Here is a 72,089-nt window from a genome sequence, read left to right as displayed (position 1 = left end):
CTATACATCCTGTTACACAACGCCACTCATCCATAGAGTTACTCACACACACAGTCACTCATGCTAATAAAGAATCAAACATCCATTTACTTGCATATACAGTTATACACACACCACCACACTTACTTCTAAAGAAACTTACACATACTTAGTCTTTTAAATAATCACTTATAGAAACACATACTTATTCATACAGGAACTCTTTCAATCTCTCACTCTCACATATACTCACTTATATACACCAATAGTCACATATACTAGTTTAAAACATATGTAGTTACTCATAAAGACACTATTGAGACAGTCTATCACTCACTAACACACCCATGCACACACTCATCCACCCATACAGTCCTGCACACATGCTGTCTTCAACACATACAGTGAGTCACTCATTCATGCACCTATGCACTACGTAATACCCCCCACCGAACCATACAGACACTCAGACACTCATACTGATACTCAAAAAACCAACTAATAACCTAAATAGACACTCATGTAGCTACTCACCAACCCATGCAGCCACTTATACACAAAGTGAGAGACTGATACAGATATTTACACATTTAAACATTACTCACTAAGCCATATAGTCACTAAGATACACTTAATCAGTCAGTTATACAATCAATTTTTCAAAAACAAATCATCCATTTAGACATTTATATACCCATTTATTCTTCCATCGACCTTGAGATATACATATATAAAACATATGTAGTTTTCAGAAAACACACATTCATTGGATGATGTCATCAGTGATGTCATTTGAGATGTCATCAGTGATGTCATGAGTGATGTCACTGACCATGTCATGAGTGATGTAATATGTGACGTCATCAGCAGTGCATTGCCGGCGCGCGAGTTATAGTTAGCTGAACTAACTATAACGGGGGAATTTCAATGGTTTTGTACGAGTGAAAAGTCCAGCTAACTATAACGCCCCTGAAACCTATGGTTTTTTCAGTGAATATATATATATATATACATATATATATATATATATATATATATATATATATATATATATATATATATATTACCTACTGGCGACTTATTTTCCATAGGAAATCTGCAACATTCTATTTGGAATAACGTTGGCGCCGATTGACGAATCTTCGCGTAATTTTCCAAACTTTTGGCCAGCTCCGGTCTGCTCCTATCCTGAAAATTCACGGTGATTTGTCAAGCGAGGGCCGAGAAAAAAGGGGGGTCCCAAAACACGTTTTCCCCATGCACTTTCCCATAGGACCTGTTGATGCAGCTACAGCCCGAACTGCTCAACGGAATTACACCAAATTGGGCAAAGAGGTAGTCCTCAGTTCAGACTCGTGCCTTTTGCTCAAATGGTGTAAATCCTTTCAGTAGTTCCTGAGAAAATTAGAGTTAAAAAGATCCGCGCACCCTCCCCGCACCCTCCCGAGCACGAGCTGAATGCTAATTGGCTGCCAACACTCTGAATCATTAAGTGTTGGCAGCCATCTTGTGCCTCAGTAGAACCGAGGCACAAGAAAACCCCCCAAAAAAGGCGCAAAACGTGACAAGGGGGCAGAGTAGAAACACCCTGACCCCCTAGGCCTGCTCAGGGGGTCCCACAAGGACCCCCAAGGCCCAAAGAATGTTTTTATTTAGCCCCCGGGGGGGCCAAGTCCCGAGGGCAATATATATATATTATAATGGGGGCACAGAGGGGCCCCCCAGTCCCGGGGACCGCCACCCCCCGGGGCTTATCTGAATTATGGGGGGGCTCTCAGCCCCCCCAGCCCCGGGGACCGCCACCCCGGGGCTTTATTATACATGGGTGGGGCGCTCAAAGGCCCCCTCAAGCCCCGGGGACCGCCACCCCCGCGGCTTGTTTAAAAAAAAAAACAAATAAAACCCTGTGTGGGGGGGCTCGAGCCCCCCCACATGCCCCGGGTACCGCTACCTCCCCGGGGCACTAATTATTTAACATAGGGGTTCCGTTACGGACCCCGAAGCCCCGGGAACCACCACCCCCCGAGGCTTTAAATTAAGTGGGAGGGGGGCCACGCGGCCCCCCCGGAGCCAATGATGGCCCTGGGGACCGCCACCCCCCAAGGCCATCTCCTGCAGTGTCCCAGGATGCCCACCCCCGGGGCATTGCTGTTTGTAATGGCAGGGCAGGAGCCTCGCGGCTGCCACCCTGCCATTGCAAACTGCTTTGCTTCATTGAAGAAGCAAATCAGATTGCTTTTCCACATGGGGAGCAGCATGTTAGCTGCTCCCCATGTGGAAAAGCAATGCCGGCTCCCGCAGGAGGCGGGAAGCCCGCTGGGACCATGGGGGGATTGGGGACCCCCCCATGGTCCCCAACGAGGTTGCCAGGCCCCGGGGGATGTGGTCCCCGGGGCCAAAAGGGGCCACAGGAGGGGGGCAAGGCAGTCCCCCTTCAAAATACAAACATTTTTAAAAAAAGGGCAATGCCCTGGGGTACCCGGAACAAATTATGGCCACGGGAGGGGGGCCACACGGCCCCCTTCCCGATTTTTGGTTCTTTTAAAAAAAAAAAAAACTATTGGGGGCAGACCCTGGAGGATGGGGTCCCCAGGGCCAATAAATTAGAAAAAGAAGGGGGGCTACACAGCCACCCTTCTAAAAAAAGAAAAAAAAAAAAGACAGGATCGGGCCGGAGGCCACGGCCCCTCCTTGCACCACTCTGCAAACGCGCCCCCTGGCGCATTTGCAGAGGGGGATCTAATTTCCCTTGAATACTAGGGGTCCCTGGGGGCCAACTATCCCACCCGGAACCTCCAGTATGCACCAGGAGGCTGCTTTGCAAAGAGGTGTAATGAGGCCACGCCCCTTTTTACACTTCTCTGCAATGCAGCTCCGTGGCGTTTACTGGAGGTACCTGGTTGGCTGCCAGGGGACCTCAGGATTCAAGGGAACTTAAGCTCCCAACTTAAAACGCACCACGGGGCGTGTTTGTACAGTGGTGAAGGTAGGGGGCGGGGCCTGAGGTGATATGTGTGCAAACACGCCCTGTGGCGCGTTTTAGTTTGGGGAATTCATTCCCCTTCAATCCAGAGGTCCCCTAGGGGCCAACTAGCCCACCATGTACCTCCACTAAGCGCCACTGAGCTGCGTTGTAGAGTGTTGTAAAAAGGGGCGTGGCCTATGAACACCTCTCTGCAATGCAGCTCCCTGGCGCATACTGGAGGTACCTGGTGGGCTAGTTGGCCGCCAGGGAACCTCAGGATTCAAGGGGACTTAATCCCCCAACTTAAAACACCCCACGGGGCTCGTTTGCACAGTGGTGTAGGTAGGGGGCGGGGCCTGAGGTGATATGTGTGCAAACACGTCCTGTAGCACGTTTTAAGTTGGGGAATTAATTCCTTTTCAATCCAGAGGTCCCCTAGGGGCCAACTAGCCCACCAGGTACCTCCAGTAAGCACCACGGAGCTGCGTTGTAGAGTGTTGTAAAAAGGGGCGTGGCCTCTGAACACCTCTCTGCAATGCAGCTCCCTGGCGCATACTGGAGGTACTTGGTGGGCTAGTTGGCCCCCAGGGGACCTCAGGATTGAAGAGTAATTAATTCCCCAACTTCAAACGTGCCACAGGGCGTGTTTGCACACGTCACCTCAGGCCCCGCCCCCTTCCTTCACCATTGTACAAATATTCCTCTCAAATCAGCCGAACTACGAATTCCGATTTACTCACCTGTTATCCGGAGAGAACCCTGTGCTGCATTTATTAACCCAGCACTGACCCTGAAAAGTAAGTCTAAGCGTACTTACCAGTAACTTGCATTTCCTTCCATAGGAATCCATTGTGTGGTTTTCACCAGAAAAGTTTCTAAGTGTCCATTTTTTAAACGTACAAATATTCCTCTAAAATCAGCCGAACTACGAATTCCGATTTACTCACCTGTTATCAGGAGAGAACCCAGTGCTGCATCTTTTAGACCAGCATTGACTCTGAAAAGTAATTCTAAGCGTACTTACCAGTAACTTGTATTTCCTTCCATAGGAATCCATTGTGTGGTTTTCACCAGAAAAGTTTCTGTGTCCAATTTTGAAATGTACACATTTGCCTCTAAAATCAGCTGAACTACGAATTCCGATTTACTCACCTGTTATCAGGAGAGAACCGAGGGCTGCATCTTTTAGCCCAGCACTGACCCTGAAAAGTAATTCTAAGCCTACTTACTAGTAACTTGTATTTCCTTCCATAGGAATCCATTGTGTAGTTTTCACCAGAAATTTTTCTAAGTGTCTATTTTCACAAACTAAAAATATTCCTAAAAATCGTCTGTATGACTCAAACACATTCTTTCAACTGTTTACAGGAGATTGGCCAGTGCTGGATTCAGGATCCACCACTGAGTAAGAAAAATTAACGATAACACTACTTACCTGCTAAGTGAATTTTCTGCCATAGGAAAACATTGGTGATTCTATGTGAAAATGTTTCTGTGTCAACTTTTAAAATACAATAATATTCATTAAAAATAACTACTGTAACCAAAACGCTTTTACCCAACTGTTTACAGGAGATGTTCAAGGACTGAATCTAGGATCCAGTCCTGTGGTTAGAAAAGTAATCCATAAAGTAACTAATTGCATTTGACTAGAAATTCACATTCAGCTCAATGTTGCATCGTGTTTGAAATTGTGTTGCCCATTGCAACAACTGTAACTACTGTACTTAAAAGTCTAATGCCTATTTGCAAAGTATTTAAACTAAAGCAATTCATTCTGTGAAAGTATATTTTGTATTGTAATGTATAATGTAATTAAAATGTAATTTAAAAAATATATATCTAAAAATAAATAGTTTAAAAAATTTAGTTAATCAGTATCAAAAAAATCAGTATAACAATTAATACATTAACAATTGTCATTTACAAAACCTTTGAAATTCACTGAAAAAACTATAGGTTTCAGGCCTGATATAGTTAGGAATTAGCATTTAAAAAACCTTTGAAATTCGATGAAAAAACCATAGGTTTCAGGCCTGATATAGTTAGGAATTAGAATTTAAAAAACCTTAGATATTCACTGAAAAAACAATAGGTTTTAGGGGTGTTATAGTTAGCTGGACATTTCACTCGAACAAAACCATTGAAATTCCTCCGATATAGTTAGTTGTACTAACTACATCTCGCGCGCCCGCAATCCACTGCTGATGATGTCACATATTACATCATTCATGACATGGTCAGTGACATCACTGATGACATCTCAAATGACATCACTGATGACATCACTGATGGCATCATCCATGTGACAATCAGATACACCTCATCATACACTAGTTTAACCTTTCATCACTCACTGTAAAATACAGAGTGCCAGATTTAAAACCATTGACACACCAATACAAGTTTCTAAACACCCACTCAGTGATTCCTAGATCTATACACACATCTAATCACTTACCTATAGATTCACTCATACATGCTGTCAATGATCAATAGAACACTATCAAATATACTTATACACCTATATCGACATTACACACCAGCACACATCCTAATCACTTATGACGTCATCCTACTCACTTATGCAAACAATGGATCATACTTACCTTTACTTAGCTATACACTTATAAAAACAACACTTCATCTATTCATATAGATAATAACTCATACTTAGTGTGTTATAAAAACACTATTACAAGTATACAGTTATCCATACAGTCACTCATACAATCACTGAGTCTTATGTATACTTATTTATATGCAACAACTGACACAACTGACTTTCACGTAGCTAGTAACCAACTGGTGCAGCAGTTTACACAACAACTGACAAAGTGATACAGATATTCACACAGTTTAGTCACTATCCAATATATTTAGTGAGACACTATAAATTAGTCAAGGGAATCAAGGGAATCAAGAATAGCTTTATTCGGTTAAAAATTTTAAAACCATCAAAGCATACGACGATAATTCATGTTGCAAATAGTTACAGTTACAGCAATCTGAAAAGTCATTAATACAATACCAAATAAACACAATTAACAATATTTCATAAATAGTAAATAATACAATGTAATTGGCACATAATCACAATAAAAAGTATGTCATCCAAATGAATCTACAATTTTTACATATCCCATAAAATCAAAACTAATTCATTAATCCACATTCTCCAACTATCAAATAAAACTGAAAATGTGGGAGGTTACCAAAAGGACTACACCCTATTTCTACACCTGATGGCCCCTGTGATGTAGCTGGCTACCCCGAAACATACCAGTGGAGACCCTAGCATTTGCAGATAAACCAATGCGGGCCTCACTTGCTCAAAATTATGGTTCTTAAAAATAGGAAAGATGAATTTCTTGCGCTGCAAAGTATAAAATTTGCAAAAGAAAATCCAAATGCAGAGTCTTTTGTTCTGAAGTGTTATCACAAGGACAGGGCCCCAGCGTTCCCTCTTTGAAAAAACCCTTAGGGTAAGCTAAAAGCCAGGGAAGCATGCTTGAACCTTATTAACAAGAACAGATGGAATGGTTTGCTTATGTAGGTCAGGTATGGCTGAATCACTCTGACTGCCGGTTTTCCCAATTCCCCTCCTTCCCTCAGCAACATTGCTCTACTCAAGAACTGAGTCTTGAAGGCTTTTATTTCTGTTTTACTCAGCGCACTTGGTTTATCAAATAGTTCGAGGAAGCCGAGTGACTCCAAATTAGTTTTGATATATCGAAACCATGGAATACACATGGCTTTATCAAGAGACAAACAGTCTTGAATAATAAGTTGATTTAGGTTCGGAGGATGCTGTGCCCAAACTCTCAACCAACCTAATAATGGGGCCACAGAAATTTGATCAGTAAGGTAACCTACGCCCAAATCTTCATGAATATTAAAAATAGGAGCAGATGTGGGGAGTGACAACAGTTTCCGGAAAAAGGCATTTTCTACTGATTGGATCTCTGTCGAAGCCTTGTAACCCCATACCTCACTACCATATAGGGCCATAGGAACACACTTGGCACTATATATCTTCATAAGAACGGGCAGGGGTTTACAGCCCAAACGTTTATCAAAGCCCAACAGTGCTCCTGTTGCCCTAGCAAGAATATTCTTTTTCTGGGCGCATTGCATGACCCATGTTCTCCTGTCATCAAAGACAATCCCCAAGTATGGGAAGGTCTGCACTTTTGTGAGCTCCTGCCCATTGCAGTAGAATTTAGCCTTTTTCGCCCCCCCACAACCAATTGTCATTGAATGTGATTTTTTAAAATGTATTAGTAAGTCTAAAGAGACCATAAAATCATTAAATCCGTTTAAAAGGGCTTGTAGGCCTCTCACGGTTCTTGCCAGCAGAACCGTGTCGTCCGCATACAGTAATGCGGGGATCAATTTTAAGCCGGCTCTGGGGATATCCTTGCTGGTCGAAATTAAAGCCTCACCAAGATTATTAATGTAAAGCGAGAAAAGCAGGGGAGCAAGAATGCACCCCTGTCTTACCCCTCGCTTCACCTGCCAAGCATCTGACAGACTCCCGTCATCACTGTAGCAGACGACTGCGGTGGTGTCCTCGTGAATAAGCGCCAGGAAGGATATCAACACCGGGTCCAGCCCCAATACCACTAGGGAGGCCCATAATTTTTGACGGTTTACAAGGTCGAAAGCAGTGGACAAATCCATAAATGCTAGATGCAAGTCCCCCTGCTTAGCAACCGTATACTTCCCAATGATAAGATGTAAATTGAGGCATTGACCCACAGTGCCCTTTCCTTGTCTAAACCCACATTGTAAATCAGAGATTATGGATTTATCCTCCAACCAATTTGTTAATCTTGCGTGAACTACTTTACCCATTATCTTCATGGCAGAATCCAAGAGAGAGATAGGCTGATAACATGACGGATCTTCTCTTGAGCCTTTTTTGAATAATGGTACTATGACTGCTTTGCCCCATGAACTAGGAGCACCCGCCTTAGATACTGCGTTAAAAACAGAAGTTAAAAGCTTCGCCCAATACCTTGAATCTGCCCTATAGAGGTCCGCGGAGACACCATCCAGACCTGGTGCTTTACCTTTTGCCATTGACTCAATGGCCTCCTGGACTTCGTCTTCCTCAAAATGAATTTTCGAAGCCTGGTTAATATCCCCATAGTTTACTGGGTTAAATTGAAGAATTTAAGATTAGAGACCACTAAAGTGAGCCACCCATTTAGCTGGTGGGATAAGACAGTCTCTATTTGGGTTCTCCAGCTCGTTAAAAAGTGGACTATTAATCACTTTCCAAAATTGGGTACTATTTTTTAAAACACTTGCTTCTGACAATTCCTCCCATGCCATATTCTTTGACTGAATTTTCCTTGCTTTTATTGCTTTTTTGTAAAACCTTCTTGCCTCCACAATCTTACTTGCATCTTTCCCACATTCTTTTAATGCCGACAAGAGTGCAGAATGCGCACTAGAGCTTGCAAGATCGAACCAGTTTTTACATTTCTTAGGCCTTGGTCTCCCGTGGTGGGTTAAGTTGCCCACTACCTGTTTTGTTATTCTCTCGAAAGCACCAAGGATTTCCACTGGTTGTGACTCTGTTGACAAACATATACTTAAATCCACGATATTACTATCGTACAAATTCTCAAGGAAATCGGCCGGGGTGATGACATCCCATCTCAAACGTCTTCCCTGATTTGTAGAGACTAAGTTTAAGTTAGCAATCGTAGGCAGAGGGTTTGCCCTCGTCACAGCCTTAATATTAATTTCCATAGTGAGAGGATTGTGATCACTTAAGGCATTTTGAGTGACACAAAAAGAACCTATAAGGTCCTTCAAAAGACAAGAAACAAAAATATAATCAATCGTACTATAATGGCCCTGTCCAGTGAACGTAGGTACAGGAGATAAGGAATCTTGTACAGGAGCAAATAGATGAAGGGCAGATACTATACTCTCTAGGTACATCCCACCCTTAGAATGTTCAAAGTGAGTTACCTCTTGAGGGCAGTGATCATAATTAATATTTTCAAAACAATTGAGATGACATACATGAATATTAACCCCTTCGCCGCGGTGCGAATTCCGCCGCGGCGCTGGGGGGTTTTCCGGTGAGCACGGCGCCGCTGTGCTCATGACGGAACCACGCCATCATGAGTCACGGGCGAGCTGTGCTCATGACGGAGTGGTTCCGTCACGGCACCGCCCACTTACGTTACACGCCCGCAGAGGCGGGGAAAAGGTGCCGCGTGGGCGGAGCGGCCGCCAACGGCCGCAGCATGACGGGACCACTCCGTCATGAGCACAGCGCGACCGTGGCTCATGACAGAGTGGTTCCGTCATGAGCAGGGAAGGGGTTAAAATCACCAAAAAGTAAAAGAGAATAAGGTGTAACATTACTTGCATCAAACTCGTCCAAGAATGTGAACAGTGCTTTTAGGTACTCCAATTCATCAGACCTAGTAAATGAGTTATAAAAATTCACCACTAATAATGACGGAAAATTGGCACCTTCAAGTTTAACCGCCAAAATATTTGGAGAACTAGCTAATAGTTCTATACTATACAGTAACTTGAGGCTAAATAATAACGAAAGACCCCCCCGAGATCTCCCCATAGAGGAGGGCACAGCGTTTTTATTAAAGGACTGATACCCATCCAAATAATAGGGATCTTTTGCCTCCCACGTCTCTTGAAGGGCAATTATGTGGTGGGTAGAAAGAAAAGCCTTCCAGTTTGTATCGCCTCTTTTAGTTCGCAGGCCAGCAATATTCCATGACAAAATCATAATTGTATTTGTTATTGGGGTTACCCCCCCCTGCCCCCTCTCTTGTGGCACAAAATTCACCGGATTCAATGAACGGGGTTTAAAATCACCAGCCTCACTATTTACAGGAACAGTGACAATCACGTTACCAGTTATACCAGGAGGAACTATTTCACTCTCGTCCACTTGGGCCACCTCGGAGGTTATCTGACTAGTTCCTTCACCATAAACTACCTTTAGGGGTAAAATTCTATCACCAAAGCCATTAAGGTCGATATTCTCTCCGCAGTCAGCACCGACCCAGATTCTTTAGAAAAAACCAATCTGGGTTCATTGTTGTGGGCCTGAATATTAACAACACTGAGTCAATCATTGACATCTAAAGTGCTAAGGACCTCGTATCTGTTACCTGGGGGCATATCAACAAGGGCTTTATCTCTGCTTTTTTGGTTTAAAAGCCAAAAAAGGAGAGATGAAACTAGCGCCCTATCAACAACAGGGTGCTAACATGCGAATTTGCATGTTAGCACCCTTTTACTCTATGCTTCCCCTTGCATCTCTAATGAGATGCAAAGGGGGCGTTCCAGAGTAAAATAATAGGAGAAATGTCGCTAAGCGACATTTCTCATATTATCAAGAATGTCGCTAACCCTGTTAGAGACAAAAAAAGCAGCGCTAACCGCTGTTAACGCTGCTTTTTTACGTCTGGTATTTTTCTGACTTAGCCATGATATCCTATGGAAGGAGGATATCATGGCTAAGTTTGCCTGTCCCTATCAACAAGGTAACGTGAGATTATCGCTGGGTTTCCAGCGATAATCTCACGTTAGCCTGTTAGCGTGAGGATTTTTATCGCTATTGAGATAAGCGTTGCTAATAGCACGCTATCTCAGCGATAAAAATTCACGCTAGCCGGCGATAATTATCCTAGCGCTAAGTGCGCTTAGAGATAATTATCGCTGGTTGTTGTTGATATGCCCCTAAGAGCCAATGTCCTACTCGTAGGGACAAAATGAGGGATAAGACCACTGTTTCCAGTGGACCCCAGAATATGAGGTGGATAAAAGAACCCCAACGGGAGAACATTAACATAGTCCTGGTGTAATCTGATCGACCCTGCCTGTCTTAAGATGTTGACTACTAAATCAGGAGAGCTGAAGCTTACTACAACACAGTCACCCTTCAACGACTTATTGGTCTTCCCCACTCATGGAACCCTTCTAACCATCTTAAAACTTTCGAATAGGTGGCTCCCAAGAACTGTCTTACCAGCCAAAAAGTGGAGGGCTTTATTTTTTAAGGAAGACCAGTGCTCTTCCCTCCCATCACTAGGTTTCGTAACATTTGCCAAAATTACAGTATACGGGCAGGCCTCCGGCGGCAAATGCAAAGGTCGTTCCCTTGATGGATGCTCAGGGAGAGGGCTTAATCTCCCTATCGTGCCCCTGGGCCTCGAGCTAACACCACCATTAGTTCCTAAGGCAGCTGGAAGAGGATTAATGGGACCTACAGCAGTGGTCGGCATGGACTCAGCTAGATCAGAAACTCTAGTTGATACACCACATAAAGGCTGCATCTCAGGTGGGTTTTGCCTTGGCATAAGCACTTCCTGGCCCGCTATGTGACGTTCGATGAGAGCGAGTCTGTCGTCAATTTTGTTAAGTCTGTCCATAACTGTCAGTATAATCGCTCTCAGTCGCTCATCCATAAGCTGTAATAAATCGGCCGTCTTAACTCCCATAGTAGTTATTTCCCCCTGATCAGTATTCTTGTTATGCCCATGGCTATTATCGACCGTGGCCTGAATGGCCACAGTACTTTCCTGAGAGTCCAACCCATAAGCGGAATCTAAGTTCCTGGGTTGTTTAGCTTGTTGACGACTTCCTTTAGGGCCTTTGTTCGCTTTTCTTTTGCCCTTAACTATTTTAGTAGCGACAACCGGAAGGGCATGTGACTGCCTAGTACGTGTAGCTGGCGGTGAGAAAAGGAGACTAGAAGTATTCACAGAGACGGGAGGAATAACAGTGCTGGACTCTGACACAGACTCAACGGGGAAATGACCTCCAGCCTGAATGACACCTGAACCTAAAATGGGATCACCAGGTCGTTTCACAAAATTAGGCTGGGATAATGGCTCCAAAGATAGCCTCCTTTCCACCATTTCAATTTCCCTGGATACAACGGTTTCAGCTTTTTTCAAAAAAGCGTCTAATGTCCCCGTACCCCCCATTGCAGAACACTTACTGTTACTTTTAGCCATGGAAAGAAAAAACAAAGACAATACTCAGAACTTACAATTTTAACAATCTGGCAAGCAGATGGGAACCCTCAAGGTACAAAACACCCCCAAATCGCACACAGCCCAAATAGGCTTGTCAGTGAAATACCGGGACAAGGGCAACCTCTTCAGCCTCTTGCAGATACAGGCGTGGCATTAAGCACCTCCCAGGCACCTAACGTGCTACACCAAAAAAAGCCTAACTCAATAAGTCCTGAGCAGCACAGTCCTCGCTGGTCAGCAACAAGTCAATGGCACCAATCAAAGAGTCAAACCTCGGGCAATAAGGGGGGTGGCCCAGCCCAGCCTCTGTCTGCCCCTGACGGCCACAGACGGCCCGCCCTTTGCCTGGGCTTAGCCCGGCGCCTCCCGCGACGCGGAGGGAGCCTCGTTCTTTTAAGCGCCTCCGGGCGCGAACACAGCAGGAAATTGGGCGCAATGCGAGCTAGGAACTGTAGTCTCCCCCTCTCAGGCCGCGTTGGGATGAGGTGGCGTCAGGGGGGACCCACAGCGTCAGGGCCCCAGGAGTGATGGAATGACCGAGTTAACATGCAGTAGGTCTGTAGGTAACACCAAACACCTAACACAAGCACCCGCTCCACCGAGGGAGCCTCGTTCTTTTAAGCGCCTCCGGGCGCAAACACAGCAGGAAATTGGGCGCAATGTGAGCTGGGAACTGTAGTCTCCCCCTCTCAGGCCGCGTTGGGATGAGGCGGCGTCAGGGGGGACCCACAGCGTCAGGGCCCCAGGAGTGATGGAATGACCGAGTTAACGTGCAGCAGGTCCGTAGGTAAGCACCAAACACCTAACACAAGCAAGTCAAGTAAACACTCAATCACACTGCTACTAACTCCTCCATCCAGATATTTATATTTATAAATCCACTCATTCTTCAATGCAAATTGATATATATATAATACATATTTAAATAACGAACCAAACCACATTCACTGGATGATGTCATCAGTGATGTCACTGACCATGTCATGAATGATGTAATATGTGACATTATCAGCAGTGGATTGCGGGCGCGCGAGATGTAGTTAGTACAACTAACTATATCGGAGGAATTTCAATGGTTTTGTTCGAGTGAAATGTCCAGCTAACTATAACACCCCTAAAACCTATTGTTTTTTTCAGTGAATATATATATATATATGTAAACCACAGGTTTCAGGGACTTTACAGTTAGTTGGACATTTCACTCAAATGACATCACATCAGTGATGTCATTTGAGATGTCATCAGTGATATCATCAGTGATGTCACTGACCATGTCATTGGTGATGTAATATGTGATGTCATCAGCAGTGCATTGCGGGGCCACGAGTTATAGTTAGCTCAAATAACTATACAGGCCGAATTTCTTTGGTTTTGTACGAGTGAAATGTCCAACTAACTATAACGTCCCAGAAAGCAGTGTTTTTTTAGGTGAATTTATAAGGTTTTTAAAATGCTGATTACTAACTAAAACGTCCCTGAAACCTATAGTTTTTCAGTGAATTTCTTAAGGTTTTCTAAATGCTAGTTTCTAACTATAACGTAGTAGTCGCATTTGCAGAGTGGTGCAGAAAGAGGGCTGGGGCTCTGACCAGCGCTGAGGAATTCCGCTGCGTAGGACTTACAGGAGGTGCCGGAGGGCTTCTTGGCCCCCAACGTCCCTCAGGAGTAAAGTGGACTTCATTCCCCAACCTGTAGTGTGCCAGTAGGCACGTTTGGAGAGTGGTGGAGAAAGTGGGGCATGGCCTCCGAAGACCTCTTAGCAATACCACTGTGTGGTACTTACTGGAAGTAACAGGAGGGGTAGTTGGCCCCCAAGGACAACCTTGGAGGCCAACTACCCCTCCTATTACCTCCAGTAAGTCCCACACAGCAGCATTGGTAGGTTCTCAAAGCAGGCCACGCCCCCTTTGCCCACTACTCTGCAAACGTGCTCCCTGGCGTGCTCTTGGGTGGGGTTTAAAGGCCCCTTTGCTGCTGGGGGTCGTTAGGAGCCAACTAGCCTAACTGACACCTCCAGTAAGCCCCAGATAGTGGGATTGCTAGGACGTGGACACAGGCCACGCCCCCTTTCTCCACCACTCTGCAAACGTGCATCCTGGCACACCCTTGGTTGGGGGATGAAGTCCCCTTGCCTCTGGAAGGTCCCTGGGGCCAACTAGCCCGCCTGTTATCTTTAATAAGCCCCACACATCTGGATTGCTTAGAGTGGTCCGAGGCAACGCTCCCTTTTTACAACCCTCTGCAAATGTGCCTCCTGGCACACTGCTGCTCAGGGGATAAAGTCCACATTAGTCCAGAGGTCCTCAGGACACAAGAGGACCTCCTCACCCCACCAGCAATGCATCAAGAGGCGTGTTTGCAGTGGTGTAAAAAGGGGTGTGGCCTCAGACCACCTCTCAGCAATCCCACTGTGTAGGGCTTACTGGAGGTACCATGCGGGCTATTGGTCCCATAAGGACCCTTAGGATTCAAGGGGCCTCAATCCCCCAACCCAGAACGCACCAGGAGGCGCGTTTGCAGAGTGGAGCAGGGAGGGGGCGAGGCCTCCGGTGAGATGCTGGCTTCTCTGTTCTTTTTCTTTTTTTTAGAAGTGGGCTTTGTGGCCCCCATTCTCTTAAGGTTTTTTTAATAAAAAACAGGAAGGGAGCCGCATGGCCCCCCTCCCTTGGCCACTTTTGGACCCAGGGACACCATCCCCTGGGGCATGGCCTTCGTGTTGGGGACCGCCGGGGGAGCCCCAATGCCCCCAGTGGTCCCAGCCAGCTCCACGCCTCCTGCGGAAGCTGGCATTGCTTTTGGACAAGGGAAGCTGCAAACATGCACCCTGCCATTGCAAACTGCAATGTCCCGGGGGTAGGCACCCTGGGACATTGCTGGAGCCGGCCCTGGGGGGTGGCTGTCCCCAGGGCAATCGAAGGCTCCAGGAGGGGCGCCATGCGGCCCCCTCCCAACTTTAACATAGCCCTGGGGAGGTGGTGGTCCCCGGGGCAAGGGGTCCACAACGGACCCCCCGTAGTTGAATGATTAGTGCCCTGGGGAGGTGGTGGTCCCTGGGGCCGTGTGGGGAGCTCGAGCCTCCCCCACACTTTGTTTTTAAATTAAGCCCCATGGAGGTGGCGGTTCCTGGGGATAATTAAATCCCTGGTAGCAGTCCCCGGGGCAGCGAAGGGCCTGCCCCATGCATTTCTTTTTAAAAAGGCCCAGGGAGGTGGTGGTCCCAGGGGCTGTGGTGGGACCACGTGCCCCTACATACTTTTAATCATGCCCCGGGAGGTGGCAGTCCCAGGGGCTGCGGGGGCCCCCGTGGCCCCTGCATATTTTTTCCTCATTGCCTCCAGGACCTGGCCCACCCAGGGGCTTATTAAAACAAAGCGCGGGAGCCCGCATTTAGTTTTTTTTATCCTACGCCAATCCCAGCGGAAAAAATGCTTTTTTTTGCCCTGGGGTGTGGCCTGAGTAGGCCTAAGGGGTCAGGGGTCAGGGTATTTTTACCTTGCCCCCTTTTCTTCATTTTTAACCTATTTTCTTGTGACTCTGTAACGCACCCGCAATGCACCTTATGACCTCACATATTATATCACTCATGACATGGTCAGTGACATCACGGATGACATCACTGATGACACCATCCAGTGAGTGTAAGTATTTTGTGAGAGTTTACGATTGCTACACATATATACAAAGCTAATACACAACTTAAAGTAGTATACTAGGTGTACTACTAATCAGTGATACTACCTTTAATATATATTATGTGAGCAGCTATGTGACTGTATGTATCCTTGTGTGTATCGATGTGTGAGTGGCTGTATGGGTGTATAAGTGGTTGTGTAAGCAGCTGTGTGAATGAGTGAGATGCTGTGTGAGTGGCTGTATTGGTGAGTGTGTCAGTGGATTTTTGAGTGGGTGAGTGATGGTGTAAGTGGATCTATCAGTGTGTAAGTCTGTGTTTAGTGACTTTGTGGGTGAGTGTGTATCTAAATGGCCGTATAAGTAAGTGACTGGTGTGCAAGTGGCTGTATGGGTGAGTTAGTGGCTATTTGAACAAGTGTTTTGTAACGTGACTTCATGTATGAGTGACTGTATTGACAGTGAGTGTCTGTGAATGGCTATATGGGTGAGAACAGGAATGTGTGAGTGCTTGTATGGATATGTTAATTGGTATCTAAATGGTTGTATGAGTGAGTGTATGAGGGCTTCTATGGGTGAGTGAGTGGCTGTGTTGAGAGGCTGATTGGGTGAGTGAGTGGGTGTGTGACTTTGTACGTAAATTTGTGGATGTGTAAGCAGCTTTCTGAGTGAGTTATGTGGCTGGCTCTAAGGGTGAGTAACTGGTTATATGAGTGGCTATATGAGTGAAGTAATGGTTGTGTAAGTGGGTGTACAAGTGAGGGAGTGGGGCTGTGAGTGGCTCTATGGAGGACTGTGTGGGTGTGTGAGTACTGCTATTGGTCTGTGAATGGGTATGTCAGTGTGTGGTTGTATGGTGTGTGAGTGGGCATAAAAGAGGCTTTATGAGGAGTGAGTAGGTGTGCAAGTGGTTCTGTGGATGATGGCATCAGTGATGGTATCAATTATGTCATTTGAGATGTCATAAGTGATGTCACTGACCATGTCATGAGTGATGTAACATGTGGGGGCATAAGCAGTGCATTGCGGGGCGTAAGTTATAGTTAGCTCAGCTAACTATAACTGCTGATTTTCTCTGGTTTTGTACAAGTGAAATGTCAGCCTAACTATAACGCCCCTGTCATCTTTGTTTTTTTCAGTGGATTTCTACTTTTTTAAAATTTTATTTCCTAACTTCAACGTTCCTGTAACCTTTGGTTTTTTCAGTGAATTTCTAAGGATTTATAAAATGCTAATTCCAAATTATAACGTCCCTGTAACCTTTGTGTTTTCAGTGAATTTCTAAAGTCTTTTAAATGCTAATTCCTAACTATAACATCCCTGTAACCTTAGATGTTTAAGTGAATTTCAGCCACCACCACAATCAAAACTTATAACTGCAACATTTACTATCTAAATGACTCTATAATAGCATGTATAACTCTTGTAATGTCTCTATAAAACCATGTAGAATTCTTTCAGTGGGATCTGTGACTGCATGCATCACTGTATCAGTAAGTCGCTCATTCACTGTACAAGTATTTGAATTGATCTGTGAGACGGTGCATCAGTCTATCAATGGTTCTGTGACAAACCGCATGACTGTCTCAGTGTTTCTATTGGTGGCTTCATCAGTGTCTCAATGGGTCATTGATTGGTTACATTAGTCTGTCAGTCGATCTGTGAGTAGGTGCATGAGTGCCTTTGTGCATTTGTAAGTAAGTATTTGACTGTCTGACTGGATCTTTGAGTGAATACATGAGTTTCTAACTGGGTGTCTGAGTGGGTGAGGGGGCGCATGATTGTCTGAGTGGGTCTGTTGAGTGAGTGCATGAGTCTCTCAATGAGTCTATGACTGGGAGAGTGAATGTCTGAGTGGTTCTGTGAATGGGTACATGGGTCTCTGACTGCAACTGTAAGTGGGTGTGTGAGTCTCTGAGTGTATGAGTGACTGGGTGCATAAGTCTCTGAGTCTGTGAGTGGGTGTGTTAGTGACTGTATGGGTGTGTGAATGTCTGAGTGAGTCTGTGAGTGGGTGTATGAGTGCCTGAGTGAATCTGTGAGTGGGTGTATGAGTGTCTCAATGGGTCTGTGAGTGAGATCTTAAGTCCCTGAGTGGGTGAGTGAAAGGGTACATACACAAGCAACTGAGAGGGTCTCTGACTGGGAGGGCGAGTGTCTGGGTGGGTGTGTGAGTAGATGCATAATTCTTGAGTAGGTGAGTGAGTGGGTGCATATATATCTGAGTGAGTCTATGAGTGGGTGTGTGAGTCTCTCAGTGTATGAGTGCATAACTCTGTAACAGGATCTGTGAAACAGTGTGTGAGCTACTATGGGTGTGTGAGTGGGTGTATAAGTGTCTGAGTGGATTTATGAGTGGGTGTATGAGTGTCTCAGTGGGTCTGTCAGTGGGTGTATGAGTGTTTCAGTGGATCTGTGAGTACATACGTGCAAGTGTGAGTGGGTCTTTATGCAGAAGCATGAGTCTCTGAGTGTTTCTGTACATGGGTGCGTGACTCTCCAAGTGCGTCTGTAAGTGGGTGCCCATGTATATGAGTAGGTCTGCGAGTGGGTACATGAGTGCCCATGTGGGTCTGTGAGTGGGTGTAAGAGTCTCTAAGTAGGTATGAGACTGTGTGAATGAGTCTATGAATGGGTCTCTAAGTTGGCCCAGGAGTCTTTGAATGGATGTGTACATGTATGCATCACTCTCCAAATGAGTCTGTCTATGGGCGCATGAGTACCTGAATGGGTATGTGAGTGGGTGCATGAGTATCTGAGGGGGTATGTGACTGGATGTATAAGTGTGTGAGTGAGTATGTGAATGGGGGTATAAGTGTCTGAGTGATTTTGTGATCACGTACATGAGTCTGTGACAGTGACAGGCGAGTGTGTAGTAATCTATTTTTGAAAATATTTTTACCAATATTTGAAATGACGTCGCAATATTTGCCTGTCCCCACGGGTTGCGCTGGCGATCATGGCATCATAGTGAATATCGCATGCGATTAAAAATTTCAGTTTTGGACATATAACTTGTGTCACTAACACACCCATTTCTCAAACATGGGGTCAGAGTATCTCCACCCTGACCCCTTATGTTAAATTTCACACAAATTTTCAGCCCCGGAAACCATTCCTGAATGATAAAATGGCAGCCAAAGCTTTCTGTTCAGTTTTGTCCAACCAATCACAGCATTCCTGATGGCGCGCACATCTGCGATTAATCATGAAACCACCGCAAAATATCCGCGATGAAAGAAAAATTTATAATTTTTTGCTTAAATTTCTCAAAAACTACTAACTGGATGGATTTGCACCGAATAGCAAAAAGCTCAATCTGCGTAACAAAATCTACTTTTCTGCCAAATTTGGTGAAATTCCGTCCAGAGGTTCGGGCGGTAGGTTTGACAGTGCATTCCCATGGGAAGTAACATTTCAAACGCACCCTTTGTTCGCACCCCTATTTCTCAGTACTTACTACAAGGATCACCCCCAAACTTTCCATGACACACAGACCTTAATTTGACACTTTTTGGGGAAAATTTCATGAAGTCTAGTGAAACAACACCAAAGTTATAGGCAAGTCAAAAAATGCTTTTCCTATGAAAACTAGGTAATGTAAATTAAATGTAATGTAAAAGTGCATTTATAAAGTGCGAACTGTCACTCCGCAAGGTCCGAACTATAACTACCTAATGACAGCCGCCAGTAAGATATATATATGTATATATATATATATATATATATATATAATCTACTGGCGGTCGCCAGTAGATAGTTATAGTTACAACCTAGTTTCCATAGGAAATCTCAAAATTCTATTTTGAATAACTTTGGCGCCGGTTGACGAATGCTCGCGATATTTTCAAAACTAATGGGGCGCTCTGGTCAGCTCCTACCCTGAAAGTCTCGGGGTGATTCGTCAAGCGGGGGCCGGGAAAAAGGGGGGGTCCCAAAACGCATTTTCCCCATGCATTTTTCCATAGGACCTTTAGTCGGAGCTACAGCCCGAACGGCAGAACAGAATTACGGGAAATGTGGCAGAGAGGTAGCCATAAGGTCAAGGAAGTGCCTTTTGCAGGTCTGGTGTAAATCTGTTCAGTATTTCCTGAGAAAATAGCATTTAAAAGCATATCAATATCTATACGCGCGCACAGTGCGCACACTGTGCGCGCACAATGCCGTGCGCGAGCGCAATTCTGATTGGTTGTTAGATGTCGGTAAACATTCGAATCGGTCGAAACCAGGAAGTGTCGGCTGCCATCTCTCGCAGTCTGAGGGGGAGAAAAAAAAAGGTGGAGAACGTGAAAAGGGGGCAGAGTGGACAGTTCCTGACCCCCTAGCCTTGGTCAGGTGGTCACAGAAGGACCCCCAAGGGAGAAAAAAACATATATTTTTTTTTTTTAAATCGCGAGGTGCGCGCACCGCGCGCGCACGGCACGCACTGCGAACCGTGGGTGCTGGGTGCGCGAAGCGCACCGAGTGCCCACAGAGCGCGCACGGTGCGCGCACGGTGAAAAACCTTAATTTTTTTTTTTTATAAATACATAACTTAGCATTTAAAAAAACGTACAAATTTACTGAAAAAACCATAGGTTTCACACACGTTATAGTTACGAATTGCATTTAAAAAACCTTGCAAATTCACTTAAACAACCATAGGTTTCACACATGTTATAGTTAGCTGGACATTTCACTCGTAAAAAAACAATGAAATTCCCCCGTTATAGTTAGTGCAGGCAACTATAACTCACGCGACCGCAATCCTCTGCTGATGACGTCAGATATTACATCACTGATGACATATGTGTCTTTATGAAAAATAAATATTTGTAATATATGTATAGCTAGAGATTAATGGAAGAAGACATGGGTAAAAAAGTGTCTAAATACAGTGATGTAATATCTGACGTCATCAGCAGAGGATTGCGGTCGCGTGAGTTATAGTTGCCTGCACTAACTATAACGGGGGAATTTCATTGGTTTTTTATGAGTGAAATGTCCAGCTAACTATAACATGTGTGAAACCTATGGTTTTTTAAGTGAATTTGCAAGGATTTTTAAATGCTAATTCGTAACTATAACGTGTCTGAAACCTATGGTTTTTTCAGTGAATATATATATATATACATATATATATATATATTCACTGAAGAAACCATAGGTTTCAGGGGCGTTATAGTTAGCTGGACTTTTCACTCGTACAAAACCATTGAAATTCTTCCGTTATAGTTAATTCAGCTAACTATAACTCGCTCGCCCGCAATGCACTGCTGATGACGTCACATATTACATCACTCATGACATGGTCAGTGACATCACTGATGACATCACTGATGAAATCTCAAATGACATCACTGATGACATCATCCAGTGAATGTATGTTTTTCTGAAAATTACATATGTTTTATATATGTTTATCTCAAGGTCGATGGAAGAATAAATGGGTATATAAGTGTCTAAATGAATGATTTGTTTTTGAAAAATTGATTGTATAACTGACTGATTAAGTGTATCTTAGTGAATACATGGCTTAGTGAGTAATGTTTAAATATGTAAATATCTGTATCAGTCTCTCACTTTGTGTATAAGTGGCTGCATGGGTTGGTGAGTAGCTACATGAGCGTCTATATAGGTTATAAGTTGGTTTTTTGAGTATCAGTATGAGTGTCTGAGTGTCTGTATGGTTCGGTGGGGGTATTACATAGTGCATAGGTGCATGAATGAGTGACTCACTGTTTGTATGTGTTGAAGACAGCATGTGTGCAGGACTTTATGGGTGGATGAGTGTGTGCATGGGTGTGTTAGTGAGTGAATGACTGTCTCAATAGTGTCTTTATGAGTAACTACATATGTTTTAAACTAGTATATGTGACTATTGGTGTATATAAGTGAGTATATGTGAGAGTGAGAGATTGGAAGAGTTCCTGTAAGAATAAGTATGTGTTTCTATACGTGATTGTTTAAAAGACTAAGTATGTGTAAGTTTCTGGTGAAGTAAGTGTGGTGGTGTGTGTATAACTGTGTATGCAAGTAAATGGATGTTTGATTCTTTATTAGCATGAGTGACTATGTGTGTGAGCAACTCTATGGATGAGTGGCATTGTGTAACAGGATGTATAGGTGTATGAGTATATATGATGAGTGAGTACATGTATGAGTGACTGTATAGGACTGTTGGTAAATGAGTGGATGTGTATGCGGATCTTAGAATTACTGAATAGGTTGTTGTAACTGGTATTGGTATGTCCATTGTCTTGAAAATTTTAGTTTCTATTTTTGAATGTGTGTATCAAAGGTTATATTAGGGGGAGAGGAGGTCTGCCACTCTATCACAAGGATGATGTCATCAATGATGTAATCAGTGATGTCATTTGAGATGTCATCAGTGATGTCATGAGTGATGTCACTGACCATGTCATGAGTGATGTAATATGTGACGTCATCAGCAGTGCATTGCGGGCGCGCGAGTTATAGTTAGCTGAACTAACTATAATGGGAGAATTTCAATGATTTTGTACAAGTGAAAAGTCCAGCTAACTATAACGCCCCTGAAACCTATGGTTTCTTCAGTGAATTTCGAAGGTTTTTTAAATGCCAATTCCTAACTATAACGTGCCTGAAACCTATGGTTTTTTCAGTGAATTTCAAAGGTTTTTTAAATGCTAATTTCTAACTATGCCTACAGAGATAGGACATGTGAAGAAAGAAGAAAAAACTCACAGAAAGAAAAAAAAGAAATGCAGAAAGAATCAACAGAAGTCCTCAAAGACGAAGAAAAGTGCAGGAAGAAGGATAACGTGCAGAAAGAACAAACAGAAGAGCAGAAAGAAGCCTTGTTGCAAAATCATCCTGCACCCTCAACTTTTTCAGACGGATACTGGTGGTAACTGAGTCTGACTAACCAGTCATAAAGCCAGTGCTATGTTAAAAGACTCTCAGAATACAGTGAAAACACCTACATACACTAGGGAACACTATGCGTTGGGATCCCCCTGTGATTAGCATGACCTCCTCTGTAAACTCCTAATATATAATAGGGCAGGGGATTAAAACTACCTCTTAAAACGTGCTACAGGGAGTGTTTGCACACGTCACCTCAGGCCCCGTCCCCTCCCTTTCCCACTGTGTAAACACTCCCTGTGGCCGTTTTAAGTTGGGAGATTAAGTCCCCTTGAATCCTGAGGGTCCCTAGGGTCCAACTAGACCACTAGGTACCTCCAGTAAGCGCCACAGAGCTGCGTTGCAGAGAGATGTAAAAAGGGGCACGGCCTAGACCACCTCTCTGCAACGCAGTGCAGTGGCGCTTACTGGAAGCACCAGATGGGCTAGTTGGCCCCCAGGGTCCCTCAGGATTGAAGGGGAATTATTTCCCCAACTTAAAACGCGCCACAGGGCGTGTTTGCACACGTTAACTCAGGCCCTGCCCCTCCCTTCACCACTGTGTAAACACGCCCTGTGGCTATTTTTAGTTGGGAGATTAAGTTCATTTGAATCCTGAGGGTCCCTAGGGTCCAACTAGCCCACTAGGTACCTCCAGTAAGCGCCACAGAGCTGCGTTGCAGAGAGGTGTAAAAAGGGGCACGGCCTAGACCACCTCTCTGCAACGCAGTGCAGTGGCGCTTACTGGAAGCACCTGGTGGGCTAGTTGGCCCCCAGGGTCCCTCAGGATTGAAGGGGAATTATTTCCCCAACTTAAAACGCGCTACAGGGCGTGTTTGCACACGTTAACTCAGGCCCTGTCCCCTCCCTTCACCACTGTGTAAACACGCCCTGTGGCTGTTTTAAGTTGGGAGATTAAGTCCCCTTGAATCCTGAGGGTCCCTAAGGGCAAAATAGCCCACTAGGTACGTTCAGTAAGCGCCTTTGAAGAGAGGTGTAAAAAGGGGCACAGCCTGCACCACCTCTCTGCAACGCAGCGCAGTGGTGCTTACTAGAAGCACCTGGTGGGCTAGTTGGCCCCCAGGGTCCCTCAGGATTGAAAGGGAATTATTTCCCCAACTTAAAATGTGCCATAGGGCGTGTTTGCACATGTCACCTCAGGCCCCGTCCCCTCCCTTCACCACGTGTAAACGTGCCGTGTGGCAGTTCTAAGTTGAGAGATTAAGTCCCCTTGAATCCTAAGGGTCCCTAGGGTCAAACTAGCCCACTAGGTACCTCCAGTAAGCGCCACAGAGATGTGTTGCAGAGAGGTGTAAAAAGGGGCGTGGCCTCAGAACACCTGTCTGCAATGCAGCTCCCTGGCGCATACTGGAGATTGCTTTACCACAAAGTACTCCCCACTACCGACTCACTAATGAGTGGTTGGATCCATTTGAACAATCTTGGAATTCTGATAGTGTGGAAATCCCTATGTGAAGTCACTATAGGACACCAGTATTGAGTGGGGAAGGAGGCAAATCCTTTTGTTTTATATTCCCTCACACACCCTAGTGGTGTCATGCTTCATCATAGGGACACCCCGACGCCTAGAAGTCAGGGTGGGCTCAACCGTCTTTCAGGGAGCTCTTAGGAAGATGTTTTTGGCCAGGGGGATAAAGATTAAAATCCCACCAACAGATCCCTTTTTCCCTTTATTCTTGGATCTGCTGGGGGTGATAATAAAATACAGAGTAAGGGTCAGTAGGGATATTATGGTCCTAAGACCCTATAGCCAACATGTTTCAGTCCTTGTAAGCCCCATAAAGGGTGCTGGACTTTCTTCAGGGTGGAGTAATGTGCCCCCTGGTATGAGTAATAAAGAGAATTTCCCTATACTACTTGTTATAAGGGCAGCTAGCACTCCTTATTGATTTTTTAAGACAAATTAGTCTCACGTAATCACTCCATCCCGTTTTGGAAGGGGTTTCAACTCCTAGTGGAGAACCAACGCTCTTCGGGTTAGCCCTGTAGTCAAACAGCCATCAAGGGTCCTGCCCCTCGTCCCGTCCTATTTGGAGGTGGTTCCACTGCTTGGGGCGCATACTGGAGATACCTGTTGGGCTAGTTGGCCCTCAGGGACCCTCAGTATTGAAGGGGAATTAATTCCCCAACTTACAACTCGCCAGGGGGCGCGTTTGCAGAGTGCTGAAAGGAGGGGGCGAAGCCTCCGGCGCAATGCCGGTCTTTTATTTATTTAATTTTTTTAAGACGGGGGCTGTATGGCCCCCCTTCTTTTTCTAATGTATTGGCCCTGGGAACCCCATCCCCCAGGGACTGCCTCTTAATGTTTTTGGGGGGGAAAAAAGAAAAATTGGAAGGGGGCCGCGTGGCCCCCCTCCCAAAGCCTTAATCAGCCCCAGGGACCCCAACCCCCGGGGCATGGCCTTTTAAAAAAAATAATCTTTAGGAGGGTGGCAGCGTTGCCTCCTCCTCAGGCCACTTATGGCCCCGGGGACCCCATCCCCCGGGGCCCGCCATTGTTTTTTATTATGTTTTTAAAAATATATATTTATAGAAACACCTAGGACATGCTGGACACCTATCACCATGATGATTTGTGTGATATTTATTAAAAGGCGACTATGCATACAATGAATCCACGTGGAATGTATTTACACCACTAGTGAAGCTCTGACGTGTCTGACCCCTTACCGTGCCTAATCCCGGCGCCCCCGCCGGTGGGTACTCTCCAAGTAGACACCCTTGTCGTTTATTTACACAAACATGGGTAGCTCTTGACGGGCACATTTAATACGCACACACACCAAGCCATTCAAAGGAGATTCAACAAAAATTCGACCAAAACAATGCAAGAAACCCCCCTCGCGATTAATAAAACACACATCCACCGCCGGATGTGTAATACTTTTTATTTTACTCTCTGGAAAGGAGACGAACCTCACTTGAGAGTCACAGCGTGCTCCTGGCTGAGCCCAATACTGTGTTACACCCAGCAGTGCCCGCCGAGTGCCACACACCTCTGTGTTGTATTCCACCAGCTAATGCGTATGCTATGACACTCTCTAGCCCATGTGCACTGGAACACCACCCCGTGAACATGTCATGCCACACTTGCCTTCGCACTGGTTATATTGCCCCATCTAACGTGCCTTCCTCGATGCCTATGCTATAACGCACATCGCTATGCCATACATATTACAATCTGGGATCCATATCTTTGTCACAGTGCATATGCAACGTTACACTCCCCAGCACATATTTTATATTACAACTTTAGAGACTAGTTAGGTTACACAACACTGCCTTGTGAATATTACACTCCAAGGCGCATATCGCATAGCACGCGCTAGTGCCTGTGCTATCTCACACTCTCCAATGAATCTGTCATTGCGCACAATGTATTGCATATTATATTTCACACCCGGTTCATCTTATATCGCACTTTTTGGTGCATAGTTTATACCATACACTATATCTAGTTTTCATTTTCAATCGTGCTCTCAGGACTATGTTCTATATAGCACTGCGTTCACCTGCACTTTTCACGGGCATTACATTTTGCGATGGGGGGGTCACAGTCACAAACGTCCTCTTCTTCCTGTATAAAAGTGAGATGATGCTGAATACTTATTCATATTTTAAGTAGTTCGCACAGACACACATTTTAAAAACAATAAAGTTCCTAATACCCACCTTCTCTGAACAGTTAGCTTGCTGCCCCATCCCCCTCCTCCCTATCCTCTGTTGTCTAAATCCATGGACTAGCCTCCTCCCTCCTGCCATGCATGGTCGGATGTGCTGCCACTGCCCTCCATTTAGCATGATGTACCAGTCCACTCCTCCTGCCCTCCATTGCCCAATTCTATGCCCCATCATTGACCTCCTGCTTAGCCTCTGTGCTTAGCTTGCTGCCCCTATTCTCCTTCACCCTGCCCTCCGATGTCTTTGTGCATGCCCCTGCTCCATCCTTTTTGCCCACTATGTTCCATGGACCTGCCACTCCTAACTACTCTGAGTGTTCTGTTGAGCCGCCACTCCCCTCCCACCTGCCTAGCATTTTCAGATGACTGTAACCGGTCCCTGCCACCTCCACCTTGCCTGTCCACATGCCATGCCCCTATCCCCTTCCTCCTGTCCTCCATGGTCCATTTTACTGCCACACCCTTCTGCCCTCCCTGGTGTGTTGTGCTGCAACTGCTGCTCCTGCTTGCCACGAGCGGTCTGTTGTGAGGCCACTTCCCCTGAACTCTTTTGTCTGTGCCCAGGTCCTGACCCTCGCTTCTATCCTCCATGGTCCTTTGTGAATGCCCCTGCACCCTCCTTCTTGCCCATCATAGCTATTGTGCTGCCACTGACCCTCTCGCTTGCCATGCATGGTCTTCTGTGCTGCCACGGCCCCTCCCACCTTCCCTGTGTGGTCAGCTAGCTGTCCCTGACCCCCTCCCACCTCCCCTCCATGGTCTGTGTGTATGCCATCATAGTCTCACTGTTGCTCTCCATGGTGTGTCTTGCTTCTAGTGCCTATCCTGCCTGACCTCCATGGCCATCTTGCTGCTCCTGCCCTGCCCCCTTGCCCCCAGCCCTCTGTTTCCATGTGCAGACCCCTATTCCCTTCCTCCTGACTTGTCTGTTCCATTGTAATGCTCCTGATCCATCCCTCCTGCAATTTATGGTCTGCTATGCTGCAGCTTTCTCTCCTGTCTGTCCATTATGGTCAGCTAGCTACCATTGCCTCTTTCCCCTCTGTTCTCTGTTGTCCATGTGCATGGTCCTGTCCCCTCCCCAATGCTTTCTATGTGCTGCACTCCCGTCCCGCATGCCCTGTGGTGTATTGTGCTGCTGCAAACCCTGATGCCTGCCCTGTAGGGTCAGTTTGGTGCACCTCTTCATGTCCCTCCTGTCCTCTGTTATCCGAGTCCATGTTAAAGCCCTCCCTTATATCTCTTCTTTGTGATAGTATCCGAGTCCATGTCCCTACCCCAATTCCTCCTGCCTACCATGATCCAATGTACCATACTTGCGAACATTTTGAACTTGGTAAGAGGGAGATTTTGAAAAAAACTGGGGTATTGATTTTTCCCTTTGAGTTACATTGAAAAAGAGGAGATTGGAGACAGGAGACAGATCAAATAAAGCCCATTTGAGCTTAAAAACATTGGACTTTTCCTGGCTGAAATGGGTCTGTTCGCCTGTATGGTTGTACTACCACTGCCTCTTCCTTCTGCCCCCAATGGTCTATTATATTGCCACAACCTCTCTTGCCAGTCCTGTATTGTTGGTGTGTTGCCCCTGCCCCCCTTTCCACTGCCCTCCATAGTCTGTTGTGCTGCCACTGCCCTTCCTTCCTGCCAAGTGTGGTCAAATTGTTGCCTCTGCACTCTCCTACCTGCCTTCAATTTTCAGAGTCTGTGCCTCTGCCTCTCAACAGTATCCCAATGAACAAGTAGATTGCTAACATTCTATATTTATTACAAAAGTGTGGAACGCCTGAAGTCATCTTGAAAACTGTAATACCTAGAGCATTTCCTTTAGAAATCACATATATGAGAGGGTCTTATTTGCATCAAAATTATGGTTAGTGCTCTAAAAAACTAAAATGAGGACATATTTTCTGAGTTTTCAAATAGCGATAAAGAACTTTTAAATTATTTGTAATCTTTATGTTTTTTTATCCAGATGACCACTTGATTACATTTTGCACTGAGGGGAGAGGATGTGGTGTTACTTCCAGAGCTGCAGACCTTGCAACTGGGGAACCAGGTTGGAGTTTCTGCTTCAGCTCAACATTCTGTGATTCTGGTCAAATCACTTAATCTCCCCATGTCTACAACCAAAATGAATTTGATATTGTGTGATGTAACCAATGCTCATGTAAAGCACTCCAATACCTGACAAGTCTGCACTATATAAAACTGCAAATACACGAAAAAAAGTGTTTTGCACACTTCTGTCATTGGGCTACATGTGGGCTACATCTGGGTGATATTTGTGCTGCATTTGGGCTCTTTTGTCTCTGGTGGCCATCTTGGGAGATTTATTTGTTATGAAGTTTCCTAATTTCCTCATTTACTGCAGTCTCCTCAGTAGGAAATGCTTTCAGTTTTTTACTTTGATTCCATCAAGAAGGTATTCAGATATGTCACACATATGAGCTAATGAGCCCGCTAGTTGCTCATTAGATAACTGTAGTAAAGCTACTGCTCACCACGGAAGTCTGCTGCTGGTATTAAAAGTGCATGTTTCAATCTGCATATCAGAATTCTTTAATGAAATAGAAGAGGATTTGAGAAGTCACTCAAAATGTGCCCTCATTTTTCTTTCTTCAGCACTAATCATAATTTCTATGGCAAAATGAACCCCCTCATTGTGTTCCTTTTTAAATTAAATGTTTTAAGTGTTACCAGTTTATTCCAATCAAGATGGCTTCAGGTGTGCCATACTTTTGTCATAAGTAAGACAGTAAGCGCTCTATTTGTTCGTTAGAACACTCTGGGACATTCTGTCATTGGGCTATATTTGGGCTACATCTGGGTGATATTTGTGCTACATTTGGGCTCTTTTGTCTCTGGTGGCCATTTTGGGAGACTTATTTGTTATGAAGTTTCCTAATTTCCTCATTTACTACAGTCTCCTCAGTAGGAAATACTTTCAGTTTTTTACTTTGATTCCATCAAGAAGGCATTCAGATGTGTCACACATTTGCCATAAATTCAGAATGTTAGCACTCTAGTTGCTCATTAGATCACTGTAGTAAAGCTACTGCTCACCAGGGAAGTCTGCTGCTGGTATTGAAAGTGCATGTTTCAGTCTGCATGTCAGAATTGTTTAATGAAATAGAAATGGATTTGAGAAGTCACTCAAAATGTGCCCTAATTTTTCTTTCTGCAGCACTAATCATACTTTCTATGGCAAAATGAACTCCCTCATTTTGTTCCTATTTAAATTAAATGTTTTAAGAGTTACCACTTTATTCCAATCAAGATGGCTTCAGGTGTGCAATACGTTTGTCATAAGTAGGACTGTTAGTGCTCTAGTTGTTCTTTAGAACACTCTGGGAAGCTGCAGTAGAACACAAAGGAATCAACTGACAGTCTCTGCCCTTGTTGGATGTACATGTTTTACTGAGAATGTCAGACTTCATTCTCACATGACTGAGAAAGATAATGTGAATTTACAGAAAAAATGCTCTCAGTTTAGCTTATAGATCACCTTCCAAACCTCTGTGGGAAAAGCATGAGAAAATAGTTTTCTCTCAAACATGATTCATGATATCACAGCAGAAGGCTTTTTCACATGGTAAAATCACATTAGAACACACCACAATTCCTAAAATGAGTATGGTACCATCAACAAATGACTTATAATGTAACTAAAGTCTTAAAACCTTCTATTAACTGCAATGCTTTTTAACGAGGTGCTATCATGTATATTGGTCCCAAGATGGCTGCCAACACTTCTTGGATGAAGTACTGACAGCCAATCAGATCTCACGATGAGATGTGTGGTTAGGCTCCGCCCAGATATATCTATCTTTTTAAATCTAATTTTCTCAGGAACTACTGAACGGATCTACACCATTTAATCAAAAGGCATGAGTCTGAACTGAGGACTACCTCTTTGCCAAATTTGGTGTAATTCCGTTCAGCAGTTCGGGCTGTAGCTGCGTCAAGAGGTCCTAAGGGAAAATGCATGGGGTAAATGTGTTTTGGGGCCCCCGCTTGACGAATCACCGTGAAATTTTCAGGATAGGAGTGGACCGGAGCTGGCTAAAAGTTTGGAAAATTTCGCGAAGATTCGTCAATCGGCGCCAACGTTATTCCAAATAGAATGTTGAGGATTTCCTATGGAAAATAGGTCGTAACTAGAACTACCTACTGGCGACTGCCAGTAGGTAATATATATATATATATATATAAATATTTATGTGTGTCTGTGTGTGCCCGTGTGTGGGTGGGTGTGAATTCAAAACATCTAGTAGTAGTAGTAAACTTTATTTTGGCAACCAAATGCCATCAAAGGTAGTAGCAAAAAGTAAATACAGATAAGAAGATATAGAGTCATAAAATTAAGCATCATTACAAACAACCTGATAAATAAAACTCGAAATGCTACACATGAGGGGCATTTCACCCAGACAAAGACAATTATCGAGTTAAAATCAGATTATCTTCACAAGGTCAAAATCATTAAGTTGCAAGGAAATTCCTCCTAATGCCCCACATGTGCCCCAGAAATGTTGCCACAGCACAAGCATGCAAGGTGGACAGATAAGATTTCCAAATCCTTAGGGCAACTAGATGGTTCCGTGTGCCCAGTCCCCTGCAGGCAGGTTTCATTCATTTGTCCCGAAGAATCCTGTAGGCTGGGCTGGCAAACATTACATGAGAAACAGTCTTTTTCATATCCACACAACAAGGGCAACAATTAAATACAGGGATAAAATTAGCCCACCTGCTTACAAACACATTGAGAGGATAAGTGCCCAACCGGAACTGCATATAAAATTTCCTTTCATTTGGAACAGAATGGTAACAAGGTCCTCAAAAATACACAGTCAGATTTGAAATCCAAAAATTAGTTTGTCAGACAGCCACCAATTTGTTCTCATGATGCCTATTCCACTCCCAATATTGAGCTTTCACCAAGGATTTAGAAGGAAAGGTGTCAGTGGATCTATAATCTCAGATCTCTGACAATCCAGTATCAGCCAGCAAAAATGTTATGCTCCAAAGCCATGCAAGTTTTTGGGATTCATCAAGGTACAGGAAGATAATTCAGGTGTGGACCTTATTTGCCTCCAATTATTAGTTGTTTTTCACTGCAATACATCTGATGAAATTGAATGCATTTGCAATATGAAATGTTGTGTATTGTTAGAGTGAAGAAACTTCTCAAGTACAGTCTTTTGTTTATGTTATTGACACGTGGCTGTATGTAAGACCATCTGGAACGCACTGCGCATTGTATGAGCAAGGTCACGATAGTGACCAAAACGCATAATGGCAGACCTGTAAAACGGCAATAAAATAGAAGTAACCGGAGTTTCTGGTGTCTGCGCCTGGTCCCTTTAGGATTTAAGAAGAAGTATGGGAGGTGATTATATTCATGGAGAGGCCATCTCGCAGACACTCACCCTACGGTGGTTCCGCAGCCGTGTAGCCATGGTGGTTGGAGTGTGCACAAACACAGTGTTTGACTTCAAAGAAGAAGCCACGTTACCCCCACAGTGGAAATCTAATCCCTGATACAGCAGAAGGGGGAGGACCTGAGCCAAACAAACTGCAGCACAGTGAGAGCTAACAATAGCAGGTTGAGTGATTTCTCCACATAGCCACTGGGATTCAAAATGGTGATTTGAATTTAGCAACTTACACAAAATTAAGCATCATTACAAACAACCTGATAAATAAAACTCGAAATGCTACACATGAGGGGCATTTCACCCAGACAAAGACAATTATCGAGTTAAAATCAGATTATCTTCACAAGGTCAAAATCATTAAGTTGCAAGGAAATTCCTCCTAATGCCCCACATGTGCCCCAGAAATGTTGCCACAGCACAAGCATGCAAGGTGGACAGATAAGATTTCCAAATCCTTAGGGCAACTAGATGGTTCCGTGTGCCCAGTCCCCTGCAGGCAGGTTTCATTCATTTGTCCCGAAGAATCCTGTAGGCTGGGCTGGCAAACATTACATGAGAAACAGTCTTTTTCATATCCACACAACAAGGGCAACAATTAAATACAGGGATAAAATTAGCCCACCTGCTTACAAACACATTGAGAGGATAAGTGCCCAACCGGAACTGCATATAAAATTTCCTTTCATTTGGAACAGAATGGTAACAAGGTCCTCAAAAATACACAGTCAGATTTGAAATCCAAAAATTAGTTTGTCAGACAGCCACCAATTTGTTCTCATGATGCCTATTCCACTCCCAATATTGAGCTTTCACCAAGGATTTAGAAGGAAAGGTGTCAGTGGATCTATAATCTCAGATCTCTGACAATCCAGTATCAGCCAGCAAAAATGTTATGCTCCAAAGCCATGCAAGTTTTTGGGATTCATCAAGGTACAGGAAGATAATTCAGGTGTGGACCTTATTTGCCTCCAATTATTAGTTGTTTTTCACTGCAATACATCTGATGAAATTGAATGCATTTGCAATATGAAATGTTGTGTATTGTTAGAGTGAAGAAACTTCTCAAGTACAGTCTTTTGTTTATGTTATTGACACGTGGCTGTATGTAAGACCATCTGGAACGCACTGCGCATTGTATGAGCAAGGTCACGATAGTGACCAAAACGCATAATGGCAGACCTGTAAAACGGCAATAAAATAGAAGTAACCGGAGTTTCTGGTGTCTGCGCCTGGTCCCTTTAGGATTTAAGAAGAAGTATGGGAGGTGATTATATTCATGGAGAGGCCATCTCGCAGACACTCACCCTACGGTGGTTCCGCAGCCGTGTAGCCATGGTGGTTGGAGTGTGCACAAACACAGTGTTTGACTTCAAAGAAGAAGCCACGTTACCCCCACAGTGGAAATCTAATCCCTGATACAGCAGAAGGGGGAGGACCTGAGCCAAACAAACTGCAGCACAGTGAGAGCTAACAATAGCAGGTTGAGTGATTTCTCCACATAGCCACTGGGATTCAAAATGGTGATTTGAATTTAGCAACTTACACAATGTCTACCGACGCACTTCGCAACAGGAAAATCTTGTTTGACAATGCAGCCAGTACAATTCAAAGCGGTCATTCACAGGTGTCCACCGTGGCGGGAGGCAGAATGGATAACAGGAAGAAGTTAAGACAGCTGGAAAAGCTTATGAAAAATGAACAGGCAAAATGGTGGGAGTTGAAATCAACCATCAAATATTTGGATGTGGGATGCATTACTCAGGGCTTAAGGATTCTTATGGCACCAAGCTATGAGAGACCCAGTGAGCCCCAGTGAACAGCAACTTTGAAGCCTCGATACACTTAATGAAAATAATTGATACATTTATGGAAATCTGCAAAAGTGCTCTCCGGACCAAAATTGACGAGTTGAATGAGGGAGTAAAAAGTCATAATCAGCAGGCGTTGATCTTAAAATTAAGAAGCAAAATTTGGGTTCAATTAAAGTAACAGGAAGAAGTCATCAAAAAACAGAAGGCATTTAAGTTTCAAAGGGATGAACCAGATTATGAACAGGGGCACATTTTTACATTTACGAGGATGTTTAACAACATGAAGAATCAGAGACTGGGAAAAAGAAATCAAGCTTTACAAGATACCAAAGTGGTGGTGATGGATTCCGAATATAGCACAACACTAATTCAGAAGCAGGAAAGGGTGCAGCTGGAGGGGTACCAATGGCAAACTTTCCTTGTAGACGAACTGTGTTTTTTTGCACTGGACCAGAAGACAAACCCTGATGCCAAGGGGTCAACAACTACAGTAGACATAGGAGGAACAAAAAGCAAAAAGAATGATGAAAATGCAGTAGGCAGTGCAAAACCAAAACAACAACAATGGAGGAGAAAATATATACAAACAATACTATGACTGTAATCAATTTACCTGACATCAAGTTGACAATAAAGGAGGAACAAATCTTGTTGGGATTATCGTATTGCCCTAGAAGCAAAATGAACTATGCACAAACTAGAGTTGGTATGTACGAACTAATCAGGAAACTGAAACTTGCAAAATACCCCCATATGAAAAAGAAAAGAGAGATTAGGAGAGAAACGTCTTGGGGTGTTGAAATGAGCTAACATGTATCAGATGTAGGACTACTCAGGGAGATAGAAGAGCTAAAAAACTAAGCAAAGGGCATCATTCAACCTGTGGCGGTTAAACAAGCAATGGAAGAGTTAGGTGTGGACATTTATGACAGAATAATTTCACCTTTTAGTCCAGTTTCCACATTTATACCAGCACTACCCAGAGATGTCATGGATGCTTATCTTGATTGTGTGGTGAGTGAAATCAAGCTTCTATATCAAAAAATCAATAAATAGGGAGGGAGAATATACTTTTATTGGAAATCATACTATAATCTCATCACGAAATTAAGTGATCAAAAACAAGGAAATATAGTAGGTTGGCCCATCAAAATATACACTACAGAAGACTACATAAAGCTTAATGATATAAATTATGTTAGAAACGACATCGAAAATATCTGGAAAGTCAAAACATTATATCATGCCAGACTGGTGGAATGGAGAGATCTGGAGTTGATCAGTCATGATGAGTATCATAATCTATGTAATGACTGTCCTAAAATACTTGTACTTTATTTAACCCCAAAGATCCATAAAGATGCAAAATTACCACCAGGGCATACTATCATCTCTGCCAAGGAGAGTTTGTTTGAGGAAACATCAATCTATTTTGACAATCATATACAAAGCTATGTCAAAAATGTAGTTTCATACATCAAGGACATTGGGGATTTTTTTAAATATATCTGCGACATACCATAGTGTGATGACAAAATTGTAATGACTTTAGACATTTCAGCCCTGTACACTAGTATCAATCACACAGATGGCATTCAGGCAATTGATCACTATTTGCATACTAGGCCAATATGATTGTACAAGCACACTGAAATGTTAGTCTCCATGATCAAGTGGTGTCTCCACAAAAATAAATTCCTGTTAAAATCAAGTCTACAGGCAAGTGTGTGGTATGGCGATGGGTACCTGATTCGCCCCAGCTATGCATGTTTGCATATGAGCTGGTGGGAGGAGCAGGTACTCATCACAGACCACGGCAAGATGTGGGAAGAAAATGTAATTACAAGGTTATGCTTTATTGATGACCACTTCGTGATTTGGAGGGGGTTACTTACAACAGTCAGTTATGGAATTTAATCAGCAAATTAATCACAATGATTTGAATTTGCACTTTAGGGGAAACACCAGTTCTACAAGTCTTTGTAAGGTAGGACGTGCTGCACACTAGATTATTCATGAAAAAGACAGCTGGTAATTCCACTGTACAGGCTGAGAGCTTCCATCAAGCCCATGTAAAAGCCAACATCCCCCATGGGGAATTCCTTAGCTGAAAAAGAAACAGTAGTCTGGTAGAATACTGGAATGTGGGCAAGAAAAAAATGGTGAAACTATTTAAGCAGCGGGGGTACTCCAGTACAACCTAAGAGACAACCCTAAGCAAAGTTCAAGGCAGAAATAGAGAATCAGCTTGTTTCCATAAAGAAAAAAAAGAGAAGAAAACATTCTATCTGAATGATAACAACTTTCACTGAACAGGCAGGGGCAATTAGGAATATCATGTAGTGACACTGGCATTTATTCAAAGGGGATGCAGAGGTGAGTCACACAATGTTCAAGGCACCTCAGATGACCTTCAAAAGAGCATCTTTGATGAAGGATGCACTTGTACACAGCAGACTCGAGATAGAGAGTCAAAGAACATGGCTACACCATGATAATGGGTTCCATAAGTATCATAGATGCAAAGCATGTTCACAGTGAGTGAACATTAGGGAATACATACAACCTTTTAGTTCCAAACCTATCAAGATTAATGGTGCCTACAATTGCAAGACGTAATTTGCAGTATACATGCTGTTTTACAAATGTGGTATGTTATATGTTAGTAGCACTGTCCTGCAGGTGAACTGCAGGATATTTCAACACTTGAGAGCAGATAAGGCAATTGAAATGCAGATATCTAGTCAACTTATATATATATATATATATATAACTTGTATATATATAGTCAAGTTCAATACCAAATTCCCAAATGGACTGACTATTAAGGAAGAATTGTACTCTTTCCTATAGTTTTAACATCGGTAATAGGCCTTCCCTGAGAAAAGCTCTAATTATCTTAGTGCAAAGACACTCAATAATGACTCTACCACAAACTACACACAGTTTGAGTGTTAATAAATATCCCACAGAACTGGCCCAGAATGATATAGCAAATCATGTGATAATAAGGTGATATATGAAGTTGTTGTGCAAGCATTAATCCTGCAAAACATTTTTTTTAATGAATTCATATTCTAATGGATTCATAAGATATGGTTTTGTGCTGATGGATGAATAATGATAAGGTGTATTTAAACATGGTTATGCAGCTAAATGTATTTTTTAACATCAATGCATTGATTAAATAGATAATCCTCAGTTTCTTGGAAGAGGAAAAAGAAACAATGTGAGGCACATGATGAATTAACTGTGTTTTTTGGATACATGTATTTAGGCAGTCAGTAGATTTATTCATCACTTGTGTCAGAATGAATGAGTTAGTGGGCAGATGTATTTTAACATTTATACTACACAGGGTGTGAATTTAAAATGTCTAGTAAATTATTAGTTGTTATTCACTGCAATACATCTGATGAAATTCAATGCATTTGCAATTTGAAATGTTGTGCATTTTTATAGTAAAGTAACTCTCAAGCAGAGTCTTTTGTTAATGTTATTGACACATGGCTGTATGTAAGACCGTCGTGAACGCTTGTTGTGTGAGCAAGGTCATGTCAGTGACTGACAAGCGTTGTGACGGACAAGCAATCCAATCCAAGTAACTGCAGGTTCTGGTGTCTGCGCCTGGTCCCCTTGGGATTCAAGAAGAAGTACAGGAGATGATTATATATATATTCACTGAAAAAACCATAGGTTTCAGGGGTGTTATACTTAGCTGGACATTTCCCTCATACAAAACCCTAGAAATTCCCCTGTTATAGTTAGTTCAGCTAACTATAACTCGCGCCCCCGGAATGCACTGCTGATGACGTCACATATTACATCACTCATGACATGGTCAGTGACATCACTGATGACATCACTGATGACATCTCAAATGACATCAGTGATGATGTCATCCAGTGACTGTGTGTTTTTCTGAAAAGTTTAAATATGTTTTATATATTTATAGTGAAAGGCCTGTGGAAGAATGAGTGGGTGTACAAGTGTGTGAATGGATGATTTTCTAGGTGCGTAACTGTTTCTATAATTGAGTCATTAAATGTATCTTACTGCAGACTAGTGACTAAACTGTGTGAAGGTCTGTATGTGTCTGTCTGTTGGTGTATAAGTGGCTGCATGGTTTTGTGAATAGCTATATGACTGTCTATATGGGTTATTGATTGGTTGTCTGAGTATCTGTCTGGGTGCCTGAGTGTTTGTGTGGGTAGGGTGTGTGTGACTCTGTGCATAGATGTGTGACTGGGTGATTCTATGGGTGCATGGTTTTAAGAGTACATCTGTGATGAACTGTATGGTTGAGTGAGTGTATGTATGGGTGTGTTAGGGATTGTATATCTCAGTTGTACATGTGTCAGTAACCACATATGTGAAAGGCAGTATATATACGTGTAAGAGTATATAAGTGGGTATATCTGAGAGTGTGTGATTGTGAGAGTGGCTGTATGGATGAGTGTGTGCTTGTTTCAATGATTGTATAAGAGCGTAAGAATGTGGTACTATTTTTATGAGTAAGTGAACTTGAGTGTGTATAACTGAATAGGTGAGTAAATGGGAGTGTGATGAATTATTTGCAAAGACTGACTAGGTGTGAGAGTACCTCTATGGATGATTGGTGGTGTGTGAGTGTCTATGTAGGTGTATAAATGCATATGATAGTCTTGTACGGAGTGACTGTAAGTATGAGTGACTGTACAGGTGAGTTAGTGGAGGTGTATGTAGACCTAAGAGTTAATGAGTGGGTATGTAGTTATTGGTATTGGAGTATCTATGGTTTTCAGAATGGACGTCTGAAATTTTGAGTTGGTGTATCAACGGTTAAATTAGGGTGTGAGAAGATGCAGTAATTTATCACATGGATGATGTCATCAGTGATCTCATCAGTGATGTCATTTGAGATGTCATCAGTGATGTCATCAGTGATGTCACTGACCATGTCAAGAGTGATGTAATATGTGACGTCATCAGCAGTGCATTGCGGGGGCACGAGTTATAGTTAGCTGAACTAACTATAACAGGGGAATTTCTAGGGTTTTGTACGAGGGAAATGTCCAGCTAACGATAACACCCCTGAAACCTATGGTTTTTTCAGTGAATTTCTAAGGTTTTTTAAATGCCAATTCCTAACTATAACACCCCTGAAACATTTGTTTTTTTCAGTGAATTTCAAAGGTTTTTTAAATGCCAATTCCTAACTATAACGTGCATGAAACCTATGGTTTTTTCAGTGAATTTCAAAGGTGTTTTAAATGCTAATTCCTATCTATAACTTATCTCTGAAGATATCATGTTTAATGATTTGATTGGATTTGTATATTTTTCAAATTCAGTGTGTTAATTTCATTAATTACGTTTTTTTTTAAATAGTTTTTTATCACCATTTTTTAAACTTATTTTTTCAATTAATTCTTTTAAAAATTAAAAAATATTATTTGAACTTAATGGGTTTTTCAAACATATTTTTTTAACTATATGTTCAAAACTTTATTTTATATATTTTTTTTCACTGTTTTTGGATCCGTGCACCCTACGCTAGAGAATCCGTGCACCCAACGTGTAAGGATGCGCGCACCCTGCGCGCATTTCGCCATTTAAAAAACAAAAAAAAGAGGGGCCCAGGGGGTCCTTCTGGGACCCCCTAAGCACCTCTAGAGGGTCAGAGTATTTCCACTCTGCCCCCTTTATATGTTTTACACACTTATTCCCGTTGCTTCTTCAGCCTTGCTTCTACCGAGGCAGAAAATGGCCACCAACAGTTCCTGGTTTCGAATGTAGACAGACACTCGACAGCCAATTAGCATTCAGCGTGCGATCGGGAGGGTGCGCGCTCGGTTCGGGGAGGGTGCGCTTACAGTGCGGGTAGGGTCCGCGGATATTCCCAGGCCATAGATATTTTTGTACTTTTAACTCTAATTTTCTCAAGAACTACTGAACGGATTCACACCATTTATGCAAAAGGCACAAGTCTGAACTGAGGACTACCTCTTTGCCAAATTTGGTGTCATTCCGTTCAGTGGTTCGGGCTGTAGCTGCGACAACAGATCCTATGGGAAATTGCATGGGAAAAATGTGTTTTGGGACCCCCCTTTTTTCTTGGCCCCCGCTTGATGAATCACCACGAAACTTTCAGGGTAGGAGCGGAGCACAGCTGGCCAAAAGTTTGGAAAATTTCACAAGGATTCGTCAACCGGCGCCAGACTTATTGGGAATTGAATGTTGCAGATTTCCTATGGAAAATAGGTCCTAACTATAACTATCTACCGCCAGTAGATAATATATATATATATATATATATATATATATATGAAATCACATCATATCATCCTGGGACAGTTCTGTGGGATATATATATATATATATATATATATATATATATATATATATATATATATATATATATATATATATATATATATATATATATATTACCTACTGGCGGTCGCCAGTAGGTAGTTATAGTTAGGACCACGTTTCCATAGGAAATCCGCAACATTCTATTTTGAATAACTTTGGCGCCGGTCGACGAATCCTCGCGAATTTTTCAAAATAGGTGGGGCGCTACGCTCCGCTCCTTCCCTGAAAGTCTCGGGGGGATTCGTCAAGCGGGGGCTGAGATAAAAGGGGCGTCCCAAAACGCGTTTTCCCATGCATTTTTCTATAGGACCTTTAGACAGGGCTACAGCCCGAACGGCTGAACAGAATTACTAGAAATTTGGCAGAGAGGTAGTCCTCAGGTCAAGGAAGTGCCTTTTGTAGGTTTGGTGTAAATCTGTTCAGTAGATTCTGAGAAAATAGCCTTTAAATCAATATATATATATATATATCTGAGCCAGCTTACGGTGCGCTTACGGTACGCTTACCGTACGCGTACGGTGGCGTGCGCGAGCGCGATTCTGATTGGCTCTTAGATCTTAGTAAACATTCGAATCGGTCGAAACCAGGAAGCGGCGGCCGCCATTTCGTGTGTTTCACTCAGAAAAAAAAGAGTGATAACAAGAAAAGGGGGCAAGGAGGAGAGTTACAGACCCCCTAACATTTGTAAGGGGGTCAAAGAAGGACAGAAAAGTACAAAGAAAACATTTATTGATTTTAAAAAAAATCACGGGGTACGCGTACGGTAAGCGTACGGTAAAAAAAAAAGAAAAAAAGAAATGAAAATCAGATTTAAGTGTTTAGATATTAGGGGGCTCTAAAAAGAGCCGTTGTGTTTATGAAGTGATTTTTTTGTGGTACCTACAAGTAAGTACCGATGCAGAGTCTAAAGTTCAAGAGGAAGACTCTGTTCCCTTCATCATTGAAGTGCACACCATCTCCTCTATAAATGTCTTGCATGTCATAACGCAAGTTGTTGTGGTAAATGGAACCCATACCATAGTCACGGAGGAAAGCAGAAACAGATTTGTTGACGTGCTTTCTTGCTTTGTCAATCTGCGGACAGAAATTATTGGACCAGTTCCATTTTTGCCTTTGGCATATGTTAGAAAACACAAAGGCAGTTTTAGGGAAAAGTGAAAATAGTTGTGCAAAGGTGTCCTTCATAAGCATTTCCAGACCTACCCCAGTCAAAGTGCCTAGGTCATTGCCACCAGAGTGCACTATTATGAGGTCAGGGTGTTGGATGTGCATGAAGGATTTCACCAATGGCATCAATTGGTGCCACTTTAACCCTCTCTGACCAATCCATTTAATGTCTACATTTGGCAAAGCAAGGTCTCTCACCATACCTGTTTTCTCTGCAAACTTTTCACTCCAGAAGACATAGCTGTGCCCTACAATCCACACTGTGAACATCTTCAAAGGAGAACTGGATGCACTCAGGAGGTGTAATTCAGTAGAATGGCAATATGAAAAGAAAGACAGTTTGGAAATGGAGGCATACATATTTTTTTCATAAAAAAAAGAACTGATTGGCTGTTTCATACCATTCTAGAATAAAAACTAGGCTGTATGTGTAAATTAATAGAAGCATGTTTTGTATTGGTACAGAAAAATGTGTTACCAAAGAACAGTACTATGGATTTGCTGTTAGGTTTGAAAAGTCAAGCACTCTTGCTCTGTGGAATTGAAACATTGTTTGGCGAACTTCTGACCTGACTCCACACAGCAGTGTTCCATGAGCTGTTGCTATGGTAGCAGGCAGAAGTCAAGTTGGGGGAAGGGTACTAGGCAGAAGTCAAGTTGGGGGAAGGGTACTTTTGGAAAAGGGTTGGTTTTCAACCAATAGAAATGTGTGATTACATTTGAAAAAAAGGGGCAAGCACTGAGATTTGAAACTAACATGTATATGTGTGGAAAAAGAGAGGGAAAGTTTGCCATTATCTGGTTCTGCTGAGAGGAGAGAGGTGTAAAGAACAGAGATCCTGGCTCTGATAATCTGCTGTTTGAGTGCCACATTTCTTTCACAACTAACTAATTTTAAAGGTGAGTTTAGAGTTTGAGAGGGGATGTATATGGTAAATTAAGAAATGAATAATAGAAATGCAATTCTTTTTGTTGAAGTTGTGTTTATTATTTTCTGTTTTGGGAGAAATTTAAATGTGAGGAACAAGTAAAATAATATGGACTATGTTTTCACAATAAATTAAGGTGTACTGGTATAATAAAAGAATAGTTTAAGGGTTTGAGGTTGGACTCAGTAATGCAAATACATTCAGCATCACTAAGGCTGGTTGCCCTTGGATTAGAAGGAAAGGGGGAGCCTTTTTTTGGTGCAGAAGCAGACTCTTAGCACACAGCCAGCTACTTACCATGTGGAATCATGCACAGTATTCACAAGCGAGTGGGGTTTGAGGTTTCAGTCACTAATGCAAATACATTCAGCATCACTAAGGCTGGTTGCCCTTGCTGGAGTGTAGGCAGTCACCCAGGTTACAAATGGTGATGGTCTGAAAAAGCAGTTTGGACATGTGCTTTTTAAAAAATCTGAAAAGTGGATTCATAATGTGTCAGTCTGTAAAAGTGTTTATCACTTGCCAAAAAAAAGAGCAGTAAGTATGCATTCAAATTGGCAAAGAAATTTCGTTTTGTGACTAATGTGAAAACATGACTCTGTGTGCAAATAGGAATTACAGGCAGAGATTTATTGCGTATTGCTCTGGTGATTTCACAGTTGCATTAGATGGAAAGGGGGAGCCATTTTTTGGTGCAGAAGCTGACTCTTAGCACACAGGTAGCTGCTTACCATGTGGAATCATGCACAGTATTCACAAGCGAGTGGGGTTTGAGGTTTCAGTCAGTAATGCAAATACATTCAGCATCACTAAGGCTGGTTGCCCTTGCTGGAGTGTAGGCAGACACCCAGGTTACAAATGATGCTGGTCTGAAAAAGCAGTTTGGACATGTGCTTTTTAAAAAATCTGAAAAGTGGATTCATAATGTGTCAGTCTGTAAAAGTGTTTATTACTTGCCAAAAAAAAGAGCAGTAAGTGTGCTTTCAAATTGGCACAGAAATTTCGTTTTGTGACTAATGTGAAAACATGACTCTGTGTGCAAATAGGAATTACAGGCAGAGATTTATTGCGTATTGCTCTGGTGATTTCACAGTTGCATTAGAAGGAAAGGGGGAGCCTTTTTTTGGTGCAGAAGCTGACTCTTAGCACACAGCCAGCTACTTACCATGTGGAATCATGCACAGTATTCACAAGCGAGTGGGGTTTGAGGTTTTAGTCAGTAATGCAAATACATTCAGCATCACTAAGGCTGGTTGCCCTTGCTGGAGTGTAGGCAGACACCCAGGTTACAAATGGTGCTGGTCTGTAAAAGCAGTTTGGACATGTGCTTTTTAAAAAATCTGAAAAGTGGATTCATAATGTGTCAGTCTGTAAAAGTGTTTATCACTTGCCAAAAAAAAGAGCAGTAAGTGTGCTTTCAAATTGGCAAAGAAATTTCGTTTTGTGACTAATGTGAAAACATGACTCTGGTGCCGATCACGATCCGGCAAAAACCGGGTACGAACCGTCGGACGGAGCATAATCTCCGCCCGACGCGTACCCGGTCGTCAATTTTTACAAACAAGGAATTACGATTCGCACGGGTACACCATTACCGTACGATTCGTAAAAAAGCCCGACCGAACAAAAAACACCTACCAATGCGATCCGGGAAAGCGCCGACCTGACGTCGGGACGCTCGCAGCCAGCCATTCACGACCCAGGAATCACGATTCGCACCGACGTCACCCCGCACGGTGAATATTTTGCGGCAGCCAAAAACTGCCGGGAAATCAGGACGACGCGAACAAGGACCACCAGTACGCGACGGACAGACGACGACGCGAACAAGGAGGACCAGTACGCGACGGACAGACATGGACCCGAACCTACGAGTCATCCCTGCCCTCATAGCAGTACACCTCCTCTACAGGTTACGCCGCAGACGCCGCAGAAGGTCAGAATAACTAAGGGAGGGGGGAAAGTGGGGTGGGGTGGGGGTGGCACGACCAGGGCAGGCCACAAAACAACCACATAAGTCACACACCACACATGGCCTGGACATACCTGACTCCCATGCCCTGGTCACCACGAGGGGGTGGGGGCGTGTCCTGATAAGCCAGCGACCGCCACAACGGAAGTCCGTCACCACGCGAACCGGCAACACAACCAGACAGGTACGTCCCGTACCCACGCCTGATGAGCGTGGGTACGAGTCGGACCACGCCCACACACGTCACCCCAACAATGGCGGGACGGATCGCACCCACGTGGCAAAGGCCTGGGTACGGGCTGCACAAACATCACATAGCGTGGGGACGGATATGTACGGACCCTACCCCCACCCCGTATGCAAGGAGCGTACCCCCCACCCCAACAGTGAAAGTACGACCCGTACCCCCACCCGCGTATGCATGGAGCGTACCCCCACCCCAACAGTGTAAGTTCGACCCGTACCCCCACCCGCGTATGCAAGGAGCGTACCCCCATGCCAACAGTGTCAGTACGACCCGTACCCCCACCCGCGGACGTACGGAGCGTACCCCCACCCCAACAGTGTAAGTCCGACCCGTACCCTCACCCGTGTATGCATGGAGCGTACCCCCCATGCCAACAGTGGAAGTACGACTCGAACCCCCACCCACGAATGCAAGGAGCGTACCCCCCAGCCCAACAGTGTAAGTACGACCCGTACCCCCACCCGCGAATGCAAGGAGCGTACCCCCCAGCCCAACAGTGAAAGTACGACCCGTACCCCCACCCGCGTATGCATGGAGCGTACCCCCACCCCAACAGTGTAAGTTCGACCCGTACCCTCACCCGCGTATGCATGCAGCGTACCCCCCATGCCAACAGTGTAAGTACGACTCGAACCCCCACACACGAATGCAAGGAGCGTACCCCCCAGCCCAACAGTGTAAGTACGACCCGTACCCCCACCCGCGGACGTACGGAGCGTACCCCCACCCCAACAGTGTAAGTCCGACCCGTACCCTCACCCGCGTATGCATGGAGCGTACCCCCCATGCCAACAGTGTAAGTACGACTCGAACCCCCACCCACGAATGCAAGGAGCGTACCCCCCAGCCCAACAGTGTAAGTACGACCCGTACCCCCACCCGCGGACGTACGGAGCGTACCCCCACCCCAACAGTGTAAGTCCGACCCGTACCCTCACCCGCGTATGCATGGAGCGTACCCCCCATGCCAACAGTGTAAGTACGACTCGAACCCCCACCCACGAATGCAAGGAGCGTACCCCCCAGCCCAACAGTGTAAGTACGACCCGTACCCCCACCCGCAAATGCAAGGAGCGTACCCCCCAGCCCAACAGTGTAAGTACGACCCGTACCCCCACCCGCGAATGCAAGGAGCGTACCCCCCAGCCCAACAGTGAAAGTACGACCCGTACCCCCCCCCGCGTATGCATGGAGCGTACCCCCACCCCAACAGTGTAAGTTCGACCCGTACCCTCACCCGCGTATGCATGCAGCATACCCCCCATGCCAACAGTGTAAGTACGACTCGAACCCCCACCCTCGAATGCAAGGAGTGTACCCCCCATGCCAACAGTGTCAGTACGACCCGTACCCCCACCCGCGGACGTACGGAGCGTACCCCCACCCCAACAGTGTAAGTCCGACCCGTACCCTCACCCGCATATGCATGGAGCGTACCCCCATGCCAACAGTGTAAGTACGACTCGAACCCCCACCCACGAATGCAAGGAGCGTACCCCCCAGCCCAACAGTGTAAGTACGACCCGTACCCCCACCCGCAAATGCAAGGAGCGTACCCCCCAGCCCAACAGTGTAAGTACGACCCGTACCCCCACCCGCGAATGCAAGGAGCGTACCCCCCAGCCCAACAGTGCAAGTACGACCCGTACCCCCACCCGCGTATGCAAGGAGCGTACCCCCCATGCCAACAGTGTAAGAACGACCTGTACCCCCACCCGCGAATGCAAGGAGCGTACCCCCCAGCCCAACAGTGTAAGTACGACCCGTACCCCCACCCGCGGACGGACGGAGCGTACCCCCACCACACCAGTGTCAGTAGACTCGTACCCTCACCTCGAATGCATTGTGCGTACCCCCACCGTGTATGTGCCAAGCGCACATATCCTGAAATCGGAGGTGTGTGTGCAGAGTCCACCCAGCAGTGCCCTGAGACAGGAGGGGTGGGTGTGGAGTCCTCCCAGCAGTGCCCTGAGACAGGAGGGGTGGGTGCCCATCACTCCCAGCAGTGCCCTGAGACAGGAGGGGTGGGTGTGGAGTCCTCCCAGCAGTGCCCTGACACAGGAGGGGTGTGTGCAGAGTCCTCCCAGCAGTGCCCTGAGACAGGAGGGGTGGGTGCCCATCACTCCCAGCAGTGCCCTGAGACAGGAGGGGTGGGTGTGGAGTCCTCCCAGCAGTGCCCTGAGACAGGAGGGGTGAGTGCAGAGTCCTCCCAGCAGTGCCCTGAGACAGGAGGGGTGGGTGTGGAGTCCTCCCAGCAGTGCCCTGACACAGGAGGGGTGGGTGCAGAGTCCTCCCAGCAGTGCCCTGACACAGGAGGGGTGGGTGCCTATCACTCCCAGCAGTGCCCTGAGACAGGAGGGGTGGGTGTGGAGTCCTCCCAGCAGTGCCCTGAGACAGGAGGGGTGGGTGCCCATCACTCCCAGCAGTGCCCTGAGACAGGAGGGGTGGGTGTGGAGTCCTCCCAGCAGTGCCCTGACACAGGAGGGGTGTGTGCAGAGTCCTCCCAGCAGTGCCCTGAGACAGGAGGGGTGGGTGCCCATCACTCCCAGCAGTGCCCTGAGACAGGAGGGGTGGGTGTGGAGTCCTCCCAGCAGTGCCCTGAGACAGGAGGGGTGAGTGCAGAGTCCTCCCAGCAGTGCCCTGAGACAGGAGGGGTGGGTGTGGAGTCCTCCCAGCAGTGCCCTGACACAGGAGGGGTGGGTGCAGAGTCCTCCCAGCAGTGCCCTGACACAGGAGGGGTGGGTGCCTATCACTCCCAGCAGTGCCCTGAGACAGGAGGGGTGGGTGTGGAGTCCTCCCAGCAGTGCCCTGAGACAGGAGGGGTGGGTGCCCATCACTCCCAGCAGTGCCCTGAGACAGGAGGGGTGGGTGTGGAGTCCTCCCAGCAGTGCCCTGACACAGGAGGGGTGTGTGCAGAGTCCTCCCAGCAGTGCCCTGAGACAGGAGGGGTGGGTGTGGAGTCCTCCCAGCAGTGCCCTGAGACAGGAGGGGTGGGTGCAGAGTCCTCCCAGCAGTGCCCTGAGACAGGAGGGGTGGGTGTGGAGTCCTCCCAGCAGTGCCCTGACACAGGAGGGGTGGGTGCAGAGTCCTCCCAGCAGTGCCCTGAGACAGGAGGGGTGGGTGTGGAGTCCTCCCAGCAGTGCCCTGACACAGGAGGGGTGTAACACATGTGTGTGAGGCCAGAATTATCCACATGCATACTGGCTACAAGGGAACATGTCCCCATGAACTCATGTCAACAGACTCCACACACAAGTACAGTGATCACCAAGGATGCCACGATTGTCGCAGGTGGAGACATGGCCCTGCATGCATGGCCAAAGTAGAAGGGCTCCGTCACACACACAGCTCATGTAGACACAGCTCTGCGCTAAACATTGGGAACACCCTGCAGGGAAGAAAGCTGGGTACACAGAGGAAGGAATACACCCTGGGACAAGTGCACCATGCAGTAACTGCTTACATGAACAAAGAAAGTTAGCCAACACCTTGTGATGGCACACAGATCACAGGGTCCCACCAATGAGCAGTACACTACTACATATCCCACACACCCAAACCCTTACACACCACCCAAAACCATGTAGCAGCCCCACCAACACCAATACCAGCATAGCAGTAGTGTGATAATGAAAACAAAATTAAGCTTTATTCAGCATGAGCACAATGTCCGTGGATCGCAGGCAGTTCAATCTTCACAAAGCCCATAGGGCAGTCAATGATTCTCAGCTGGATGGGGGACACAGTGGGATGCGTGTCCCCTACCTTGCCTGCACAGTCAAATGGCATCGTCTTCCACACTGGTGAGGGCATCAGGGGGGGGGGAAGCAACAGGCACCGCAGGGACATCAGGGCAAAGGGGCGGCGTTGTGGGTGCAGGGATGGAGGACTCCACCACAGGGGGTGGGTCAGTGCCAAAGGCGGAGGCCAGGATGGCACTACACACCTTTGCAAGGTCATCCAGGGAGTCCCCTGCACCCGAAGGGACCTCAGGCCCCAAGGAGGGGGGGGGTCAGAGGGATGGGTCGCAGCGCCACCGGGGGAGGGTGGAGACAGGGGGGGAGACTCAACCACCCTGACCGGGGACCTCCTTGACCGCTTGCGTGGTGGTGTAACTGTGGGGCTCAGGGACAGAGCGGCCATGAAGGAGTCCTTGGGGGAGATGTGGCCAGGAGAGCTGAGGGGAGGGGATTTGGAGGGAGTGGACTGGGTGGAATGCGGACTCCCACTATGGCTGCGTGTCACACGTTTGCCCCCCGACCCAGTGGGTGTGCCTACCTCACCCTGTGTGTGCGTGTCAGGAGGAGTGCGGTGGACCTTCCCTGCTGGTGTGGTGCCCGTGTCCGTTGATGTGGCTGCATGCCGACGTCTGGGTGTACGTGTGACAGGCATGGGAGTGGGAAGTGTGGATGGGGCAGGGGTAGGTGGGGGGAGGTCGCGCTGCAGGAGACCCACTGCTGCAGTCAGTGTGGAGTCGATGGACCTCAGCAAGTTGCGTTGGTCAGCCTGCGATGAATGAATGCCCTCCAAGAAAGCCTCGATGTTGGTGAGGGTTTTGCCGTGGGCATGGAGGACATTAAGGATCGCAGCCTGACCAACCTGCAGTTGCCGCTGGATGTCCACAGACTCTGCATTGGCGGCAGCAGTGGAGACAGGGGCAGGGGGTGCGGTGCCTGGCAGGAAGGAGACATGCTGTGACCGGGCACGCTGGGAAGGGACACGAGCAAGTGGGAGGCGGCTGGTGGAAACTGAGGGGGCGGTGCGAGGTGTTGTTCCGCTGTCAGCTGCTGGTGCAGCCTCCGCCCACTCGGAGACATCGTCCCCGGACCTGTCAGCTTCGTAGTCTGATGTGCCAGTCGACAGGTCCTCGGCCACACTCTCCTCCGCCTCTGTCCCACTCGATGTGCCAGACCCGATGTCACGGCTGGCACTGGTGCTCGGTCCCTCCGCCTGGTCTGTGTCCATGTCTCCCTCTGTGTCCCCCGACGATGCTGTGGGCAGGGTGGAGAGACAGAAATTATTCAGACACCTGTACACATCTGTCACATGAGTCCAATCTACATAGGTAACATTGCATGGCCTGAAAAGGAAGATCCCTAACATCTACTGAACAGGGTACCGATGTAGGGCATGAAACACACAGTTGGTTGAGCCACCATGCCACTGAAATACCATGGAGAGCATGAGACAATAGCTAAACACAGGAAAAGGAATCTGACATAGCACCCAGGCCCTGGGGACAATCCAGCACTGCATCTGCACCACACAGCGTTGGCGAAAATACCGATGACCAGGGACCATATCCATGAACTTGAGACACATGCTGCATAGGTAATGCTGAAAACATGCACAACATGACTCGGTCACTGCACATTGCGTGTGTGTCCAGGCACATCACACACTGCCCAGACCCAGCAAGTGGTAATCAGGATTTAACACATAGGCATTGCCCGCCCCAACAAGACCCTACACGAGGCAAATTGTTGAGACACAGGTGGCACCAACATCTCATAGTCTGGGTGATACACACAGGGGCAGGCAAAAAGCAAGATTGGACCCCAAACAGCCAAGGTGCGCCTGTACAAATAATGAGGTACCAGTGCCCATCCTCAGATGAGTATAACAAGACACACAGGCACTGGCAACTGTGAGTATGAAGAAGGACAATCAGGTCAGGCTGCACAGTGGACACCTGTACAAAATAGCACGTCTATATACATGGTGACAGGGGACAATGGCACAGAGCACAACTTACGCTGTAGACACTGACAGTGGCCACGTTTATGATGACACATACACCACTGAGGAAAAGGTGCCCCAGGGGACAGTAGTGGGCACGCAACTACATGCTACTGAATGGTAATGACTGCAACACACGTCACCATCCCTGCACTATGTGTATCGCACACTCATGCACATCATGTCACAGGCCACTACATAGGACATGCGCGCTGTAAGGCATGACACATGAGAGACCAACTCCCATGTCTGGAGTCAGCATCAGTGCCAACTGACATGGAACCCACATGCAGTGAACTTGACAGTGCACAGGCAAGGTCCCACAACCTGTTACACACCACCCCCACACATGATGCTACAGACATTGTTTCCGTGGACAAAGCGCCAGCCTACATTACCCTGTGAAGGAGTGACTACACACAGACCAGGGAACACATTGCAAGGAGGGGAAGGGTGGCAGGGGCACAGCGCTATACTGGGGCAAACAGGATCTGCACAGCACCTTTAAACCCTGCCAGTGGATTCATGCTACTGTGCCCTTACAAATGCCGGTGACACACAACAAACACACATGTACCTACCCCCTTCCGGCTGCTGCATCGCCTGTAAGCGCCTCTCCAGGTCTGGAAAGACCACCGGCAGCACACGCCTGTGGAGGTGGCTCAGACGGCGGCGGCCGCGGTTCTTGTGGCTCTCAGGTGAGTCCCCCAGCAGGAGCCGTGCAATCCTCCGCGTCCAGCACCGGATATCCTGCCAGCGTTTCCTCACCTGGGGCAGGCTCCGCCTCCGACCATCCACACCCCTCACGGCACTGACGGCGGTCAGCCAGATCTGCTCCTTGGCAGTGGCGCCTACCTGTGAGGAGGAACAAGTGACACCACATCAATACACCAGCCACATGTCACAGAGAGACATAGGGGTACAAATTAGCTGGTTACAACAAGGCATGTCATGCAGCCAACGCATTGCACCTTTGTCATAGGGACATCATCCCCTGGTGAGGGAAAAAGCACTGCGTGCCACAGTGGGTACACAGGTGGAATGATGGCAATGTCACAATCAATGATCAAGGCTCACACTGTGCATCACACCCACCCCTCCTGTCTCAGGGCACTGCTGGGAGTGATAGGCCCCCACCCCTCCTGTCTCAGGGCACTGCTGGGAGGACTCTGCACACACCCCTCCTGTCTCAGGGCACTGCTGGGAGGACTCTGCACCCACCCCTCCTGTGTCAGGGCACTGCTGGGAGGACTCCACACCCACCCCTCCTGTGTCAGGGCACTGCTGGGAGGACTCCACACCCACCCCTCCTGTGTCAGGGCACTGCTGGGAGGACTCTGCACCCACCCCTCCTGTCTCAGGGCACTGCTGGGAGGACTCTGCACCCACCCCTCCTGTGTCAGGGCACTGCTGGGAGACATCAGGCACCCCCCCCCTGGGACCCCCCCGACAGTACATGGCATGTGTGTTACACCTGGACGCAATGGCAGAAGTCACAGTCACCACATAGGGACAGTCTGTGGCAGTGGCCTATGCACTCACCTGATAACCTGGTCGCCCATACAGCATGGAGTACTGTGGGAGGATCACATCCAGCAGAGCCATGTTCTCCTCCAGGGTGAATGGCTGTGTCCTCTCCACAGCCCTTGACATGGTTCCAGGGAATCAGTAGCAGCAGCTGGGTCGACGAATGCAAAGATGTGCAGGCAAGTGCTCCCTCATGGAACCTGGCTGCCTTATATGTGCCCTTCTGCCCAGTCTCATGCACAGGAGTACAGAGAGATTGGTCACTCACATTTGCATCCTATGTTTCCACCAATCCCTTCAAACCTAGCAGTCTGTGGGTTCTCTATCGGTTTCATTCTCCTGCATGATGTCAGCCCCACAAACACATTGCAACAAAGTAGACAAATCCCAACTGACTTCTGCTGTGCACCTTCCAGAACAATTTCGAATTTTGAACTTGGTCTCCATGACAACCAGCATGCATGTAGGCCTTAATACTTGTCCCCTATGTAATTTGGAGCATCACACACAGGTACGGTGCGTGTGGGGGCCCTAGGGCACCCCAAATGCATGGCAACGGCCCGTACATGCATGCATACGCTCTCCATCACTTTTGGTCTGCACGCGTATGCGTACCCGTAGTGGTACGGACCATACACTCGCATCTACGCTCTCCATCACTATGGGTCTGCACGCGTATGCGTACTCGTAGTGATAGTGAGCGTAGATGTGAGTGTCCGGTCCGTACCACTACGGGTACGCATACGCGTGCAGACCCATAGTGATAGTGAGCGTAGATGCGAGTGTACGGTCCGTACCACTACGGGTACGCATACACGTGCAGACCCATAGTGATAGTGAGCGTAGATGTGAGTGTACGGTCCGTACCACTACGGGTACGCATACGCGTGCAGACCCATAGTGATAGTGAGCGTAGATGTGAGTGTACGGTCCGTACCACTACGGGTACGCATACGCGTGCAGACCCATAGTGATAGTGAGCGTAGATGTGAGTGTACGGTCCGTACCACTACGGGTACGCATACGCGTGCAGACCCATAGTGATAGTGAGCGTAGATGTGAGTGTACGGTCCGTACCACTACGGGTACGCATACGCGTGCAGACCTGTTGGACAGGCCTCACAGACGGCTTGCTCCCTCCCCGCACGACAGGGCCCGAACTCCGGCCCACCTGGCATATCCCCGCGACAAGCACCCGTACTCCGTCTCCCGACGGACCCTCTGCCCTCGGACCCCTACTCATCACGGGGTCCAGCCCCACCGGCTTCCCCGGCCGAGTCAAGCCGCCCTCTTGGGCCCTGCACCACGCGGCCGCATGGCCTCACCTCGACCCTAACCCCGGGCCTGGCCGGCCCCGACATCCCGGCACCACCATCCACCCAGGAGGTGAGCGGACCACTTGGCAGGTCAATGGGAGAACGAAGTGTCAAGGGCTCCCCCAGGCACTGGCTCCACCCCCTGCTGGGTGTCTGGACACCTTCATCCCGGACCCTCCGACCTCCAAGTGCGAGGGTCCGGACATCAAAGGGCACCAGCCCTATAACTGAGGCAGCTCCGGAGCAGGAAGGCAGTTGTATCCTGGAGTCGAGAGACACCGAGTGAACTCAACCTTGACGGTCTACTGGCGCTGCCGTAGCCGCTCTTGTGAACCATCGTCCTGCCTGCTGGCGCTGCCGCGGCCTTCTGCAACATTTATCTTCCTGGGACCTGCTGGCGCTGCCGCGGCCCGTTGTAACGACCATCCTCACCGGGACCTGCTGGCGCTGCCGCGGCCTTCTGCAACCTTCATCTTCCTGGGACCTGCTGGCGCTGCCGCGGCCCGTTGTAACGACCATCCGCACCGGGACCTGCTGGCGCTGCCGCGGACCGTACATCTTCCGGGGACCTGCTGGCGCTGCCGCGGCCCGTTGTATCGACCACCCGCACCGGAACCTGCTGGCGCTGCCGCGGTCCGTACCACCTAACCACCAAGCTCGAGGATTGTGAGCTCATCATCATCTCATCCGAACTACCTGATTGGTAAATAGACTGTCCCGCTACCCCCTTCCCTACCTTGCGAGACTCTAATCGAGGGGACCCCTGAGTCCAGACCTCCTTGTACCACTCAACCGTATCTTAAATAAGTGCTTATAAAGAACACTGAACCTTATCCGTGTGTGATATCTGTCTGTGGGGGGGGAAGTTACTTGTCTGTACGATCGCTGGAGACGGCTCTCCCCGGAGACCTCTCCCCCTGACCCCGGCCGGCCCTCCCGGTCCGTCTACCTTTTCTAACATTGGTGGCCAGCGGCGCGATCCGAATCAACGCGTAATCGTACAGAGAGTAGCTCACCCCACGACATAAGCACGATGTCGACCAAAGATAGCAGCTCCACCGAGAAATTCCAAATGGAGAAATTAGAAGAATACAACCACCGCGAACTGAGACAATTTTGCATAGAACTTGGCATTGCTACCACCGGCCTGAGTACCAAGGATGATCTAAAGCGCGCTCTTGAGTCATGGACAGAAACTGGGGTCACAGGGCCCTCCGACCAAAGCAGCGTCACACCAGACCAAAACAGCATCACACCAGAGGGGAACGCCACGGCTCCCGAGGAGCGGGGAACGGGCCTCTCGCAAGAAGAGATCCGAGAAAGAGACAGAGTCAGATTACACGAGTTGGAGATGGCACGACTCAAGATGGATGGGGAACTCAAGTTAGCTGAACAGAAACTCAACCTCGAGCATATGCGGCTTCGAGAGGAACGAGAAGAAAAGCAGAGACAGAGAGAGCTGGAAGAGAAAAAAATAACGCTCGAGCACGAGCGCCGACTAGCGGAAATAGAACTGCGCAAACAGAATAAGGAACTGGGGGTGCCTGAGCGACCACACACCCCGGGGCCAAGTGAGAAAAAAGTTCACATCTCCAAGGATGTTGTCCGCGAATATGTCCGAGAAGACGACATACAACAGTGGTTTAAAGCCTATGAGATCGCAATGACCTCCCACCGGATCGACCGGAGTGATTGGGGAGCCGGACTTTGGGGGAGATTTATCAACGAGGGTCGCGATGCCCTGCTGCAGCTCCCCGATCACCAAATGTCGTCCTACGACCACATGAAGGCTGCCCTCCTCACCCGCTACGGCCTCACGCCCGAGATGTACCGCCAGAGGTTCAGAGATTGCACCCGGATCCCAGGTACAACTTGGGTAGAATACGTGAACTATTTTAGCCGGGCCTTCGAGGGTTGGATCAAGGGAAGTCAGGTCACCACCTACGAACAACTCTTCAACCTTATGGTATGGGAGCACCTGTCAAACAACTGTTTCGTCGAGCTCAGGCAGCACCTACTCGACAGTAAGCTGACTGACCCCCGGCAGCTCGCCGCCGAAGCTGACCGGTGGGAAAGCACCCGAGTGGGCCGGAGAGGGCCACACGACCAGAACAGAAGCAACCAAGGCCAGCACCGTCCTCGGGGAGGAGGAGGGGGCCAGGGGCGAGGGAGAGACGCCTTACCAGCAACACCCGTGGCCAGCACCCCGCCTCCGGCCGGCCGGGGCAACCCCCCGTTGCGGCCTGGGTACCGAGCCAACGTCACGTGCCACCGGTGCCAGCGACTAGGCCACTACGCCAATGACCCGAACTGCCCGCTAAACCAAACACCCAAGCCCCGCCAGGTAGCTGCCGCTGCCCTAGGGGAAGAGCAATCATCGGAGGGACCCGAAGAGTACGAGCCGGCCCAGCAAGGGTGGGAACCGGCCGCCATGGTCCTGGCGTGCTTAGGGGGAAGAGACATGGTTCCGCGGGCTCCCCTACCCGCCAACACCAGAAAATACGGTCAGTGGGTGACCATTAATGGACAGAGAGCCGAGGCCTTGCGTGACACCGGCGCCAGCGTGACGGCCGTCCGCTGTCATCTGGTGAAGCCCGAGCAGATCCTGCCGAACATTCTCTGCCCCGTCTGGAAAGACCACCGGCAGCACACGCCTGTGGAGGTGGCTCAGACGGCGGCGGCCGCGGTTCTTGTGGCTCTCAGGTGAGTCCCCCAGCAGGAGCCGTGCAATCCTCCGCGTCCAGCACCGGATATCCTGCCAGCGTTTCCTCACCTGGGGCAGGCTCCGCCTCCGACCATCCACACCCCTCACGGCACTGACGGCGGTCAGCCAGATCTGCTCCTTGGCAGTGGCGCCTACCTGTGAGGAGGAACAAGTGACACCACATCAATACACCAGCCACATGTCACAGAGAGACATAGGGGTACAAATTAGCTGGTTACAACAAGGCATGTCATGCAGCCAACGCATTGCACCTTTGTCATAGGGACATCATCCCCTGGTGAGGGAAAAAGCACTGCGTGCCACAGTGGGTACACAGGTGGAATGATGGCAATGTCACAATCAATGATCAAGGCTCACACTGTGCATCACACCCACCCCTCCTGTCTCAGGGCACTGCTGGGAGTGATAGGCCCCCACCCCTCCTGTCTCAGGGCACTGCTGGGAGGACTCTGCACACACCCCTCCTGTCTCAGGGCACTGCTGGGAGGACTCTGCACCCACCCCTCCTGTGTCAGGGCACTGCTGGGAGGACTCCACACCCACCCCTCCTGTGTCAGGGCACTGCTGGGAGGACTCCACACCCACCCCTCCTGTGTCAGGGCACTGCTGGGAGGACTCTGCACCCACCCCTCCTGTCTCAGGGCACTGCTGGGAGGACTCTGCACCCACCCCTCCTGTGTCAGGGCACTGCTGGGAGACATCAGGCACCCCCCCCCTGGGACCCCCCCGACAGTACATGGCATGTGTGTTACACCTGGACGCAATGGCAGAAGTCACAGTCACCACATAGGGACAGTCTGTGGCAGTGGCCTATGCACTCACCTGATAACCTGGTCGCCCATACAGCATGGAGTACTGTGGGAGGATCACATCCAGCAGAGCCATGTTCTCCTCCAGGGTGAATGGCTGTGTCCTCTCCACAGCCCTTGACATGGTTCCAGGGAATCAGTAGCAGCAGCTGGGTCGACGAATGCAAAGATGTGCAGGCAAGTGCTCCCTCATGGGACCTGGCTGCCTTATATGTGCCCTTCTGCCCAGTCTCATGCACAGGAGTACAGAGAGATTGGTCACTCACATTTGCATCCTATGTTTCCACCAATCCCTTCAAACCTAGCAGTCTGTGGGTTCTCTATCGGTTTCATTCTCCTGCATGATGTCAGCCCCACAAACACATTGCAACAAAGTAGACACATCCCAACTGACTTCTGCTGTGCACCTTCCAGAACAATTTCGAATTTTGAACTTGGTCTCCATGACAACCAGCATGCATGTAGGCCTTAATACTTGTCCCCTATGTAATTTGGAGCATCACACACAGGTACGGTGCGTGTGGGGGCCCTAGGGCACCCCAAATGCATGGCAACGGCCCGTACATGCATGCATACGCTCTCCATCACTTTTGGTCTGCACGCGTATGCGTACCCGTAGTGGTACGGACCATACACTCGCATCTACGCTCTCCATCACTATGGGTCTGCACGCGTATGCGTACTCGTAGTGATAGTGAGCGTAGATGTGAGTGTCCGGTCCGTACCACTACGGGTACGCATACGCGTGCAGACCCATAGTGATAGTGAGCGTAGATGCGAGTGTACGGTCCGTACCACTACGGGTACGCATACACGTGCAGACCCATAGTGATAGTGAGCGTAGATGTGAGTGTACGGTCCGTACCACTACGGGTACGCATACGCGTGCAGACCCATAGTGATAGTGAGCGTAGATGTGAGTGTACGGTCCGTACCACTACGGGTACGCATACGCGTGCAGACCCATAGTGATAGTGAGCGTAGATGTGAGTGTACGGTCCGTACCACTACGGGTACGCATACGCGTGCAGACCCATAGTGATAGTGAGCGTAGATGTGAGTGTACGGTCCGTACCACTACGGGTACGCATACGCGTGCAGACCTGTTGGACAGGCCTCACAGACGGCTTGCTCCCTCCCCGCACGACAGGGCCCGAACTCCGGCCCACCTGGCATATCCCCGCGACAAGCACCCGTACTCCGTCTCCCGACGGACCCTCTGCCCTCGGACCCCTACTCATCACGGGGTCCAGCCCCACCGGCTTCCCCGGCCGAGTCAAGCCGCCCTCTTGGGCCCTGCACCACGCGGCCGCATGGCCTCACCTCGACCCTAACCCCGGGCCTGGCCGGCCCCGACATCCCGGCACCACCATCCACCCAGGAGGTGAGCGGACCACTTGGCAGGTCAATGGGAGAACGAAGTGTCAAGGGCTCCCCCAGGCACTGGCTCCACCCCCTGCTGGGTGTCTGGACACCTTCATCCCGGACCCTCCGACCTCCAAGTGCGAGGGTCCGGACATCAAAGGGCACCAGCCCTATAACTGAGGCAGCTCCGGAGCAGGAAGGCAGTTGTATCCTGGAGTCGAGAGACACCGAGTGAACTCAACCTTGACGGTCTACTGGCGCTGCCGTAGCCGCTCTTGTGAACCATCGTCCTGCCTGCTGGCGCTGCCGCGGCCTTCTGCAACATTTATCTTCCTGGGACCTGCTGGCGCTGCCGCGGCCCGTTGTAACGACCATCCTCACCGGGACCTGCTGGCGCTGCCGCGGCCTTCTGCAACCTTCATCTTCCTGGGACCTGCTGGCGCTGCCGCGGCCCGTTGTAACGACCATCCGCACCGGGACCTGCTGGCGCTGCCGCGGACCGTACATCTTCCGGGGACCTGCTGGCGCTGCCGCGGCCCGTTGTATCGACCACCCGCACCGGAACCTGCTGGCGCTGCCGCGGTCCGTACCACCTAACCACCAAGCTCGAGGATTGTGAGCTCATCATCATCTCATCCGAACTACCTGATTGGTAAATAGACTGTCCCGCTACCCCCTTCCCTACCTTGCGAGACTCTAATCGAGGGGACCCCTGAGTCCAGACCTCCTTGTACCACTCAACCGTATCTTAAATAAGTGCTTATAAAGAACACTGAACCTTATCCGTGTGTGATATCTGTCTGTGGGGGGGGAAGTTACTTGTCTGTACGATCGCTGGAGACGGCTCTCCCCGGAGACCTCTCCCCCTGACCCCGGCCGGCCCTCCCGGTCCGTCTACCTTTTCTAACATTGGTGGCCAGCGGCGCGATCCGAATCAACGCGTAATCGTACAGAGAGTAGCTCACCCCACGACATAAGCACGATGTCGACCAAAGATAGCAGCTCCACCGAGAAATTCCAAATGGAGAAATTAGAAGAATACAACCACCGCGAACTGAGACAATTTTGCATAGAACTTGGCATTGCTACCACCGGCCTGAGTACCAAGGATGATCTAAAGCGCGCTCTTGAGTCATGGACAGAAACTGGGGTCACAGGGCCCTCCGACCAAAGCAGCGTCACACCAGACCAAAACAGCATCACACCAGAGGGGAACGCCACGGCTCCCGAGGAGCGGGGAACGGGCCTCTCGCAAGAAGAGATCCGAGAAAGAGACAGAGTCAGATTACACGAGTTGGAGATGGCACGACTCAAGATGGATGGGGAACTCAAGTTAGCTGAACAGAAACTCAACCTCGAGCATATGCGGCTTCGAGAGGAACGAGAAGAAAAGCAGAGACAGAGAGAGCTGGAAGAGAAAAAAATAACGCTCGAGCACGAGCGCCGACTAGCGGAAATAGAACTGCGCAAACAGAATAAGGAACTGGGGGTGCCTGAGCGACCACACACCCCGGGGCCAAGTGAGAAAAAAGTTCACATCTCCAAGGATGTTGTCCGCGAATATGTCCGAGAAGACGACATACAACAGTGGTTTAAAGCCTATGAGATCGCAATGACCTCCCACCGGATCGACCGGAGTGATTGGGGAGCCGGACTTTGGGGGAGATTTATCAACGAGGGTCGCGATGCCCTGCTGCAGCTCCCCGATCACCAAATGTCGTCCTACGACCACATGAAGGCTGCCCTCCTCACCCGCTACGGCCTCACGCCCGAGATGTACCGCCAGAGGTTCAGAGATTGCACCCGGATCCCAGGTACAACTTGGGTAGAATACGTGAACTATTTTAGCCGGGCCTTCGAGGGTTGGATCAAGGGAAGTCAGGTCACCACCTACGAACAACTCTTCAACCTTATGGTATGGGAGCACCTGTCAAACAACTGTTTCGTCGAGCTCAGGCAGCACCTACTCGACAGTAAGCTGACTGACCCCCGGCAGCTCGCCGCCGAAGCTGACCGGTGGGAAAGCACCCGAGTGGGCCGGAGAGGGCCACACGACCAGAACAGAAGCAACCAAGGCCAGCACCGTCCTCGGGGAGGAGGAGGGGGCCAGGGGCGAGGGAGAGACGCCTTACCAGCAACACCCGTGGCCAGCACCCCGCCTCCGGCCGGCCGGGGCAACCCCCCGTTGCGGCCTGGGTACCGAGCCAACGTCACGTGCCACCGGTGCCAGCGACTAGGCCACTACGCCAATGACCCGAACTGCCCGCTAAACCAAACACCCAAGCCCCGCCAGGTAGCTGCCGCTGCCCTAGGGGAAGAGCAATCATCGGAGGGACCCGAAGAGTACGAGCCGGCCCAGCAAGGGTGGGAACCGGCCGCCATGGTCCTGGCGTGCTTAGGGGGAAGAGACATGGTTCCGCGGGCTCCCCTACCCGCCAACACCAGAAAATACGGTCAGTGGGTGACCATTAATGGACAGAGAGCCGAGGCCTTGCGTGACACCGGCGCCAGCGTGACGGCCGTCCGCTGTCATCTGGTGAAGCCCGAGCAGATCCTGCCGAACATTCTCTGCCCCGTCCGCTCGGCAGATAACTCTGAGAGTATGTGTAAGATGGCCTGCGTCCCGTTTGAATGGGGAGGGGTCTCCGGCCTACTGAAGGTGACGGTCCGGGACGATGCCCCCGTGGACTGCCTCCTGGGGAATGACCTCGAGAGTTCCCCGTGGGCCACCGTCGAGAAAAGAGAGCACCTGGGGATGCTGGGCCTCCCGGACTGGGCCTGCATAACCACCCGATCCATGGCCGCCCGTGCCGCCCCCGATCAGAAGAAACCGAATGGCCAGCACCTCCGCCCCCGGTTGCCCCCGTAGAGGACAACGGCGAGTCCGACCTCCCGGACCCGACTACCGAAGAAGACGCGCAACACCAGGACCTTCCGGATCTGGCTCAGTGGCGTCAAGAAGGGGGGCCCACCCAAGAACAGTTCCGCCAGGAACAAAAGACCTGTCCCTCCCTCGAGGGACTCCGCCAACAAGCCAGTACCCAAAACGCCGGGGACACCACCGGAACCCACTGGGTCTACTGGGATAACGACCTGCTCTACAGCGAGCAACGAATCGCCGAGCTGGGGGCCGGTCGAGTTCTGGTGGTACCGCTCCGCTTCCGAGACTTTCTGCTTAACCTGGCCCACGATGTCCCCCTGGCTGGACACCTGGGCCAGGACAAAACGTACAGTCGCCTGGTGACCCACTTTTTCTGGCCGAAAATGAGGAATGACGTCCTGAACCACTGCCGATCTTGCCCCACATGCCAAGCCAGCGGGAAGAGTGGTCGGAAGCTGAAGGCCCCTCTGCAACCCTTCCCTGTGGTCACCACTTAGTTCGAGAGGGTGGGGATAGACATTGTGGGGCCTCTGGACCCCCGCACGGCACAAGGACACAGGTTCATCTTGGTACTAGTGGACCATGCCACCCGCTACCCCGAGGCGGTGCCCCTACGGACAGTGACAGCTCCGGTGGTGGGCCGGGCCCTGATGGGGATCTTCTCCCGGGTAGGCTTCCCCCGAGAAGTCGTCAGCGACCGAGGTACGAATTTCATATCTAAATACATGAAGTCCCTCTGGCAACAATGCGGGGTCACCTACAGATTCACGACCCCCTATCACCCCCAAGGGAACGGACTAGTGGAGCGTTTTAACCGCACTCTCAAGGGGATGATTGGGGGATTGGAAGAGCCTCTCCGTCGCCAGTGGGATGTACTGCTCCCGTGCCTCCTCTTCGCCTACCGGGAAGTTCCCCAGAAGTCCCTCGGTTTTAGCCCCTTCGAACTCCTGTACGGGCACCCTGTGCGAGGGCCCCTCAGCCTAGTCAAGGAAGGTTGGGAGATGGCCCCCTTAACGACCCCTCCAGACGTCTTCAAATACATCCTGGCCTTACGAAACCAGACCCGGCGCTTCAGGGAGATGGCCAAGGCGAACCTCGAGGCCAGCCAGGAGGACATGAAGAGGTGGTATGATCACAATGCCTCCTCCGTTGAATTCGAGCCTGGGCAGCAAGTATGGGTGATGTCCCCCACCGAACCATGTGCCCTGCAAGATAAGTGGACGGGGCCCTTCAAAGTGGTCGAGCGTAAAAGCCCCGTCACTTACCTCATCGACATGGGGTCCTCCCGGAACCCCCTTCGGGTCCTCCACACCAACCGGCTCAAACCACACTTTGTGCGCTCCGAACTAAGCCTCTTGATGGCTACAGACAGTGGTACAGAAGAAGACTCCGAGCCCCTCCCGGATCTCCTGAAGACTCAGGAGAAGGACGGCTCCGTGGACGGGGTCCGGCTCTCTGACGCCCTCACTTCGGAGCAACGCCAGGACTGCCGGGACCTCCTGCTGCAGTTCGCTGCCCTGTTCTCCCTCACCCCCGGGGTCACCCCTTGGTGTTTGCACGACGTAGACACCGGGGACAGTCCCCCTGTCCGGCACCGGGCCTACCGCGTACCAGATCGGGTACGGGCCTGCATACAGGAGGAAGTGGCCAAGATGCTCACGATCGGGGTCATCGAGCCCTCGGACAGTCCCTGGGCCAGTCCGGTTGTATTAGTTCCCAAGGCCGCTGCCCCCGGCACCGCACCTGAACTGAGATTCTGCGTCGACTACCGGGGCTTGAACGCTGTCACCCGGACCGACGCTCATCCCATCCCCCGAGCAGACGAGCTGATCGACCGGCTGGGGGCCGCCCGCTACCTTAGTATCTTCGACCTAACGGCGGGCTACTGGCAGATCGGCCTCACACCCAGGGCTCAGGAACGGTCAGCCTTCTCCACCCCCGATGGCCACTATCAATTTAAGGTCATGCCCTTTGGCATGAAGAATGCCCCCGCCACGTTCCAACGCCTTGTGAACCAGGTCTTGGCGGGGCTCGAAGAATTCAGCGCTGCCTACCTGGACGATATCGCTGTATACAGCCACCACTGGTCCGACCACCTCCATCACCTCCAAGAGGTCCTACAAGCCCTCCAGCGGGCCGGCCTCACCATTAAGGCCGGCAAGTGCCAAATTGGCCAAGGGTCTGTGACCTACCTTGGGCACCAAGTGGGAAGCGGGCTGGTGGCCCCACTACAACTTAAGATTGCGGCCATCCAGTCCTGGCAGCCCCCCGTCACCCAGACCGAGGTCCGAGCCTTCTTGGGGCTCACCGGCTACTACCGGCGGTTCGAGAAGGACTACGGCAGCATCGTGGGGCCCCTCACGGGTCTCACATCCAAGAACCAACCGAAGCGGGTCAACTGGACTCCTGATTGTCAAGCGGCCTTCGAGGAGCTGAAGGCCGCCCTGTGCACCGCCCCTGTGCTCCAGGCCCCCGATTACAGTCGGGAATTTGTGGTGCAGACCGACGCCTCCGACCACGGCATCGGAGCCGTCCTCTCTCAGTTGAACCCCGAAGGTCATGACCAGCCGGTGGCCTTCATCAGTCGACGTCTCCTGGCCCGAGAGCAGCGTTGGAGCACCATCGAGAGGGAGGCATTTGCAGTAGTGTGGGCCCTCAAAAAGCTCCGACCCTATCTCTTCGGTACCCACTTCCGGGTACAAACCGACCATCGACCCCTGCAATGGCTGATGCAGATGCGGGGGGAGAACCCAAAACTCTTGCGCTGGTCCATTTCCCTGCAGGGAATGGACTTCACCGTGGAGCACCGACCAGGCCAAGACCACGCCAACGCGGATGGCCTGTCCCGCTTTTTCCGCCTCGACGAAGAGAGTCCCCAAGGAGATGGGTGACTCTCCCCGCCTTCAGCTGGGGGGGACGCATGTTGGACAGGCCTCACAGACGGCTTGCTCCCTCCCCGCACGACAGGGCCCGAACTCCGGCCCACCTGGCATATCCCCGCGACAAGCACCCGTACTCCGTCTCCCGACGGACCCTCTGCCCTCGGACCCCTACTCATCACGGGGTCCAGCCCCACCGGCTTCCCCGGCCGAGTCAAGCCGCCCTCTTGGGCCCTGCACCACGCGGCCGCATGGCCTCACCTCGACCCTAACCCCGGGCCTGGCCGGCCCCGACATCCCGGCACCACCATCCACCCAGGAGGTGAGCGGACCACTTGGCAGGTCAATGGGAGAACGAAGTGTCAAGGGCTCTCCCCCGCCAGGTGCCGATCGCCCCCAGCTCCCCCAGGCACTGGCTCCACCCCCTGCTGGGTGTCTGGACACCTTCATCCCGGACCCTCCGACCTCCAAGTGCGAGGGTCCGGACATCAAAGGGCACCAGCCCTATAACTGAGGCAGCTCCGGAGCAGGAAGGCAGTTGTATCCTGGAGTCGAGAGACACCGAGTGAACTCAACCTTGACGGTCTACTGGCGCTGCCGTAGCCGCTCTTGTGAACCATCGTCCTGCCTGCTGGCGCTGCCGCGGCCTTCTGCAACATTTATCTTCCTGGGACCTGCTGGCGCTGCCGCGGCCCGTTGTAACGACCATCCTCACCGGGACCTGCTGGCGCTGCCGCGGCCTTCTGCAACCTTCATCTTCCTGGGACCTGCTGGCGCTGCCGCGGCCCGTTGTAATGACCATCCGCACCGGGACCTGCTGGCGCTGCCGCGGACCGTACATCTTCCGGGGACCTGCTGGCGCTGCCGCGGCCCGTTGTATCGACCACCCGCACCGGAACCTGCTGGCGCTGCCGCGGTCCGTACCACCTAACCACCAAGCTTGAGGATTGTGAGCTCATCATCATCTCATCCGAACTACCTGATTGGTAAATAGACTGTCCCGCTACCCCCTTCCCTACCTTGCGAGACTCTAATCGAGGGGACCCCTGAGTCCAGACCTCCTTGTACCACTCAACCGTATCTTAAATAAGTGCTTATAAAGAACACTGAACCTTATCCGTGTGTGATATCTGTCTGTGGGGGGGGAAGTTACTTGTCTGTACGATCGCTGGAGACGGCTCTCCCCGGAGACCTCTCCCCCTGACCCCGGCCGGCCCTCCCGGTCCGTCTACCTTTTCTAACAAGACCCATAGTGATAGAGAGCGTAGATGTGAGTGTACGGTCCGTACCACTACGGGTACGCATACGCGTGCAGACCCATAGTGATAGTGAGCGTAGATGTGAGTGTACGGTCCGTACCACTATGGGTACGCATACGCGTGCAGACCCATAGTGATAGGGCCGTACACTCGCATCTACGCTCTCTATCACTATGGGTCTGCACGCGTATGCGTACTCGTAGTGGTACGGACCGTACACTCGCATCTACGCTCGCCATCACGATGGGTACACATACGGCAGCACTCCCACAGTGATTTGGGAACATGCACAGGCCCTCTCAGCAGCAGTACGGCGGATTTTACACATCACTGTGGTGATAGGCGACACACATGTGGGAATAGGGCGGACATACTTGTCCATGGATGGACATACTTGTCCAGGAATGGACATCAAGGCATCGTCTGTGCATTACCACATGTGTGGGGCACAGGTGTCACAGGCTGTGATGTGGAACATGCCTCCTGAGTGGAGAAGGCACCAGATGTATGATGAGATGTGTACATGTGTACTGTGTGAGGGTGCAATGTGTGCCAGGCATGCCCTTGACTCCTTTGACATGTGTGCATGTGGGACTGCGCACTTGGGGTGAGCGTCACTGGCATGGCACGGGCACCAACACACGGAAGTGTCCCATGATGCCCGGTACAGGGGTCATGACACATGACTTATCACTACCCACAGTGCACAATGTGACTATGCCATATATGTGTCCGGGATTTACATCAGGTTGATGTTGTAGCACCCTCAAAAGCTGCAGCCGTTGCAGCAACCAACATGTGGCTGTGTGTAGATTGTCATTGCACACTGTTCCCAACACCATGCCACATGTGTTCTCGGATGTGAGGTGCACATGTATGCAAGGGACACGGAGTAGCGTGACAAGGCCATGTCAGCAAACTCACAAGGAATGTGTGGTGAGTCATGACATGTGCACCTTCATGGCAAGGTGTGTGGGCTGGACTAGTGTAATGTCATGTGACCTGTGGCTCAAGTGTTCCGCTGCCAGTCTCTGCAATCGGCATCACACTTCTGCTGATGTGTGGGTGTATGTCACTCCTGTCTTGCGTCGGGCAGTGCACTTGCACTGGGACACAGCTATTTCCATGGCGTGGCATGGGGAGGTTCTCAATCACCGTGTGTAGCTGGGTCTTGGAAGGAGTGTCACCTTGCATCCATACGTGTCCTGGGCATGTAGCACATGCCTGACTCCCTATGTGGCATGTGTGTATTGCCAGATTTACATGTGCTCAGTAGACATGAGTTGTTCTCGTAGTGCACTCACTCTTCCTTGTCACTTCCAAATTACTGCAGAGCGCCTCCTGTTGCCCGAAGAATTCCAGACTTGGCCACCATGCAGGAGAATGACAGGATCCGGCTCTACCGCTTCACCCAACCGTTGATTCTGGAGCTGACGGAGAGACTGGCACCACACCTGCAACCGCAGCACAGGTATCCTACGGCACTGACACCCCAGCTGAAGGTAATGGCTGCCCTACATTTCCTTGCCACGGGTACCTTCCAAAATACCATAGCTCATGTTGGTGGCATGTCCCAGAGCATGTTCAGCGGTGTGCTGCATGATTTCTTGGAGGCCATGTTGATTCACCTGGATGACTTCATCAAGTTCCCAACCCCTGAACAGATGACTGAGGTCAAGCGTGGTTTCTATGCCCTGGGAGGGATGCCCCATGTCATTGGGTCCATAGATGGGACACATGTAGGTTTGGTACCACCACACGCACGGGAGGTGGCGTACCGCAATCGGAAGCACTACCACTCCATCAATGCCCTTGTGGTGTGTCTGTCCAACATGGTGATTTCACATGTCTGTGCTCGTTTCCCAGGATCAGCACACGATGCCTACATCATGAGGCGTAGCGGGATGCCTGATATGATGATGCAGCTGCGCAACGAACGAGCATGTGTTGTTGGTGGGTACAGTCTGTCTGTCCTGTATTCTGTTTGGCCGAGCAGCACTACCGCTTCGCCAGTTCTAACGATATCCATGTGCTTTCCATTTAGGGGACGCTGGCTATCCCAACATGCCTTTGCTGCTGACACCTCTCCGCAACCCCATCACGCCGGCCCAGCTCCGCTACAACACCGCCCATGGCCGGACAAGGCGAGTGATAGAGAGGACGTTTGGCATGCTGAAGAGCCGATTCCGGTGCCTCCACAAGACCGGCGGCGCACTCCCATATGCCCCGGCAAAGGTTTGCAAGATCTTCATGGTCTGCTGCATGCTGCACAACATGGCAGTTGAAAGAGCTGTGCCACTCATCCTGAATCAACATGACGAGGACCATCCACCCGTGGAGGACGAAGGTCTTGGCAATGGGGCTAGTGATGTGGAGGATGTGGAGCCGCAAGAGGACATCCGGACTCGGCTCATACGCGACTTCTTTGCTTAGTGGTGAGTACCAGTGTCTGAGTGTGCACGCCTTGGTCCCCGTGTGGCATGTGTTGTGATGCGTGTCTCCACCTGCATGTATGGCACGTGAGTCAGAGGTGTGCGTGGGTGTGTCACTGGAGTGATGGTGGCAGTGATGGTAGTATTTCCCCACTCATAATTGTGACCTAGCATTTTTTCATCCATACATGTGTCGAGTCAATGCACATGCAAGTGGCTGTGCTTTTTGTGGCTGACTTCTTGTGTGTCTCTCTTCCCCAGGTACCTGCGCATGCCGTCTTCTGGTTGCATTGTTGTGGCACTGCTATTCCTCATGGACATGGCATCGTGGGCTGACTCAGCGTTACAGGCACGGACACGTTTGGAAGTCTCCATGGGGTAAGGGATGCATCTGGGGTGTATTGGGTGTGGCAGTTGTTCACGATGTGTGCACACTGCCCCGGTCGGGGTGTGGTTCCTCTGCAGACATGTGGCATCCCCATGGGACACAACATGCAGCTGGGTACACCTGAATAGATGGGCTGCCTGGTTGTCAGTCATCAGTGATGGGATAGTGGATTGTGATGAAGGCATCAATGTGTGTGACACTGCCCTCGGACACATACGGTTAACATTGTCTTGACATGGCGTGGGACTTCCACATCAGCGGATGTATGGTGTATGGCAGTCTCTCCGTGAGCAGCTGTGGGTATTTAGCTGTTAGCCGACACTTGTGTGCCAGTTCCATGGCTATCACGCATTTGTGCTGCAGAAGGGGGGTGCCAGTGTTTGAGCCACATGTTACTCCACATGATGTGTTCATGTGTACTTCAAGTTGCCTCTGCAATCCCAAAAACATGACTATTAAAGGTGTCCCTATGCCTCCAAGGTGCCTCTTCTCAGTCAATGCTGGTGTGTTGGCACGGTGCATCCTGCATGTCTGGCATGGTATTCCCTGATTGTGGCTATGTGTCAATGTGTCGAGTGGCAAGATGCAAGCTGTGTGTGTGTGCTGAGACTGTGTATTGGGCATGAAGTCCATGACTGTGTGGGTAGTGTGACATGTGCCATCCCCATGCATCCAACGTTGTCCAGGCCCCCATTCTCTGCATCCACCGGACTCAAGCTTGCAGGACATGGTTCTGCCACCTGTCTACACGTACCTGGGTGCCCCCCAGGACACGGGCCAGGATCCCTGACCTCTGCGCATGACTGTTGCTGTACTCAATGTGTCTGTCAGCACGGTTGTTCGGCCACCCCCTCAGCTGGTTCTGACCATCACGGGTGTGTATGGTGCTCCATGTCTGTCTTGCCTAATAAACTGTGACCCATGTGTCCTGTGCCAGACTCAGGCCCCAGGGTGTGGATGGTTGAAGTGAACAGATGACTCAGGCATGTTTAGACTGTACAAGACACATGTTAGGTGATAATGATACCAGCAGGCATCTACTCTTAATAGTGTGATTTATTATTGGGGGGGGGGGGGACAAAGTGAGGGGCTTTCCGGGATTAGGGAATCCAAAGTTCAGTAGGGGAGTTGGTGTCCTTGCCATAGGAAATCCTCAGAGTCCATGCCACAGTCTTTGTCAACATTGGTCAGCCAGTGACCAGCAGGGCCATGTGGCAGAGAATGTCTCTTGATGCTGTGATGCTGTTGCTCCTGTGGGCCAGGTGCCAGGCCAGGTGTCCTGGGAGATGGTGATGTAGCAGCCACCCTCACGGTCCTTTCCGTGGACGACCCGGCTTCCTGCGGGGAACCTCAGCAGCAGGCCGTGACGACGTCTGGGATGCTCCGTCGGATGTTTCCTCCTCCTCCTCATGATCCCTCCCTGTGGGTGGTGATGTTCTCCGCCTTCTGGCACAGGGAGGGTCGGCCATGGTGTCGGCCATCCGACGGAGTTCAGCGTGAATCCCCTGGGACGCCGTCACTTGCTGAGCCTGTCTGTCCTCCATCCTCCGTTGGTGTAGCTGTAGACAGGCTATTAGCTCCGCATGTTGCTGGGCCTGCTGGACCTTGATCCCCTCGAGGACGGACACAACCTGGGCCATGCCCGTGGTGTCCTGCCGGTATGAGTCCAGGATGTTACGGACATGGGAGAATACCGGATCCCCAGCCAACTGGTCAGGCTCGTGCCTCCGCCGTCCTCCACTCCCACCACCCCTGCCCACTTGCGTCTGGCCTGCACTTGTGGGCACATGGGGTCTCCGGGACCCCTGAGGGGTGGCATTGGCGTTGTCGCCTGCCTCCTCCTGGGTGCCCGGGACACCGTGTCCCTCCTGGCGAGCCTGGCTGCATTGTGGTGTTGGGGCAGGGATCCTGGGTGTCTCCTGGGATGTGGCAGGAGTGGGGGTGGTGGTTGGCACGGTTGTACCTGACGCAGGTGCTGCAGGTGGTTGGACACCAGAGGGGCCAGGTCGGTCGGGGTCGTCCGCAGAGTGGTGAGAGTGGTCGCTGCCGGTGGGATCGGTCTCCTGCAGATCCGGGTCCTGTGAGTGTTCCCCCCCAGTGTTGGGGGGTGCAGCACGACGTTGACCTGTGTGTGAGAGAGAAAATGTTAATTTTGATCCATGCAACATCCATGTTTCATCCATTACAAAGTTGGCACATTTCCTCTTGGAATTAGGATCTGTCTTGCATTCCACTCACAGTGCACTTGTGCATGTGTGTGTCCCTTGGGCACCAATTTGGCCCCTTTAACTATGTGTGGCACAGTCTTACTTGCTGCGTCAAGTGTGACTGCAGTCAGCAGTGGAGTGTGCATGTGTGCCGAGCTATGCATTTGCGCCTTCCTTGTAGCACTGTACATGTGCACATGGAGTGGATCCACACACTTATATGATGCAGGTGGCTGTCCTTGTGCTCGTGTACAGGTTGTGACATGGCCCTGCGTTTTGCCATGATGAAGAGGGGGGGTTCTGGCACTGGCCACCCTTGTCTACATGCACGCAGTCCACCTGCTGACGAGCAGACATTCCCACACACCACAGGACTGATTTGCTCTCCCTGTGTCTCCCTCCTTCTCTGTCCCCCTCTCCCTCCCTCTCTGTCCCCCTCTCCCTCCCTCTGTGTGTCAGCCTCCTCCCTGTGTCCATCTTCCTGTGTCTCCCTCCCTCTCTGTCCCCCTCTCCCTCCCTCTCTGTCCCCCTCTCCCTCCCTCTGTGTGTCAGCCTCCTCCCTCTGTCCGTCTCCCTCCCTCTCAGTCCCCCTCTCCCTCCCTCTGTGTGTCAGCCTCCTCCCTGTGTCCATCTTCCTGTGTCTCCCTCCCTCTCTGTCCCCCTCTCCCTCCCTCTCTGTCCCCCTCTCCCTCCCTCTGTGTGTCAGCCTCCTCCCTCTGTCCGTCTCCCTCCCTCTCAGTCCCCCTCTCCCTCCCTCTGTGTGTCAGCCTCCTCCCTCTGTCCGTCTCCCTCCCTCTCAGTCCCCCTCTCCCTCCCTCTCTGTCCCCCTCTCCCTCCCTCTCTGTCCCCCTCTCCCTCCCTCTCTGTCCCCCTCTACCTCCCTCTGTGTGTCAGTCTCCTCCCTCTGTCCGTCTCCCTCCCTCTCAGTCCCCCTCTCCCTCCCTCTGTGTCCCCCTCTCCCTCCCTCTCTGTCCCCCTCTCCCTCCCTCTCTGTCCCCCTCTCCCTCCCTCTGTGTCCCCCTCTCCCTCCCTCTCTGTCCCCCTCTCCCTCCCTCTGTGTGTCAGCCTCCTCCCTCTGTCCGTCTCCCTCCCTCTCAGTCCCCCTCTCCCTCCCTCTGTGTGTCAGCCTCCTCCCTCTGTCCGTCTCCCTCCCTCTCAGTCCCCCTCTCCCTCCCTCTCTGTCCCCCTCTCCCTCCCTCTGTGTCCCCCTCTCCCTCCCTCTCTGTCCCCCTCTCCCTCCCTCTGTGTGTCAGCCTCCTCCCTCTGTCCGTCTCCCTCCCTCTCAGTCCCCCTCTCCCTCCCTCTGTGTCCCCCTCTCCCTCCCTCTCTGTCCCCCTCTCCCTCCCTCTCTGTCCCCCTCTCCCTCCCTCTGTGTCCCCCTCTCCCTCCCTCTCTGTCCCCCTCTCCCTCCCTCTGTGTGTCAGCCTCCTCCCTCTGTCCGTCTCCCTCCCTCTCAGTCCCCCTCTCCCTCCCTCTGTGTCCCCCTCTCCCTCCCTCTCTGTACCCCTCTCCCTCCCTCTGTGTGTCAGCCTCCTCCCTCTGTCCATCTTCCTGTGTCTCCCTCCCTCTCTGTCCCCCTCTCCCTCCCTCTCTGTCCCCCTCTCCCTCCCTCTGTGTGTCAGCCTCCTCCCTCTGTCCGTCTCCCTCCCTCTCAGTCCCCCTCTCCCTCCCTCTGTGTCCCCCTCTCCCTCCCTCCGTGTGTCACCCTCTGTCACCTTGGCCCAGCTTCCTGGGCACACACTGTTAGCAGATCTTTGAGTGGCCCTTGGCCTGTTGATGTGAGTTTGTTTCTGATCTCCAGGCACCCATTTTGTCTGCTGTGTGTCTGTGCGCTGCTGCTGTGGTGGTGTGTGCTGCCACTCTTTCACACTGTTGGCTGTTCATTAGCTGCTGGCATGTGCAAAACAGTGCCTTCACCCCCATGTGTTGATGCAAGGCGTCCGCCATTTGCTGGCAAGTCATTCCTGTGTTGGGACACAGTGTTTGTCTGGCTGTGACCTAGGCCATATGGGCAGAGGGCATTGTTGTCTGCTTTGGAGTCGCACTATGTGATTCTTGGTGCCCAGCCTCCCGCCATCCGGGTTACCGTGTCATGTGTTGTTGTCTTCTGTGGCCTGTGACTTGACATTGTCCAGCTGGGTGCATGGGGCATGGTGGCAGCAGTGGCATGTGCCTGCTCATGGAGTGTGGTTGAGTAATGCGATGGCTTGTGGTGGTTGCGTGCCTGTTATTAATTTTGGTTGTGGTTGCAGTTCCCCCCATGTGAGGTGCGTTGTTTGTGTACTCACCCGGGTCTCGGAGTCCTTCTACTCCTTCAACTGCCTCCACCGGCAGTATGGCCATCACCCTCTCCTCCCAGGGATGGTACTGTACGGCTCTGCGGGAGGGCCCTCCTCCGGTGGCGTTGGCCTGGTCGTGTTCCTCCTGTCTCTTGGCTCTGACCCTCCTCCGCAGATCGTAC

Source organism: Triturus cristatus, chromosome 4_1 (assembly GCF_964204655.1).
Source record: "Triturus cristatus chromosome 4_1, aTriCri1.1, whole genome shotgun sequence".
Lineage (NCBI taxonomy): Eukaryota > Metazoa > Chordata > Amphibia > Caudata > Salamandridae > Triturus > Triturus cristatus.
Note: the sequence above shows the minus strand (reverse complement) of the source record.